General features: G+C 38.5%; 1 protein-coding gene across 1 annotated transcript; it reads right to left on the bottom strand.

Annotated features, from left to right (window-relative positions):
* Positions 1-22,239: 22,239 nt before the first annotated feature.
* KCMF1 (potassium channel modulatory factor 1) lies at positions 22,240-50,445 on the bottom strand. The gene is made up of 7 exons (XM_072405288.1): positions 50,302-50,445; positions 32,812-32,979; positions 32,308-32,447; positions 29,515-29,616; positions 27,206-27,380; positions 25,806-26,088; positions 22,240-24,793 (listed from the first exon to the last, which is right to left on the bottom strand). Exons 1-7 carry the CDS (start codon positions 50,315-50,317, stop codon positions 24,532-24,534), a joined length of 1,146 nt encoding a protein of 381 aa, XP_072261389.1. The 5' UTR covers positions 50,318-50,445; the 3' UTR covers positions 22,240-24,531.
* Positions 50,446-72,089: the final 21,644 nt, after the last annotated feature.

Below are 72,089 nucleotides of genomic sequence, written 5' to 3'. Positions count from 1 at the left end.
GCATTTTAAGTCAGATGTCAATTAGAAGCTAATGGGATCACAATCATATCTTTATATGATCTATTTATATATCTATTTATAAAATCTACTATAAATCTATTGTACAGGTTACAAATATTAACCAATATTCAACATTTGTATAAATATGTCATGTATAGGGTAGTTCCCCTGTTGAGTTTGTGTTCATCACATTTAAAGCATTATTATATATAGCTCATTGATCAATGTTCCCGCCTATCTATATCCAATCAACATGCTCCCTAGCTTTACCTGAATGGTGTGTTTTGCTGTTCTTTTCTCTCACATTACAACTCTGCTGAGGTTGAGTTTAAGATTTTTTACCAAGTCAGATTGAGGAATTTACACTGCTTGCATTAAAAGTTATATATTAGGTTTAGACTTTGATGATTACAAAGTTGCATTATTTGTGTTCTTTAATCTGCCTTTAGTACTGCTTTAATGGAAGAAAATTGTGTTTTGTCTTTCTTTTTCCAAGTATGCTGCAGAAGAAGATATTTAAATTCTTCCTGTAACCAAACTTACCCTTCATTGTCCTTATCCGTGTCACATTCCTTTAGTCTAGCTGCACAAATGACTAAGCATGCTACAACATGCCTTGAATATCAATTATTTCCCGTCACAGTAAGAACAGCAAATGTTTGGCCCATGGTCATTGATGCCTTTTGTAGTAAACCCCCCATTGGTACTTTAATTATAAGCAGAATTTGATTAATGATTAAATGTGCCTGTCTAATATTTTACTTCAGAGAATCTTTCAGAGGATGGCATCAACTTTAATGTTAATTTCAAATCACCCTTAAATTACCATTACATTATTTGAATGAAAACAATAAAAAAATTTTGGTTTTTAAGGGTCAGTTTATATTTCTCCATGAGTAAAGTTGTACTAACCTGTACTAAGCTCAAGATTTTAAAGACTTTTTGATGTTTCTGAAGGATGATCTATAACACACATGTCAAACACAAGGCCCGTGGGCCAAATCCGGCCCGCCAGGCCTTGCAATGTGGCCCGCACCGCGCTGTCATCACTGCACGCCGCTGCGTTCCATCACAATGACGCGCGGTGACATAGGAGGCTTGTGATCTCGCCGGCCGTACTTGCTATCTATTACGCATGCGCATAGATGTGAGTTGGTTAACAGCACTGTTAAGGAAAAGATTGTTCCACTCATTTTAAATTCACATTTCTGGTTAACATTGTCAGTTTATGACTGTTCAGTAAACCATTCGGCCCGCGATTTAGGCTGAATTTTAGATTTTGGCCCCTTCTCTGATTGAGTTCGACACCCCTAATCTATAATATCCCTGGTAATGACTTTAAGTTTTTTTTTCTATTAACTACCTCAGCAGTGGTTATATAATAATTATAATTTACTGTGTAGAGTGTGTTGGATTTGAGTGCATGACCAGGGCAGTTCGAACCTGTCAGCCCTACCACCTTCCCATTACAAAACATGTATACCTCCCTACTCCCCCCAACCTGCTTACCAACCAAAACCCTCCAAAAATACACAGACACCAAGTTGCACTTAAATTGGCTGGCAGGCCATTTATTTAAACAAACAAAATAAATACCCATAAAATGTAACTAATAAAAAAACAATAAATAACCATAAAATAAATCCCGATTACCTTAACAAGCGTATTAACTATAACCAAAACGAACCCCCCTTTACATTAACATTGCAACATCCCTGTTTTAAACCTCAATACCCAGGCTGCAGGTCTCAGAAGGCATAATCTGTACTCCTCCAGAATTAGCCGCCCAGCACCGTCTCAGGGGCCATACCTATCAGAGCACCATAAGGGGGACCCTTACCACCGAGGATCCCTCTTGCCACAAATCACCATTTTCCATGCCCAGGATTCCTGCCTTCCAAGACCCCAACTGCAACAGTGAACAGGCGTGACACTTCACACCTGAGCGCTCCTCCAAACTCACAGGGCTCCCTGAATTCCATCCTGTGGACCCAGAAACCATAAGTCAGTGCCTATTGCAAGGTGCACACCATCACGCCTCAAATACCAACATGTTTCATCTTCTAATTCCCAGTGCTGCACCACAATGCCCCCATTCCTGGCAATAAAATGGCCAACCTCCCTGTTCACTTTTATCCTGGCCTTGTTGATTCTTTCCACCGACCTAGCCTCTCGCCAACAGGTCCTGGACTTAATGTCAGACCACACTACCAACACCCCTGGGAATTCATATATATCCTGATGATATCCCTCATGGAACGCTTACCTAAATCATTACCCCCCACATGTATTACTACCACCCCCTACTCCATAGCAGACCCAGCATCCTGATCCAGCGAAAAGTCGCCTCCTCTCTCGAAATCCCGAGTTGCCGTTCATCACGCTGCACCTCCGCTCTTCTCGCTTCCCACTAGACATAGGAGTGCCCAACAATCCAAACCAGGCACACTGGAGCACCTACAACACAAAAGGACAAGAACAAGTACAAAACCAACCAGCCTCTCACCTCTCCCCTATAACAACTGGGGCCTCACACAAAGCCGAAACCTCCGGGACTCCCATCTCCCAATGCGCCTGATGACCTCCTCCCTCAAACCCCACCTGGCTGCCTCAGTAGCTGCCCCAGTCCTAAAAGAGTGCAAGGAATAACCTTCCCCAGCCACCCCTAAAACACCTAAACATTTTCTAAAATCGCTACAAACTGAAATTTTGACAGACAAGATCTATCCTAATGAATTAACAATGGACTCCCCACTCTCAGCTTTCCCTACCCAACTGTTCCACCACCCCAACAGGGCAAACCCCAGACCCCTCCAACCTAAAAGAACCACCTTAAAACCTCTCCTACTCTGGTTCGTCTTTTACCGCCGAATAAGCAAACACACCTGATCCACTGACACCGTCACATCCTGGAAAAAGATACCCCCAATCCTATTCTTGGCCTGGACTAACTAATTCACTAATGTGCATGGCCCCAAAAAAGCTAGAATAAATGCTGCTTGAAATAGCACCCGCTCATATTCCCCTGAACAAACCCCCTTCAATCCCCCAACTAGGCTTCGTAACAACGAAAAAGACACCAGTCGTCGCTCATCAATTACCCTCCTATCCTTCCTATACTCTTTTACCGCCTGTCTGACTACAAATACCTTGGACACATCTTTGAAACCATGCAACTTAAACTAAAATGTCAACCCCCGCCAATTTTCTACTCACCAAAGCCCCTGATACCCCTGCTACAAAATTATGCACCAACCAAGATAGTAACAAATTTCTTCTACTGCAACCCCACCCCTACCCCAAAACAGAGCTCATGCCACTCCCGCCATACCCCGGCATAAGCCCTCCATGTCGCCACACTCACCGAATTGTGAATCAACCCACTGATGATCCTGTCACCACACTCCACAGATGTTCCGGATAGGGACAACCGCGCTGCTCCGCTTCCGGCTCCAGCTCTCGAAACCTGTCCCACTGAAAACGAGACAACGCATCAGCCAAAACATTGTGAATCCACTGCAATGTATCTCACAAAATAAAAATGTTAAACTGTAGACAGCGCAACACTAGATGCCGCAACAACCTGACCGCAGGAGCAGACGCCACTGAAAAACTATTATTGGCCTGCACCACCCCCAGATTATCACAGTGGAAACGCACCTTCTTGTTTGACAGCTTAAATCCCCATAGTTCCACCGCCACAACAATGGGAAAAAGTTCCAGGACCACCAGATTCTGCACTAAACCTAGCTCCTCCTACTCTGTAGGCCACTCCGCCGCACACTATTTCCCCCAAAATACGCCCTAAAACCACCAAATCAGTAAACAACTCGAGGCCCACCGAGCTAACCGGCCAATTCAATCATAAGGCCCTACCATCCAAGACAACCAATCCCTACAAATCCAAGAACAACCTCCACACTTCCAAGTCTGCCTTCAATTTCTTCGTCAGCCGAAAAAAAATGCGACGGCACCACCACACCAGCCGTTGCTACCGCCAACCTCCTGCATAATATCAACTCTATCTTCATCACCCTATTAGCAAAAATAAGTTTTCCCAGCAGTGACTGCAGCTCTTTAAGGATCGCATGCTGTCCTAACTTTTTCCCACAAAGACAGCAACTTGTCCCTTGGCAGCCTGCTCTCCATGGTCACCGAGTCCAATTCAATCTCTAAAAACACCAGCAGCGTTGATGGCTCCTCGGTCCTATTACACGTCAAGGGAATCCCAAACCGCTCCACCACGTGTTGCAAGGTGGCAAGGTGGCCAACAACACCCTGCACACTGAACTATCCAACGGCTCAATCAACAAAAAATCAACCAAATAATGGATGACAGACTCCACCCCCAAGACCGTTCTCCAAGACCCCACCACCTCCACTCCAAGAAAGTGTTAAACTTCTCAAACAAGGATCAAGAAATAGAGCACGGGCAAGCAACGGTCAACAAAATACTTCCCCTCCCAATGTATACTCAACAACCTCAAACTTTCCGGATGCACTGGGGGCAGCCAAAAGGCAGCTTCAATGTCTGCCTCAGCCAGCAATGCCCCTGACCCATACCTCCTGACCCAATGAATTGCCGCATCAAAGGAGGTGTAAGCCACTGCACAAGTTTCAGGGTCAATGCCATCATTCACTGAACAAAGGACTGAAACTGAAAAGGACAAATGATGTATTACCCTGGAATTTACCGGAGTCTCCTTCTTAGGAACAATCCCAAACGACGACACTATCAAGCCTTCCCAAACGCACTTCCTTCTGCAACATCTCCCGAACCACACCTGGATGTCGCAGTGCTGACCTCAAATTCTGTGGAACTTGAACTGGCCGACCCATTGAATCCTAAGACCCTCTTCAAACTCCCCACCAAATCCTTTGCCGACTCCAAATCAGGATACTTACTTAAAAAGGGGCGCATCCTTCCTACCATCACTGGCTTAAACCTGCACCCAACCCAAACTTGCAACCTCCCTTATTGAAGAGCCAACAGACCCCCTTATTTTTAATGGTCAACAATCCGCTTTACTGATGACTGCCGCCCCTCCTCTTGAAAAAACTGCACCCCCCAGCTTACCCGACTACATCAAACACATCCACAGACTGATGTCCTTATGGTCCCACCACAAGGAGGATCTAACTGCCTTCCTCTGCCTGAACTGCTCGTCATAATGCAGCCAAGCTACCCCACCATACATCCTAAAGGCTATACCATCTATCCTATAATTGTGTCTAAATACCAAAAAAAGGATGCACATTGGTCCGGCTGACACTCTCCAATCACACTAGCTAAAATCACAAGCGCTTGCAACCAGTTGAAATCAAGCGATGCCACTTCTGCTGACTCTCACCCCCCCCAGAACTCTTCTCCAAAATAAATCGTTCCAAGGGTAAAAGGGGAAAATAAGGATACAAATTCACCCTTCCAATTGGTGAGCAGTGGGGACAATGGGGAAAGTGCTTTTAAAGTTCCATTGTTGCTTTATTGTTGTTAGTGGAGAGGTCCCCTCTTACGTTAATGGTCAGTGACAAAACACCCTTTTTTTAACAATCACCAGTCTTGCTTTACATATAAATATACATATACTTTATAAAAAGTAGTGCACATGTTCGTACATTTGTCCATGTCTATATTATATATTTCAATTACATTAAAATACATTCACCCATTCACTTATTGAAGTATGTTTGATCATCTCTATTTAATGTCTTTTAGATTTAATTCTGCTACTTTCCTAAAACAGCAACCTTCAAATTCAACAAAAACACTTTCACTAATCAAATGACTATGCAAATTGTTGTAAGAAAAAGCATGCGTGATTCTCTGCTCATAGCACAGTTAAAAATAACTACAATAATAATATTTGCTAATATACAAACATTATACCTGATGCATGAGCATTATTTATATAACAACTGTTTGAAAAGTGCACTTTTTAAAACTCAACTTTGAAGAATAAATGACAGTAAAATGATGCTCATTACGAGTAGGAGTATGAATGGAAAAGAACAAGTCAAAGACTTTCTATTTGGAATGTCTATTCAAGTACGAGCTAAGATTCTATTTAAGTAAAGTGTGAAAGTGACACCATAACTTATGATCTTAGCATCAAGTGTCAGAATGCACAGCTCATGCTTATACTGTCATGTGCTTCAGAGGTATTTATATAGTACAGGTCACTTAAGTTATCTGCAGTGTTCCAAATGGGAAGGATGCGTCACAAAGTAAAAAACAATATGAAACAGGAGATTGTACATGGAAACAACATTGCTGCAGTTGTGAACATTTGTCTTTTGTTATATCATTCCCTGCTGGTGATTTGCAAACCAGTGTAATATTATGTAAACTGCTTAGCTATTAGCGTTCTCATAGCTTATTTTAAAAAGCAAGCGCACTCAAAACTTTTAAATCTTAATGCTTTTTTAGCAAAGCCTGCACAGATACCACCAATCATTTATTTGCAGACAACATATGAGGGCACAGATTTCTTTATACCTTTGTCGGAAGGAGGTGGAACACGTTTTTTTATATCTTGAATTTGGAATGTGTTCAACAAAGTTTATGTGTGCAACAAATGTTGTACATTTTTCTATGTAAATGCAATAAAACAATATTATCATATTTTAGGCAATTCCATAGGTGGGGAACAAATATAAAGTTCACTGTCCTTGGTCGTGGCAGCCACATTGGGCCTGAATTTCTATCAATCAAAGATAATGAAAAGTAAACTTCAATTAAGACTATTTATCAGCTATGTTACTAGTTACAATCGATACAAAAATAATATTACTGTTGCTCTAAGCTACGGAATCTAGAACATGTTTTTTTAGTATTACCAAAGTGGACACTGAGTTTATTTTTTAGCTGAAACAAATAAAAATGCTATCTTAAACAGCTAAATGGCCTTTATTTGCAAGAAGCTGGGCGATGTCCAGCTGCCCTTTATCAAATTCAATGAACAAACACTGTAATGTTGACCTAGCATGTGTGTAAATACATTTAGTACAATATTTACTCAATAACAGTTTATTAATATAGCTTTACCATTGCACATGACATCTTTGCTCTGCCTCTATTGATATCCAACAGGCCATCCTGAAAGCTTCTAGTTGTTGCTAGTAGTATGGATACATACTTTAAGTTTTATAAAATAACTTGTAAGGTAATAAAAAGATACCCCTAGACATAACCAAGTGTATTACTGTCAGGAGTTATTTGCATTGCATGGCCTATGCTGTGGGACTTTATTAGACACCCCTGGAACAATCAATGGATCACACAGGCTGCATTGGAAGAAAAATGGTCATTTCACCTAAACAAAGATGTAAGAAAATGCACATCCAGTTGAAATAAAAAATAACATGAATATTTATCACATTGATAAGGCCCACCATGTACTGCCCCCCCCCCCCCCCCAAGTAAACCCAACCTAACACAACCCATCTTCCATTGATGGCAACAAAGCCTGATAAGACCTGGTATGTTGGAGTATATAGTAATGTATTACTATACTCTATATACTCTATATACTCTATAGTGCTGGAATAAATTAACCACCTAAGGACCAAGGGTAAACGTATTCTTTATTTAAGGCTTGAGGGGACTGCAAGCAAAAAGTTTGAATTTATTACTGCTTGAATGAACATTAAATATTTGTGAGACATTAATTTATGGGAACACCCTTATTACACATAAGTCCTAAATTCCTACCTGTATAATAAGTTAAAGAGTGATTTTACATGCACAGCTGAACATTACTGATGCATGGAACATTCTACCTGTTGACATATGGCTTTTTGTAAGTTGCCAGTATAGTCATATATACAAATGTAAGATATATTTTTATAAATACAATTGGTAATTAAAAGTAATTGTGAGATTTTACTGGATAAATGATATTTCCACCAGTCCAGTGGAGATAAATGTAAATTAGAAAACAATGCAAGCAGACAGGTACTTTAGTGCAGGAGGGACTGGAAATGTCCCTTCTGTAATAAACCAACCTGCCTGTTCACAATCTTTTCTTTTATGCACACTGAGCTATGTGTGCTACGCTGGGTATCCCAGCATCATTTTTTGGCTGCCAAGAGTGAATAATAAACTCATTTGTACAGTATATACATAGGAAATACATCATCTTGGTCTGGCCAATCAAGATTACCAAAGATCGGAAACCTGAAATAGATCAAGTGAAGTTAACAGCACCCACACACAGCCGTAAACCAAACTATTTAGCTTGCAGAAGCCTATGCAATTATTTTTTTTCTTTTAGTCATTGAGTTCTGGCAGTGCAAGTTTTATAGTACTGTACTTTTAGAAATGCATGTATGCTATGTAAGTATATTCTGAGAATTGTTTTCCCTCAATGCCATTCGAAAAATATTCTCAGTTTATTAGTCACACCAGGAGATTGCTCTGTGTCCTATATAAAGTGTGTAACAAACTTTTGCTATCAGAAGCATGAGACATGAGGGTACAGAGACTATCCTTCTTTACAAATTACACATCTTGAAGGTATTTATTCATGTTTTTGTGTAATGTACTTTTATTGACATCTTATGATTACTTACAAATGTTAGCAGTGACAGCTAGGTTTATACTTGAGTCAAAGCATTTTCTGTGCTATAAGGTAAAAATATGTACTTTGATTTATATTCAGTTTCTATTTCAGTACCTTTTTTTTATTTTTTTCTGTATTTTTTATTAGTTATATGTGCACTGAGGCCTCTTTAATTTTAATACAGAAACACACAAAGGAATTCAAGCCTCAATATTGTGTCCTACTTAACTTAAGGGGAACAGTGTGGTCAGTGCTAGAAATGATTTGTCTTCTTGGACTATTACCCTGAAGCAGAGATAAGTAAGTAGTTAGGGTATGGTGGGCAGTTAGTGCACTTTTCGGGAAAATGGTGAATAAAAGCTGTTTGGTTAGTAATACCTGATTAGTAATACCTGAATTGGTCCTTTAAGGACACAATGGCGAGATCCTTGGAATGATTAGGAGAATAACTGGGAACTGCTGCTGGTTTCATTATAAAACTTTTCTTTTCCTTCTGTAACCTTCTAAGGATATGTTACTATGTTAACACTTCTTGTTGCTGCTTATAAACAAACAGCCTTAAACTCCATGGCAGCATAAGAAAAAAAAGGCTTGTGAGTTCAATATTTGAGTACAGTTGCAGAATATTTCCTAGTGGTAATGATGTAAAATATAAAACAGTTTACATGAGTATAAAAATTACTGTAATCAATTTGATCTATGAAACAGCCAGTTATTAAAGATTTTCCTTGGCTGAGTGCAGCAATATGCAGTGCTGAGTGTGTTGGAGCACTCCATAAGTCTTCTTGTAGCAGTACAGTGTCACCCCCTTTTCCCCTGACCTAGAAATCGCCCTGTACCCCATGAGGACACTTACCTTTACCCCTAATGAAACCCTTCCCATAAAATCATCATGTCTGAGTGTCCTTTTAATCCTCCATTCTCATTGTGGCCGTAAAGAGAACCTGTCCCCTATTTCCATCATTGTACAGGAGAGTGAGTACTTACCTCTCCTGCTGCCCCAAAGTGTGCTGGGAGGGTGGCGCCCCCATGAGGGTGGATGTGTGGTGTCGTTACTGATTTGCACATCCTTCCTGTATAAGGGTGACATTACATTGTGTTCTATGATGGAACTAATTGGGGGAAAGGGAGGGGGCAGCAGATGTGAGAGTTGTGATCAGGGGGGATGGGGGGGTAATGGATGGCCAGGATTGTGGGGAACGAGAAATCCTGAGGTGCCAGGGTTAGAGTCAGTGAAAACTGAAAGCTGCCTGTTACTGTTGAATGTCACTGGTGAATATCTCTGTCATGTCATAATGGGTGAATGTCTCTTTCATTCTCACTAGGGGACCTGTTCCCCTGGACTGAATTTGCCCGCAGACACAGAATTCAGGTCAGTAACAGTCCTGGTGGGGTGCAGAAAGTGTCCCTTACTCTTGGGACACTATTACTACCCTCTGTGCTGCAGATTTAAATCTTTCTTTCTCTCACCTATGTTTGAATTTGTGAACTGTAATTCTTAGCACCCATTGACCTGACTAATCCCTGCATGAATAATCCCTCCAACTCTCTGACATCAACTAATGCGGCTCGCAGATCCCCCGAGGATGCGGTTTGGCGAAACGCCAAATGCGGGATGTCATGCGGGAGATTCTCTGACAAGGACATCTATTTACCTTTACATCTCATCCAGGTGAGTGAATCAAAGAAATAAATTAAAAAGTGTCTTTCAGTAGTGTCTTTTCCCTTTAAAGGAGTGAAGATGATAGATAAAAAGAGAATAAAAAAGGAAAATAAGTGTCATCCCCTCCCATCCATCATACACAATGCAAGGAATCATGGGACATGACGTTTTCTTATAAGCAGGAAGCTGACATTGCAGGTAGGACATCTTCTACTTTAGACAGAGGAACACAACATGCTTGTTGATTGCAATTTTTTAACAGTAGAGTGGACTGGCAATCCAGATGGAGATATAATTCATAGATACCCTGGCCAGTCCAAATACCCAGCTGAAGAAGCTTACATGAACCTGTGACGAAATGGACTGCCAAATAACATGAACACCAAGCAGACACAGGTAGATCCACCGGGACAGACACTGACTGGTGACAATCTGATCTCCAGGGGGAAGACATTTATTCCACATCCAGGTCATGGAGTTCATCACCACTATGAATCCATTAAGTGCCATTCCCAGAAAAATATTAACTATTTGGGCGAATTTATATACCAAAAGCTCCCCTCAATCCAGTGGCATCCCCTAGCGAACCCTGGCTGGCTTCTGCATCACATCCTCGGCTTGATTGATGTGATGCGCGAAGCATCGGTATGCTGAATAGGCGTGGCTTGGCAGGAAATTTTAAAGCAGATTACATTGTAATCTGCTTTTAAAACATTGATCACAGTGATAAAGTTGTAAAAAAAATCCAAATAATAAATAATGAATCTAAAACTTTTTCTATTATTGTCCCCTTGTTTGGAAAATTAAAAAAAAATGTTTTTTTTAATAAAATTATTAAATTCATAATTCATTTATTATATTTTATTTTATGATTTGTGTTTCAAACTTATCATACCCGGGAAATATTCCTAAGAATTACAGGCCTAAAATATTAAACAACAAATTTACCTGCAAAACAATGCACCACTTTTAAAATAAAAATACGGACATAATTAGACCGTCAGGGAGGTTAAAGAAAGCCTTGCTTTATATATGAAGCTAAACACCCCCCTAGTGGCCATTTGGGTTAATTACTACCGGTGGAAATATCTAGGAATTTATCAATCACCTTCTGTGATTTTAAAGATAACTTTCATTTTCCACAATAACAGGCTGAAGTTAGAATGATAAAATGAAGTCGGCTGACCAAACTCTAATTGTATGTTGAAACCTGCTATTAAAAGTGTTCTCTGCTCTGCTACCCATTCCTATTAGTTTTTAAATATTCCATCCATTTTCACAGCTGTATGCTGGTGTGCATAATATTAACCTAACAGTTGCACATTCTACATCCATATTTAGTACACTTGCAAAGGTATAGGCGTAAATAAATTACTTTGTTTCCTAGAAAAGAAGAGGGTTTAATTCCACTTTAAAGTTCACTTTTCATGAAAGTGCTGTCCACAAGCATAATGATTGGAGCATGGGACGATAGCAGTTACAGCTTTTCTTACCAGGGTAAACTCTGTCCTGCCATGGGCAAACCAATGTACAAGCTGAAAAGTATAAATAAAAGTTTTAAGGAGGGGAAGGGAGAGAAAGGTTTTCATGTAAATGTACAGTTACACTTGAAATTAATTTCAATTGCTCAACTTACAAACCAATACATGTGCAATATATTTCAATCCAATTGATCAAATCTCTTGGGGATAAGACATCTTCCTTGGAGCAGTGGATTCTACATGTGTCTGCAGCCTTTTATCTGGTGTACATTATGTATTATTTGCTTGACCATAGCAGCAGCTCTTGGGAACTATATAGTGTAGTCATTTATTACATTTGGATACAACAGTTAGAAACCATGTTTACTCACAATTTCAAAGTGAATAAACACACTGGTTAAAAGATTTTTAAAAAGTCCAAAGCATACAGATTACCTGATGCATAGGGATGACCAATGAACAAGAAATAAATCACAGGAAATCAGGGACAGAAAAAAACAATAATCCAAGTCATAGACCAGGAACAGGAAAATAGGTAATACACCTAACACCTAGGCAATGTATTCCTAAACCAGGAAATATAAATATAATACATGGAAGAATATTAACTCTAAAAGAGACCCAACAAAGACATTCTGTTTATGTTCTAAAAATGCAAATATCTTTTGTATGTTAGTGTAATATTTCTAGCGTTGGCTTTAAAATATTATCCACCAGTTCATTGTTTTTTCAGTATGGTATCCAATGAAATTATAGGTTCTCCTGGATAGCTTTTATTTTTAAATAATTTTGTTCCATTATAATTTGGTATACTGCTTCATGAATATGATTAATACATTCACTCTAGTATCAATTATTTAAGTGTTGTGAAGTTTTCTTTTATCATATACAATTATTCAATATCTTATTGCACATTGCACATACTTAAGACATAGTCACTGTACTATTCCCTCTCTTATCTAAGAGTTTGATAATAAAAACCTTTTGTTTAGCCACATTTTGATTAGCCTGAATTTGTTCTGTACTGTTTTTATTCTATGTTGCCCACTGCTCATAAAAATTGTACAAAAAAAGTACAAAAGGTACTTAATGTAATAATAATAAGCCCACAAGGTGCAGGCATGTAAGATAACCAGGGACCCATATATAAATATTGTTTACTGATTCCCCCATATGGTAATAAGTGTCAGTTTATCATAAAGTTTAAGAGGCGACAGGTCTAAGGACATGGGTCAAGTTGCATCCGATTATACTTTTTGTCCTAGCAAATGCTCTGAAGGTGTGGCTATCCACTACACCGCTACTAAAAATGTTGTAGGGTATTTGGGGGTAAAACAGAAGAAGGGATGGAAGTGGGACAATAATTTGCTGATGACCAGGAAATCCAAGTATGGTTTGTAAATTTTTACCCCATTGCCTGCGAATAGTAAGCATCCCAGCACTCCCACGTGTGTTCACATTTGTCAGTGTTGTTCTTAAGTAGAGCTGTAAGATTCTCCCTTAACAGACATTTTGGATGCGTTTATAAAGGTCCTCCATCAAGGAAGGATGCAATATATCCAAAAGCTGAAAATATATTTGGAATTCAAATTCATCAATATCACAGCAGAAATTCAGACTAAGTTTTCAATATTTTATCTGGTATTAAAACATTTGGTAAGGTGACATTTAAGGTACCTTACCTTTCTTTTTCTTCATAGTATTATGCTCTATTCCACATGTTCATTTAGGAGGTATTGGACCTCCTTTTGTTTCTCTGTGTAGATACTTGTTAAACAGTTTTTCACCAGATATGTCCAGGCATAACCTAAAAAAGACCAAACAGCTATCACTGCTGAAAAGGTCCTGATGGAGAGGTTCTTTGCCCATTATGGCGCACCAAAGAGAATGCATTCAAGCCAAGACCAGAACCACTCCTTTTCATCCGCATGGTGATGCTATACCAGTTCAACGGTTCAATAGGACCGGTAAACTTTCTGCCTTGACATGTAAAACGTGTGAAACGTTTTAAAAGTGTGAAACAAAAGTTTAGGACCATCTCCTGTAGTATCGCTAAATGTGTTTCTTTAACAAATATTTTGTCAGGTGTATCTTACATGTATTTTGGTCACTATTTAGTGACAAATCCTTTCTTTTCATAGAGACCATCCCCATATGTCTGCCCCCTAATACATCACATTTACCTTCACAATTTAGGTGTTCAACTACCACTTGTAAATGTAGAAACAATTTATCCTGGGCAAGAGAAGTGGAGGAAAAATGTGAAGAAGTATCTACACTTTTACCAAGTACTGGACTCTGTATGTGTCTTGGTGTTCTGTGATGCCAAAATTCCCATTTATATGCCTTTCCACTCTGCAATGCTATTCTATTTCTTCTGTTTTCCTTTCTTTTTTAAAGTCATTATTTTTTTATCGTTTTTCTGAATTTTTATAAATTGTTAATTTCTTTATGAATTTGCTGAATTCATTCTGAAAATGATTACTAATTATTCACGTTTTTGGGAACATATTCAGATTTTTGTTCCATCTCTGTTTGAATATGTCATTATTATTATGGATATTTTGAAACTTCTAGATGCCTAATCCAAACGGAAAAAAATCTTCATCTATATCAGGGGTGTCAAACTCTGGCCCGCGGGCCAAATCTGGCCTGGCACATCCTTTTTTTTGGCCCCCAAAAGAATTCCTAATATGAATTGCAGCTGGCCCACCGATACTGCAATCCGTAGAAAAAAATTGTTACTATTATTGTTAGCCTGTGCAAAGAGGTTACCATTGAAATTTAACTCAGAAAGCTACAAATAGAGTAAGAGGCAAAAGATTTCTTAAATAAAATTTAAAAAAATCAGGCCTCTATGTTAAGCTTGTTCCCTGATCTATATATTTCTCAAAATCATATTATGCTAAAAAAGATGGGACTTCTTCTGAAATATCATTTTTATTTGGAAAAATATGGAGTTATTCTTTTCTCTTTGGGCCTGATTTATTGAAACTCTCCAAGGCTGGAGAGGATTCACTTTCATCAGTGAAGCTGGGTGATCCAGCAAACCTGGAATGGATCTGGTCCAGGATTTAAAACATTTTCTAACAAACCACCCAGCTTAACTGATGAAAGTGTATCCTTTTCAGTCTTTGGGAGCTTTATTAAATCAGGCCTTTCAGAACAGTTTTGTTGGGGGAAGTAAGGGGAACATGTTATTTAGCATTGAAATATTACTTATTAGCATGCCATTGCATTTACACATATACAGTATGAATACCCAGGTCTCCAACAATTGTATCTATAAACATAGACATTATGGGACTTTTTAGGTACAGAACCTAAAATTACATTTTATTAATAAAACTTTTAGAGAAACACTTAATCTGTCATGCGTGATAAATAAGATATTAGTGATAATAAGATATTAGTAAGATATTGGATACTCAATGATTCATACAGGTCCACCACCTGCAATCCACCATATACCAAGAGACGTATGGGAGCAAAAAGAATCCCTAGGGAATCAAACAGGAGCTTCATTTACTTCCCCTTACATGTACGCCTACACACACAAAATAAGGGGGGAATAAGGATGTAAAAGAGAATCCCACGGGGCTGCATCCTCATACTTTAAGCAGGGCATGATCAAAGTTTTCTGGTTAAGTGGAGTCGATTCACGGCTGCCAAACTTCAAGAAATGTGCTAAATTTGTCTTCTAAGATAGCAGACAGTTTCCTATTTACAATATAAATATATCAAGTAACTTGGATCTCACCTCAAGACCACCAAACAGGAAGTCTCCCGATGGCACCAGTGGTAACTGTAGGCCCCAAAATTTATTGGTATATCTATGAACCACAGCCCAAAATTGTTGGGCCTTTGGAAAAGTCCATTATAGGTGCATCAGTGTGCCCACAGCATTCTGTTTGACTCTAAAAGTGCCTCAGGAGATAACACACATCCTACATCTGTTGTCACTGGTCAGAAGAATTTGAAGAATATTTCCTGCATGTTGCTGGGTTTTTAATAGCTCTTCTAAATTCCTCCATAGCTATGGCAGAATCAATAGAGTTCCTCAATAAGGTACCATGCTAAGAGATTTTAGAGGCAAATAGGTAATCCTGACTTTTGGTTTTAACCTCAGTGAACCCTAGGTATCAGAAGGGGATTTCAGGGAATATCATTTTGAATAGTAACATGGCATTGGCAATCTGTGACACGTGTGCTCCATTTTTTTCCCTAGAGCACATGCCAAGAGGCAACTAGTTTTTCAAAATTGGTACCAATAACGTACTTCATTGATGGCTTGGTGACCCATTTTTTAAAAAGGAGCCCTCTGCCATAAGCCTTATGTGCTGTCCAGAGATACAAAGGGTCACATACTTCAGTTACATTAGCTCTGGTTGATAGGAAGGATCCTGGGGTAAACTCATATTAAACTGCCATTGCCAAATACTTGACCATGGGTGCTAAATGTCAGTCATTATTAATCCATTATCAAAGCTACAGTTTTCTAGTAATAAGTACTACATTCCTTCTCTCAAGTCAGTGATTTGAGGGAATGAATTGTAGGTCAGAGATTGGATTGAGTACCTAGAATGTGTTTTCCCAGTAAATTCCCTGAGTCTATCAGGAGAGGTTTAATCCAACCTCTGGGGTTAGGTTGTCTTGTCCAGCAGCAAAATAATTCTACTCATAGTATATTCTACCAGCTTTAGAATTATACTAATAATGGAACATTCTACCATTTGATTCTACCAAAAATCTAAAATCTGTCATGTTTTAAAGATTAAACTCATAATATATAGACACTCATTATTGTAATATGTGAAAGAGGAAGGATTGGAGTTTCTCCCATGTTGCCCTTGCTGCATAAATGATGCTTTCTGTGGCTAAAAAGATTCCCCCTTTTTAATTCAATGTTCAATGTAATTAGTAATGAGTTCAATGTAATTAGAATTTAGCTACTGAATCAACCTGAACATCACTAACCTGGAGCTGACTCACGTAACTACTATGTGGCTCCACTAAACGTAAGTGTAGCAAAAGTCTGTGTAAAATAAACACCATGACAGGAGAATAATACATTTCGGCAAGGATGGGATTTCCCAGTTAAAAACACTGCCTCTCAAACACTGTATCAGCACATAGGAATTCTTGTAGGGATTGCTTTTCCATACATACATAAACCTGAGATTAAATTACTATTAGAACAGAAAACAAATTGCTGAAAGGGGAGGGGGCCAGGCCAACACAAATCAAGGGGAGTGGGCTGGATGATCCTGTTAGTCTATCAGCCAGGAAATGAGCTATACTTTAAATGAAACCCATAAAAGTAGAAACCTTGGAGCTGTAATTGCTTACTTTTTTGTGCACTTTTAGGACTTCTTTACACCTTTTGGTTATGTTGAATGGGTTGGCACCAGGACAGAAAAAGAGTATATGAGACCGTTTTTGCTGAAGATACCTACCACAAAGCACAGTAATGTGTCTCTATTTACTTTTCTGCATTGTTACATTTGTGTTGTGAATTCCATTGGAAATATTGTTCCTCTCAACAAGTTAACTTTAAATTAACCCTTTAGAGACAGCCTGTGCTGTAGACACTCCTATTAGTGCTGCAACCCACAAGTGTCTGTACTTAGGAGTTCCTGAACTATAGAACCTACGTGCATTCATCATTATGCTAAAGCGTGTTTACAGTGCATTAGGAGAGTACCATACATTTTAAAAGTATACTTGTTATGACATAAATATAATGGCTGCCAACCTTTCGGACCTCCTGGACCACTACATTTATAATTTTAAATCCTGCACATCTGCAGCTCTGTGAAGGATGTTGCAGTAGTCCAGACGAGAGATAACAGCATGTACAAGGAGTTTTGTGGTCTCAGGAGACAGGTAGGGGCAGATTCTGGAGATGTTTCACAGGTGAAAGTGACAGGACCTGGAAATGTTCTGAATATGGGGGGTAAATAAGAGGGCAGAATCAACAGTGACGCCAAGACAACATGCCTGGGGGGAGGGACAAATAACTGTGTTGTTAAAGTATAAATATGTCAGGGAGAGATTTGGAATTTGAGGGGGGAAGATGTTGAGTTCTGTTTTATCCAGGCTGAGGTTCAGAAACCTATCAGCCATCTATGATGATGAGATGGCCAACAGGCAGCATGGGACCTTATCCAGGACAAGTCAGGGGTGGACAGACAGACTTGAGTGTCATCAGCATACAGATGTTGCTGTAAACCAAAGGAGGATATGAAACTACCAAGTGAGGAGGTGTACAGGGAAACGAGAACCAGTCTAAGGACTGACCCTTGGGGAATACCGACGGGAAGGGAGGAATTACCACTAAAAGAAACTTGAAAGGAGCAGTCACACAGATAGGAACCAAACCATGAGAGAGCAGTGGCACTGATACCAATAGAGCGCATGATTAGGATTATAAAGGTGTGATCAACAGTGTCAAAAGCAGAGGAAAGATCAAGGAGAAGGAGGAGGGAAAAGTTGCCTTGTCACTTAGCTCTGTGGAAGTCGTTGGCCACTTTAGTAAGGGCTGTTTCGGTGGAATGGGCTGCTGGAAAGCCACTGGAGTGGGACAAGGAGAGAGTTGGTGTCCAGATAATTGGTGAGTCTTTTATAGACAAGGCGTTCAAGAAGTTTGGAGACATATGGGAGAAGGGAGACGGGACAGTAGCTAGAATGTATGGAGGGGTTTAGCGAGGGTTTCTTCAGGATAGGGAGAATATTGGCATGTTTGAAAGCGGAGGGAAGATCACAGGGATGGAGAGGGAAAGGTTGAATAGTTGGGTTAGTACGGGGGCTAGGGTGGAAGAGAGGGGACAGAGTAGATTAAAGGGAATTGGGTCAATCGAACAGGTAGTAGATGGAGATGATGAAAGAAGATGATACTTGATCCACAGTAACAGGTCCAAGGGAGGCCAGTGATGATTTACAGGTGGAAGGGGTGGATATGGTTGAAGTGGCACTGTGAGCAAAGACATCATGTCTAATTTTGACAATTTTATCTCTAAAGTAGGAGGCTTTAGAGGATGTCTTGGGCAGAGAAGGTAGTTGTGGGGGGAGCCCATGCATTGGAGTAACCTAATAAAACTACCCTTTTGGTAGTGCTGTACCCACAATGCTAGAGGTTCTGGTCCTATACCGTAGGGAATGTCAGGGCCTGCAACTGCAGCATTAAGCTCGTTTAAAGATAAGAATGTGGGGGTTCAGATGCGCAGAGCAGGACCCTGCAAAATGTTTTTTTACTGCACCCTTAGACAAAAATAGGTATTTAACCCTAGCAAAGTGTTAACATTCACTGCAAAAGCAGCTTCAATGTTTTTCCTGGAGGTAGGTTTTAAATGTTTAGGAATTTCTTGACGTTTGCTAAATCTTTATGCTGGTATCTTGACTCTAATAGCAAAGAGTCAAAATAAATATTTATAGTAAATCGGTCCAACCAGCTGACTCAAGTTAGCCCTTTGGGTGGTTTACATTACCTAGATGACACATTTTTTACAGTGTAAGTGTTGTATAACACTTCATTAAATAAATGATAGAAAGGAGCTACGTTATTTATTAGAACTTACATTAGTACTTGATTGGTGATAAATCAAGTGGCAAGTGACAATCACGCTTTTCTGTAGCCATTCACTAATATATTAATTGCACACCAAAGACTCAGTGAGCGATGTCCACAGTATCTGTTGTATCATCTGTGCAAAAATGAGAACACAGTAAATCTAAATCAAAACATTTCAAAACATTTCCCACCTTTAATGTGAATTCAAAGTCAAAATAACCTGTACAATTCAATTGTTATGAGAAAAATATAAAATATGTACGGTAAGCTGGTTGCAAAGTGTGCATCCCCTTAAACTAATACTTTTTTGAAGCACCTTTTAATTTAATTACAGCATTCACATGGCAGTCTAACAGCATGGCACATCTAGACTTGGCAATATTTGCCTATGCTTCCTTGCAAAAGCATTCCAAATTTGTCAGATTGTGAGGCCATCTCTTGTGCAGACCTCTTCTGGTCCCCCCACAGTTTTTTATTGTATTTTGGTTTGGGCTGTTCCTAAACTTTATTTTTCTTCTTGTGATCCATTTTTTAATTGATTTGATGTTTTCTTGGGGTCATTGTTTTGTTGAAGGGTGGAAAGTTGTGGGGTGACTTGAAAAGGAGTATGGACAACAGATGCCTTTGCAATCAGTGCGCCCATCGCTGAGAAAGACTGAATGCTGTAATTAAAAAAAAGTCCTGGCGGTCTAATTATGTCAGTATTTTCATGTCAAAAGCGGTACATTGTTTTGCATGGAAATTTATTGTTTAATTATGTAGGCCTTAGGAATTCTTAGGAAAAACTCCCAGGTATGATAGTTTGAAACACAAATCAATCATAAAATATAATGAAATAAAATAACAATGAATTTAATAATTTATTCAGATCAGAAACACTGAAATTTGTCCAAACAAGGGTACAATATTAGACTAACAAACTTTTGGATTTATTTTTTTAACTTTATTACTGTGATGAATATGCTAAAAGCAGATTACAATGTAATCTGCTTTAAATTTTCCACCAGGCCACGCCTCCCCAGTTTACTGACACTTCACGCATCACATCGATCAAGCAGAGGATGCAATGCAGAAGCCGGCCAGGGAGTGCTGGAGGATGCCGCTGAATCGTGGGGAGCAGTGAGTGTGGCTAAAAATATTAGTTTTTTGTGCACACTTATGCAATCAGCTTCTTGTACTTTTTATTATTTTTTTTTTTTTATTCCCTTAACAGATTGGTTGGTTTTTCAATTGAATTGTACAGGTTATAAGTCATAATAAACAGTGGGAAAAGTTTTGAAATAATTTATTGTGGCACTTTCTTACATTACAAAAAACATTTAAACATTGGGAGTGCACACTTTTTATATTCACAGTAGATACTCTGATGGAAATGAACAAATGCCAGTGTCTGATTTGGGCAATCAGTATATCAGCTTTATTTTTTTAGGGCCATTTATTGTGCATTATTGAATCAACTAATTTATATTGTAGCAATATGATTATAACCAGAATCATTGAAAATTATATTTTCTATATTGGAAGGGAATCAGAGTACTGGATTTTATTAGTTCTAGTTAAATAAAATTTTACCAAAGACAATTTCCTATGCCAACTCCTGGCTGGCTATCTGTGACAAAGATTAAGGCTGTAAAAATTGGACTAATACTTGAACCCATAAAACACATTTGGAACATGTCACAATGTACTGTAGGCTTTAGTTGACATGGTGTAGATGTTTAAAACAAAATTAAGGTAAAAATAAATATCAGTTTATATCACTGATAATATTCAAAACATTAATCAATAGAAACGCCAATAAAACTACTTTGAATAAAAAAATGCATGGTGTGTTTTTCTTAAACAAAAACAAAAGGACAAATTTCAGGATCAGTCTGTGATTTTCTTTTTTTTTTCCCCAACTTAAAAGTATTTTGTACATTTGAGTTGGTTAGAGTGGCTCACATGATCAAATGATTTTTTGGGCATTGTTGTTGGCCACCAGTAGATGGCACTGTGTCTACATGTAAAGTGTTTAACAAACATGTCCAGTAACAATCTTTTTTTACCCTCACAGAAAAGATACCGTATTTTTCACCCTATAAGAATATAAGACGCACCCAATTTTAAAGGAGGAAAATCTAGAAAAAAAAGATTCTGAAAGATTATTCCTCTTCTGATCATTCATACCGGTATTCCCCTTCTGATCACTCATGTGCCATTCAAATTCCCTTTCTGATCACTCTGTGTCATTCAAAATTCCTTTCTGATCACTCTGTCATTCAAACTCCCCTTCTGATCACTCTGTGCTTGTTTTCCACTGTACGGCAGTTAGGACAGGGAACAGCAGGTGGCGCTGTGCCGGCTTCTTTCGCTCTGCTTTACAGACAGGAGAAGACACATGCTGCTGCCAGAGGAGAGGAGACAGACGCTGCTGCAGCCAGAGACACACGCAGGATCGGGTATCGGGTGAGTATATTATTTTAGTTATTTTATCACACCTTTGTCGTATAGGACGCACTAACTTTTCTCCCCCAGTTATACTGCAAAAAATACGGTAACTGGATTTTATGCACTTATCCGAGGAAAAACACATGTTATTTTAAAGTGGCTGGTTACAAAAGATTTTAAAACACGTTGGGCCTGGACAAATCTTAGGAACCGGATTGTAACTGTCTATTAAAAGCACCTGCCTTTTGAATTAGCCCCACCAAGTTTCATGCATCTCCCATTTACCACTAGCTACACTGAAATTTATATGTGCAGCCATCTTTCACAAAATTGTATCCTTCCTTTCAAACTTGGAAATGGTTTCTGCTCTTTTGAAATCCACTAGTGAAGGAAAAACCTGTTGTGTATTTTATTGTTATCCAGCAAACATGGGTGCTTTGCAGAATAAAAAGACAGCTCTGTCATCATTCTGGAGGTAATACTCCTCTGCATTTCGCAATATCATTATTTACTCGCAAAGAAACTCAAGGGGGCAACAGTCTTGAAAATGCTTTATTGAACCGAACTTATAGCTGTAATGTGCAGAATGTGTTTAAAAGACTACAGCTTGAAGAAACGTTTTGTTGAGTTTTTTTTTTTTTTTTTGTAAGTTTTAACTTCTTTTTTTCTCGAAATTTTCAACAACAAAAAAAAAGGAAGAAAAATGGGATAAACTGCTACAAAACAGAAGACTAGAAGATCGGCATCACCTCCTCATTTTATCCTTTCAGCACCATAACCCTCGCGTGGTTGGGGTGAAACATTCAAGTGCAACACTGCAGGAATACATGTCAGCAGTATATATGTGAGAGGGACAATCACTAATATACCCAGTGTTATTGTGGGTTACAACACACCACTGTATTTCCAATTGCGCACAAGGTGATGCTGCAACAACTGCCAGTTGTCAAGTGAAGGAGAGGGAATAAGAGGAATAAATGCAAACATGATCAAGTGATAATATATTGGTAAATTTATCAGAAAGCTGTGCATACTCTTTTGTCATTTTATTTTCTTTATATTCTAACTGTACATTGCAAAACAAAAAAAAGTAACCTGCTACCCACTGTGTCGGGACCTTTATGAAATTCTATGCACTGTACACTAAACACTGTACATAATTTTCATATAGGATTAATAGTATAGGCATGTAGGTGGCATGATTTTTAATCAAAGGTTTTTTACTTGTATGCCAAAAGAAAAACCAGTTACAATAAATAAAAAAGTGCTAACAATAGCATTAGGAATTATGTATTATATACTGACAAAGCCTGGGAGGAAAAATCCTCAAGCTCTCCTTTTTTGTGGACAATCTCTGCAAACTAGGAAGCAAATACATAAATAGGAAAACTCAAGAAAAAAAAAAATGTGAAAAGAATATTTGTTTTTTTTAAACTAAGACAACATAACTCGGGCCAACGTCTGCCTTTAAACAGCACTTAAATGAAATAATCTACACCTGGATAAAACAAACGGAACAATTGAAAAGGCTTTGTTAACAACCACATGAAGACAAACAAAAGAGAAAAAATTAAACATTGATGAACAAGGTTTGCTTGAAGGATCACATAAATTGCAATTTCTGACAGCGGCTTGACTGTAATGTCAATATATTACTGTGTTTAAGGTTTCAATTAGAATTAAAAAGTCACCGTCGAGTAAATTTTGCATATTTGCATTTACTGATGTGGTTCAAGATCATCCACATAGATAGCTCAGATGACCTTCATACATTAGGCCTCATGTTATCAAAGGTGTCTAAAAAGGAAAACACCCATGCTCAAAATCAAAATCCAGCTGTCATTTTCCAGCCCAAACTAGAAAATGAGGGGAGATATTTCATTGGCTGCTACAGGCAACATATATCGAGGCCTCATGTATCTCTATTAAATCAAAAAAAAAAAAAAAAAAAAAAAAGACAATGCTGCCATCTAATGATTAAATAATGCCTTAACAGTATACATAGCAAAATACACAATAAATCTATAAGATTTTCCTTTAAAACTATTTATAATTTAGTAAAACACCTTTCTAGTGGCAACTGCATATGATGGCATTTTAGAGAAATTGTCACATGAAAATCCAAGCAGACATACAGTTCACGCCACTGCAGAACTTGCTTTTCACTCACATAAAATAGTCGTACATTATTCAAAAGATCCAAGGCAGAAACCCACTAGTTTAGGTTATCTTTGCATGTCGTCAGGTGCTGTAACCTTTTGAATAATGTTTAGGAAAGCTTTGGGATTTACGGCTTAACAGTCTTAGAATTTCTTTCTGATTCGTCTTTTTTTTTTTTTTTTTCTTAATGACAATGTCACTAAAAACTCATGCACGCTGCAAAAAACCTCATGCAGTAGTTATGGTAAACCATCCAAGCAGTTTTTATTAATTAATATTCATAAATACACACAGCAGCTTCATTAGAGATTTTTTTTAATCCATATAGATTTTTCCTCTTCAGTTTGAATGTGGGAGATTAGGAGAGCTTTACTTTTGTTTACATCAAGGTACAGGAAGCAGACGGCTGCCTCTGGAACTGCTACCTATGTATATTTGCTAGAAGTAAAAATTAGTTAAGTGATTTTGTCATATATATTTGCTTCTGTCTTTTTTTTTTTTTTCAATTTTTTTACATTTTTTTTTTTTACTTTTTTGAATGTACACAATGTAACAAGAGTGACAGACTGGAAATTACAATCACCAAAACAAACCCAAAGATAGTTGTTTGTCCACTTTCATTGGCAGTTACAGCACAGAGGACATTGTCTGCAAAGGGGGATGTCATCAAAGAGGAGGTGGCGGAGGCTCGTTTCCTTTATTACTCTCTTTGAGATTTAAGTTTTCTAAAGCAACATCTAAAGGCATTATATCTACACAACCCATAGCCCCAAAATCGGCTATTTCCCCTCGCTCGTCCTCATCTGAGGAGGAGCTTTCTTCCCGCATTAATGTAGAAAGCAACAGCTCCTGGACAAAGAGACTGCAATCGGCCCGTTCGCTTTCTATTGACTGTCGTTCGGCTTCTGTCATCTTCGGGTCATTCAATCTGCGTTAGATTGGGGAAAGCAAATAAAAGACAAGATAAGCATCCTAAGAAATAAATATTACCACTAAAAGTTTTATATATATTTTATATATATAATACTTTCTTCTCAGACACTTTTAAAGCCAAAAGACTCAAGTGACAGCACCAATGTTCCCCTATCAAGCAAGGTATACCTACATGTACAGTGCGTGGCCACCTCCCCGCTCCATCAGTCTTTATTTTGTTGCTCTTAAACAGTGTATGACAACCGAGTATGGTGAAGCATGTAACCGCCTTAATATGAACTGCAAGCTGTATTTACATGGCACAATAATGAATAATAATGAATAATAATGAACACTATTTAAAAAATATGTGGCCCTAAATAGGCCTAAACCAAAACAACCCACAGACATTACGTACCTCTTTTCTGGTCTCAATAAACACTCCTAGTCAACGGGACCAAAATACATTTAGGATCCTGTTAATAACCAAGTGGTGATCACAAAACAGATCTCCACTTTTTGCAAGTGTGATTGTCCTTTTGTGAAAGTGGTAATGGGATTTTGTACAGCAATGGTCAGTGATTTAATCTCTGTACTATATACACAACACTATATTGGTGATCAAAAGCTGGGGGACAGTATAAATCAGCGGAGAAGGGAGAGTGGATTTGTTTTGATTAGGGTAAATAAAAGCACACAGGATAACTGTATTGTGTATAAAATTATTGTATCCTTTAAATAACTATGGCCATATTTGGTCTATTTAGTTTTGACTCTATCTATACCCAGAGTAGAAAGTACTGACTTTCAGAAAAAAAATATTGAAACTTTGCAAAATACAAGATCACTTTCAGTTTTATTTTACCAGGAAAGTGCAGACTTCTTCTAACCCTCTTAGTTTATTCTAACTTCAAACAACATAAAAGCAGCAAAAAAAATCCTTGAGGAAAAATATTTAATGGTTTACAAGCCTAAAAAAAAGGGCTTAAATTGAAAAACAACACTCATAATTCACAATACATGAATACCTTGTGAGGAGAAACTGTGAATTCTGTATAGTTTGTTGATTGTTGTCCGTATTGGATGTGTTGGTTGCTGCTGTTGATTGGGTAATGGTGGTAGTGACACTACTTGCATTGTTGCGCCTAGTTGCGTTACGTGCCGTTTCTAGTTGTTGCCGCGCTGCCTGTGCCTGCTGCCGCTCTAATTGTAACTGCATTTGTAGCTGTTGGAGTTGAGAGGCAGAAGGCCCCGAGGAGTTGAGCTGACCACCCGTTGAACGCCTAACGCCTGATAATTGAGATAATAACTCTGTAAAGAGAAAAATTCAAAAATATGAAATTCCTTTATTTGAATGCAGACAAAGGTACTTAAATACAACTCTTTTTGAAATATTTCTATTAAAAGTGAAACTTAAACAGTAAAATATTGCAAGCAGGTAGGTTCTTTTGATACCAAAAGGACAGGTGATGTTGTTTCTGCAATAATAAACTTACCTGAATACAATTTTCAAATTACACTCATCTATCCCTGCTCCACCGTGGACACTGGCACCTTCACTTCCAAATCTCCAAAATTTGGGAATTTCAGGTATTTTGATTGGCTAGGCCAGAATGACAACTCCTGAACATAGGAAATCATTCAGCAGACAGCTACGCCGACATTATGCACAGCTTAGTCTACATTATAGAAAAAAATTGCAAACAGGCAGGTAAGTTTGTATTATTGCAGAAGAGACATTGCCTGTCCCCAGTTTTGGAATAAAAAAAACCTGCCTACTCACAATTTTTTCATATAGAAGATTAGTCCTGCTTCTACATATTGCTAAATAAATCATAATAATTATTAAAGCACAAGCTGAAAAAGCTTAGGCATCTTGGATATAAAAGCTTAAAATGGAACTTGATGGCAATTGGAATAAAACATCAAACTACACAATAACCTATTAAAACTAAGACTTTTCATGATTGATTTTGACAGAAAAAAAAAAAAAAAAAGATGGAAGATTCATTAGGAAAAGCCAATCAAATGGAGGTTGAAGCGCCATATAAAGATTTCCACATAGCTTTGTCAATCAAAAAGCCAGTCATGGTGGTGTTCTGATTTTTAATGAGATTTCAGATAAAGTAAGTAGCAAAAAGAGATATCCCTAAACTGATTTTCCATTAGGTAAAAAATTCTTATTTAGTGGATCGAGTATACATTTTTTTATGCACCTCATGCAAAGCTCAGTTTACATTATAAAGACTGCCAAGATGCAGGTTTAGTTAGAGAAGATACATGGCCCGCCCCTTCAGCAATAAAGTTTTTTGCAGTCACTAGAATATAGCCCCCACATGGAGTTATGTTTAATTTGTATTGCATGCAACAACACAGCTAGAAAACTAAATAAATGTATTAAGGCCCATGTTTAAAGGCCATAACTTACCAGCTATAGGATCCATGGCTTCCCTATTGCTTGGTGAATACGAGCTCTGTGAGGATGAAAGCCCTCCAGTGGAACTGCTAGTAAAGTGCATGTTTGATCTGCGAGCTCGTGGCCCTCCTAGCCCTCGGCCAGGGTGAAACATCCTTCGTACATGTCGAACTCCACTGGATTCATCATAAGAAAAAAGTTAAGAAAAACCAATAGCAAAAAATGATAAATTGAAAGAAATATGTTCAGATAGTTTGCTCAATTTACCCTGAAGCTGTTGGTCAGGAAAACAAAAATTAGGACTTCCCCACTTAATTACTGTGGTATTACTTCAAGCAGTGACTGGCTGCTTTCATAAATATTATTACTATTATTAATAATAAACAGGATTCATATAGCACCAACATATTATACAGCGCTGCAAGTTAAATAGTGGTTGCAAATGACAGACTGATACAGACAGTGACAGAGGAGGAGGAGAGGACCCTGGCCCGAAGAGCTTACAATCTAGGAGCTGGGGGAGTATCACACAATAGGAAACGACAAATGGAGTGGTAGGAAGCAGTGAGGGTTTAGGAGACGAAGAAGATGGGTAGGCGAGGTAAAAAAAATTTGCGTTTCGAGTGCTCTTTTAAATGAGCACAAAGTAGGAGCAAGCTGAATAGGACGAGGAAGACCATTCCAAACAGCAGCTCTACAAAAGTCTTGGAGCCGTGCGTGTTGCTGTAGCATTCATAACACTGGGGAACAATTTTGGACACATTTTTTGTTGACTTCAATTTTCAAGCTTATTTACACTAAAATACGAGGGGGTGCTGAGAAGTTCCTGGCTTTGCCCAGAAAGAGGTATAACACATTCCCCCGAGACTGATGCACTTGGTACAGCGTAGTTGCAGTTTTTCTAGGTCATTCAAATAAAAGTCCTTTGGCTGGGCCGCAAATCAGCTCTCAACTACATTTTTGAAGTCAGAAAACTTTGCCCCTTCAGGTGTTTCTTCAAAATCAAGAACAGATAATAGTCCGAAGAGGCCAAGTCAGGTGAGTAGGGAGGATGGTGGACCAATTTGAAACCCAGGGTGTTCAATTTGGCAGCCACAACATTGGACGTGAGCGCAGGTGCATTGTCTTGCAAAAAAAAAAAAAAAAAAATAAGGATCCCTTTGGCCAACTTTCCGAGGCGTTTAGTCTCGTATGCCTTCTTCAGCTGGTCCAGGAGGTTAGCATAATACTGTCCGGTGATACTAGAGCCCTGAGGTAGGTAGTCCACCAACAGAATACCATCTTTGTCCCAGAAAACAGACGCCATGACTTTTTTGACCAACTTCTGGGATCCGAACTTCTTCTGCTGCAGGGACCCACTGTGGCGCCATTCCTTCCTTTGACTGTTCCTTGGTTTCAGGACCATAGATGTGGAGCCAGGTTTCATCCTCATTCACTAACTTAGCCAAAAAGTCTTGTACAGCTTCAAAATGGGCCAAAACAGCTTTGTATGCTTCAACTCGTTCCTTCTTCTGATCACTGTTCAAACATTTCGGCACCCACTTCGCTAAAAGCTTGCGCATGTCTAGGATAGTGGTGATAAACCCAACACATGCTCCTGTGAAATGTCAAGTATCTGGGCTATCTTTTTTGCAGATATTGGCCGGTCCTCAGTAACCAGCTCATGGACAGCATTGCAGGTTGCCGGGTCAGTTGAGATTGGGGGGCGCCCACTGCGGGGCTCATCTATAACGGTGAAATGCCCAGTCTTGAAATGAGATATCCAGGTTTTGACAGTGCTGTAGGTTTGTGACATCTCAGTGTGAATGTCCTTTGCTGATTTTTCCTGGAGAAACAAAAACTTCATGACAGCCCATAACTCCAACAACGTGAAACTTGCTTATGCCTCTGCCATCACAGCTTCTCACTAAAAGAAAAAACAGTTTTAGGAATCGCAAAGACCTGATATTTGCAGTTACATACTAAGATATTAGGCTGTCATATGCCCACACACTCATTTTTCTATTTCATCTGGAAGGGGGCAAAGCCAGGAAATTCTCAGCACCCCCTCGTAGGTATGCAGATTCTGAAAGTGCAGTTAGTTTTCTTCTATCACGTCAGGTTTTTTTCCTCTACCGCTTACATTAATGCGATTACTGTAGCGTGGACTTTTATAGGCTATTCATTTACACGCAAGACAGTGTAGTCAGAGGTTGTGCGCTGCTCTACCTCTACCTTTTTGTATCTTTCATTTAATGTATCTTCCCCTTCCCCAATCCCAAACAAATAAAAAATGTTTAAAAAAAAAAAAAAAGAAAAGGTAAAGAAAAAAAAAAGGATATTAGATCCCTGGGAGCTCTGTGTTCAAGTGTAAGATGGGCAGCAAAATCATCTGTGACGTGATTTGGATCTCCCCCTGGTAATGCTGCACAAATTGGACAAATCTGCAGAGGAAAAAAAAAAAGTTACAAGTTTGTCAGAGAAAAATTTACAAGAATCAATAAAAATGCTGGGCAATAGAAAAGGACTATAATATTGCTAGGAGCATTTTAGTGAACATATCACAAAGTCTATAGAAAAGTCAGACTACATTCAAACACCAACAAATCTCTAATATCCAATGCAAAATGATTGCAGAGGTCTCGAGGTAGTCAACACATTATAGAAATAAAATTGTGTCCGGTTGAGGAAGTCAGCTTAAGAAAACCCTGACCCTCAAAAGTAAAAATTTAAATTAGAAAGCACCAAGTTTCAAGGACTGCCTTTCATAATAGCTGCCACTTAAAAAACGTTTTAGTATAGAAAATATTACTTTAATTATACAGCAAGGGGTCCTATGTTGACATGTAGCCATGGAAATGCAACAAAACCAGAACTAACATACGCTTGTTGCATAGTAACCAGTAGTCGGAGATTATCTCCAGTCTATTAATAGTGACCCCCCAAAGGAGGAAATGTAGTATTTCTGCATTATTATAAATATTTATGGCAGGCATATGTTGCTTTAAATGTAATGTGGACCAAGTGGGAACCATGGAAGCGGTCATTTATGACCTACCATTTTGTATGCATAGTTGTCAGCCATGCTCACCATTTGGCTTTAATAGTTTTAGTCACTGATCTGGAAAAGCATAGTTTTGATTTTTCATTTTTAGGTAACTTTGAAAATGGCCATGCTGTAAATAATGTTTATTACTTTTGTATTTGAAAATAGACCTACCATCATTTTAATAAAATGATCCCACCACAGCCTTTTCTTTTTTGTCTAACAATTTTTTTTTTCTTTTAAATACCATTTTGTATGTTGGGTGTCCCCAGTGCTTTATTAACGTCTTGTTAGAATGATGTAGGCACCATTTAGCTGGTCTCTGTGGACAAAAAGTATTCCTGGTTTACAGCATGAGATATGCAAGTATCATAACCCGCTGTAAAAAAGTCCACAGAAAACCATGTACTGCCGCCAATGCAGTACTTGATTTCGGCCAGCGCCACATACCACAAGAAAAACCCAGCCATAAGGAGTTGAGGAAGAGAGCCAGTTCCAGTATTACAAAATGGCAGAGCAGAGCTAAGCTGATAAGGTTGGGAGAAGGAAAAAAAAAATCAGGAGGAGGAAAGCTAATCAATGGACTACATGGAAGGGTTGTCATCTATATATGTCATGCCATTACTTTGTTAATAAAGGTTTAGGTTCCTCTTGAAGAATTTGAGACATAATAGTAGATACACGATTTTTAAACCAGCAGTTGAAGATTCCGTTTTGGTGAAAAACAGTTTGGGTTGAATGAACTTAGGAAAATTGATGATTTAGGTGAGCCAGAGATGTAGGGTATATTTTAAAATAACACTGCCTGCTTCAGGTGGAAATAATCTAAAACATTTGTAAACCTCTGCCAGTAATTGTTTGAGGGAGATAACAGTGTCACTACAAGAAGTAGTAGGAGGTCATTATAGGGGAAACAAAACTAAAAGAATCTAGTCAAGTTTAAGTTACACATAAGGGAATCTATTTTAAAATGTTTTCTCGCATGATTCACAGATTTTTAAACAGAATACCCCAAAAAATGTGCAAATCTGTAGGCAAAAGTTTTATGAATCTTGTATGAAAACATTTATAACTGTCCACAATCTCTAGGCAAAACATCCCCACAAGTAACCTTTGTATGCTTCAAAGTATTTTTGGAGTGTTTAAGACTCCTTTTCAAATACCAGATGTACACTAAGTAAAGGCTTCGGCTTTAAACTTGGGACACAGTGTTTTCCATTGTTCTAAATGCATAAAATGCCCATTCTGGTTGTGAAATTGAATCAGTTCTATGCAGTGTGATTATCAGGTCAGTTTAACAGATTAAAATGACCTTTTTAGCTATCTGTAAGGGTGGCAGCCTTCCCACTGGCCAGCAATGTAAGAGGCATTCTTCCCACTGACCGCCATGCTATTATACGGTGAGCTGTGGATAAGGATTATAGGGATGACAGTCCTGCATTTTACAGGATGAAATAAGAAAAAAAAAGCCTGGTCAAAGCTTTTAAAGAGAGACTGCAGGGAACCAGACTTCTACAGCAGAGGTAGCTTGTTTGAGTATGAAATTAGGTTCAATATAAGACTTAATTGATTGGTATATGACAGCTTTTTAGGTGCAGACGTGCACTAGAATACTTCAAATGTCTAAGAAGATAACTGCACTTCTTGTGTGGTGGTGTTACTTTAAAAAGAAGGGTGGGTCTCCCTGATGAAACCAACAGTTTGCGGTATACAAACTGTTGCGATATACTTTACGATATACCTTTGCGATATACACCACATAGGTAGGGATTCAGGTAGTTTTGAGTTCAGAATCACACTTTACAGACATGCCTTGGATACAACATTTGCAAATATAGGCAGCAAAACCTCTGTGTTTTAAGTTTCTTAATGTTTGTTTTTGGTGACTAGCTTGAAGTGTCCCATCTACATTATTTTAAATGGTATGACTCTTAAAAGAAGCTTAATAAAATACCTTTTTGTCATTTGTATCTTAAACAAGAACAAATGTAAAGGTGCTTAAATCTACACTGATCAAACCAAGAGAATTTTTTTTTTTTTTGCCATTTTATCTCACTTATGCAAGTAGGGTATTGCTAAATGTACTTACCACTTCTGTTGATGTCTCTGCATGCTCTGAAGTAACATGCTCTTGTAGCGAGGTCTCTGTATAACCCATTTTACCGCAGTAAGGACAAGTAAAAGACTGTGGTTGTTCTACAGAGAAAGCTTCCCCACCATAGTATAAATCTGTTAGGAAACAGAATGCACAATTAAAAAATGTATAAGCTTATGATTTTACATGGCATAGTATATAACATTTTTTTTTTTTATGTCATCCTCAATTATTCTTCCCCTATACTACTATATAAGCAAATAAAGAAGTCAAACAAAAGAGAGAGAAAGAAAGAAAGAGAGCCAAAACAGATGTCACTTTTTTGTGCAGTGTCCTGCCATGTCAAATGACAAACTGCAAAAAATACCACCATCCTTTATTGTAATAAACATAACATTTTAAAAAAGAAAGGCAATTCACTATGCATAAAGTCACAGAGAAAAAGCAAATCATACTATAAACTTCTTATAAAGTGAGAAAATAAATGAAAATACATACCAAAGTCTACCCTTGTCAATATGCACTGCATCGGATGGTCAGTTGTATGCCTTGTCGTCGTCGCACCACTTTCATAACAAGATGCACACAGATCGTAATCGTAACAAATTAAACACTTGTATCGTCGGCCTCTGAAGTTTCCTTTTAAACATGCATCGCAGCTGACACCTAGACAGAAAATATAATATAAATTATACAAATATGGACAAAATAAAAACAGCTTTGAAAAAGGAAGTAATAGGAACAATCACAAAAGTTCTAGGTCTAGGTCCACCCGCCTTCTCCTGCTGCGTTACTTTAGTACCGGCAGAACCAGGGAAATGGTTTCTTGCAGGTGAACGACTTATCTTTTAGATCTAATGTTTTCAAATTAAAAAAAAAAAAAACTCAATTTTGTAAAAGGCAGTTGCCTGTAGCTCTGCACCTATCTTTACAGGCTCTTGTACTTTCTTTTAAGTCCCGTTAGAAGATGCTGACAACCCACTTTCTGTGTTCACCAAGTTTTAAATAAGTTGTAACACTGTGTGTGAGCACATTTGACCATTAGATACAGATATTCTGCTCGCCAACAAATTAATCCCCATAACCCATCTTTAAAGTTAGGAACCAGCAACCATGTGGCTCTGATCAGACCTATAAAGCCCTCAGCCCTCACACTATGAGCTGCATTACATACAGCTTTTTTCACCTTTCTATTCAGACATCAACTGAACAACCTGGGAGAGAGCAAATTCTATATAAAGAAAAAAAAAAATATTACATATCCCAACTTTCAGACACATTGATTCATATACAAACAAACCAAATTACTGATAACTAGCCAGACATAGGACTTAAAATATTGTGATATTGGATAGACATTAGTAAAAGCATTTCTCCATAAAAGTCACTATAAAATGAATGCACTATCTGCCAATATACAAAATCTTTCTTTTGTGAAAAACTACATTGTTTTACACACGTTCCTCCACATTTTAACAAAGAATATTGAATAAAATGCAACCAGGCAGGTAAAGAAGGTATGTTGCAGCGTATGTTTCAGCATGGCCATGGAAACTGTCAGCTGAACAGAGAAAGCTGAAGTGACAAAAGATCTTACCGTATTAATGATGCATCTGACAATTTCTACAGCAGAGAAAGCAAGCCCAGACCAGTTCCCAAGCAAGGAATATACAAGCCACAAGTCTCAGTTACAGAATCGCTTTATTTATTAATCTCTCGCAATCGGTGAAAGTTTACAGGATGACAGACTCAACAGAAACTTAAAACCAAACGGGCATGACACAAAACAGTTTTTATTTTAATAAATAGAAAATATTAGCTTGCTCTTACATTTTTGTAATAAGGTTTTAGTTATAGATATATCATTTTTGCCACAGTGATCTTTTATACACATTTGCCAACATAGGAGAGGTGTCAAGGTTTTCACTACAAAAAGGTCAGCCGACTGCTGCAAAAATGCCATAGATATATATTTTTTTGTTGTTTTTTTATAAATAGAAGTAATTAAAAAAAATTGTAATAAAAATTACAAAAAAAAATCAAAAACAGACGGAGTTCTTATCAGCATGACTGAGCATCATTTGGTAAAAATAATCAAGAAATCTCCCTGGGTCACCGTAGACGACGATTTTTTTGTCTAGTTTCCTTTCAGTAGATTTTTAACAAACAATAAATTGGATTGGACCAGTCACCAAAGCAGCCTATTTTGCTGGTCACCAACCTTCTCATTGATGTCATTTTGTAAAATGTCAGTCACTTCAGCACTGCACACAAAGATCCAGGAGGACTTATTGACATTCCAGGGAGTGGGAGCACATTATTATAGGCCTAGGGTTCTCTTTTAAAACAAGCCCTAAGTGACCTTTTTAGCTGTAGGCACTGTTGTTTATCTGAAGACCTGAAATTTATATCAAGGGTTCCTCCACATTAAAAAGTTTGAGAATCCCTGATCTAGAATTTACTCTAAAACATTTCATATTTTAGAATCTTCATGGTTATGGTGACACAAGCTTATGATTAATGATCATGACTTGTAAAATGTCTGCCCTGGGTGTTTTGTACTGCTTTATAACAGATACATAGCAAACGCTGCTTTACATAAAAGCATCAAAATAGCATCACAACCATCAGCATCAACTATATCCAAATTATCCAAAAATAATTTAGTTTCAATTTCACAGCAAAAATACAAGGCGTGTTAGATGAAGCTTTAACCTTCAAAGCACTGGCTTGGCATATAGCTACCCCTGTTGCAGGATTTCCTGGTTACAAACCCCAATATTACCCTATTACTGATATAGTCAGAAATAGTGGGAAGCTTTTATTCCTTCATGTTGCTTTTGTTTATGTTGGAAATTAATCAAATTTAACTTAAACAGTCAGTTAAAGAAATGCAAAGCGGCTCATTCATTAGTACAAGTAAACCCCAACAAAGGGCTTTTTCTTTTTGCTTACCTTTTGGTATACCATCAACAATGTTTTTTCCTGCCAAAGATTTGTTTCCTATCTTTTGAAACATTAAAATGTATATTTTTGGATTTAGGTTTACTTAAAATGTCTAAAAACTTTAAAATTGTTTAAAAGCAGAAATCTGAATAATATAAAGGCAGCAGCTGCAAATTTTTTAGGTCTCCTGATATTTGTACAACTGCAATAATCCTTTACTTGTTAGTTAGAAAAACATCTAAAATAATTTTATTACAATGAAATCCCTGGTTTTGTAAAATACAAAACAAGAGATTATGATGGGAAAATAAATAATAAATATATCAAGCCTAAACTATGGATTGCAATAAATTAGGTTACTCATTATCCATAGACAACACTTTAAAATTTTTATAGCACCAGTGTAGAATACCTATAAATAAAGGCCCTTGAATTATTCCACCTACTGCAGCATGCAAAGCAATACCCAATATGCATTACACAACTGTGGTTTACATATGCACATGAATCGTAGGTGCTTGTGCTTTTTATGTATGTGTGTGGGACATAGGTTGCCGGGCTCTTACTTGCTTCTAAAGATAAAAGTTTAAGGAGAACGTAATTAATATGTAGGTTGCTAGGAGAGGATCCTCTGCATAAATCAATAAATCAATGTACTATAGTACCTACATCACCCATACTAAAGACAGAAGGTCTTTTCTTGTTTTTTTTTCCAGCACATCATAAATGGAATCATTTCACAACGTTCTCGGACATATGGGGAAGCAGAAAAAACTAGGATTATATGAATATTGTATATACATTTAATTATATAATGAATATATTGTAGTCTGGACACGTGTACATAAACTTCTATTGTAAATTTCATGTCACGCCATTATTTCAGGATTGTCACCTTATTTCTGTATTGATGAGCTGTAACGGTTTCTTTTACATCACCAGTTTTGAAATAATTCACAGAAATATTCTTTTCCTTTTTTTTATTGCAACTAAGATTCCAAAACCTACATATATTTGGGGTCACTCAAGCTAAAAAGACAATACACAGGGCAGTGGGGACAGATCAATCTCCTGGGAGTCATGTAATTTCAGCTCAATTCATTTATTCACTTCATTGTCTACTTCCTACTTGCTATAAAAATATTTTTCAAATATAAAAACAAATAATAAACAAAAAATGCAAGTCTCTGAATTTCGTTGCTGCACAGCAATGCTCAGACTAGAAAGGAAGAAGCAGAAGGGACAGGCACAACAGAAATGCAGAGCTTTATGAATCTCAGACTGGATGGGCAATGGATCCTACCGTTTCCTGCCAATGGTCCTAGGATGTATATAGCTTGTACATCACTATGATGAACCACTATGTGCAGCACAGCTTTCAAGTTTTCAACAAGCCATAGGGGTTGAAAACCCTGCTACAGCAAGCAAGTAGTGAGGAGGCATTTGTCCATATGAGGGCTGCCAGAAAGGCAAGTATATTCACTCTACGTTTACAGCCTTAAAGTTTGGAGCCTAATGGATTTGAAAGCAAAAAATACTAAGTTAATGACAAAGAAAGGAAAGAATCTGTCAATTTTTTATTGCCATCTGTGTGCCTGTTGCTTGTTGTGCTGTTGTCACCAAGACAGAGAATTTCCCTGTCACCAAAAAATCTCTTTACAAGAGAAATTCCTCCAATGGGGACCTCTCTCCAGACAGGAAAATAAGGGGAATCTCAGACGAGTGCAGAGAGTGAGAAATGAACCTGAAAGGTTCTAACCCATGCAAAACTAAAAAACAACAATAGCTAGACCTCTATTCTATATGGCATCACCTGGTGCTAGCATCAAACTGCAAAAATGTGTGAAAATGTGAAAGCATTACTGAGCTGAGAATAGTCTATGGGAGGATCCCAGCAGGGCTTTCCACTACAGGCTGCCTTCAGAAAACTATACGAGTGTGTGTCTACAAGACCATGCACAGAGGCAGAGAGATAGTTCATTATGAATTGCTGAGGAGATCTGAAAAACAGAACAAAGATTTAATAAAGCATACAAATAGATTTTGTATTTCATTGTTTGTCTTGTAGTTCAGCATCAAAATGCTTGTAGCATACTGCACTAACAATTCAGGATCAAAAGTCAAAACTCAACAAAATAAACAATTACAGGCATTCTATATAGAGTAAATACCCTACATGCCACATTCTTCAGGATTTTTTTTTTTGTTTTACCAGACATTGCTATAGCACACTAGTCAGCCCCAAACCCCTTTGTTGGTAATCCAGTGATCTGGGAATTCCTAGCAATGCTAAACAGTTATATCCAAACTCGCACACAGTCCAAGCAATAGAGTGTTTTCAGCCAACAGATCCAACAGATGCAGATTTAAGCTTTAGAACTTGGTATTGTTGTATACACAATTCTGTAAACATAATTCCTAGGTTAGGAAGCTGACAAAGATCACATGATCAGGGAGCAGTCTGATTGGTTCCCGATGATTAGAACTGACCCTGTGCACATGCGAGTGCCAGCTGTTTGCTCTTGAAGTCTTCTTGTACCCAATGAAGAGATTTTTTTTGCCATCTCCTCTTACTATCCTAACTATAGTTAGTTTAAATTAAAACTTTATAATGTGATTGTTGGAATATAAGAAGTCTCCATCAGATTGCACCACTGCATGGTTCCTCTGCTAGATTTCTCTGAACTTGATTGTTACGAAAATGTTTTGGCTTAATGCAACATGAGGAACTTCACTTCACTACAAATTAATTCAACTAGACCTCAGTATACATGTTATATCAATTAATACAAATTGTACTTTTGGTAGCATAACCCATGGATGTCACTACTTGACTGGCCAAATGCTACAGATTCAGTGGCAAACCAGCAGACAAAGAGTTACACCTAGGAATGATGCCATAGGGCAATATATGTTGTTCACACCCGCAGTAGGACCAGGCAGTTTACCCACACCGCTGTGCTGGTTCTTAAATAGCCAGTGTTTACACATTATACAAGGAGTTGCAATAAATTTATTACTGCTATTCTCGAAGGGCTGCCATAGAGTAGACACTTACATGTAGTATTTAACCCAGGAAAGCAGGTCAGGCATGAGAAAAGAGTAAGCACACTGCAACCTTAAGCTACATACACACGTGCAATAATTGTCGTTGGAAAGGATTTTTCACAATCCTTTCCAGAGACTAAGGACTGCACGATGCATGAAGAAGTGTTGTACATACAGCACCGTTCTGCTCTATGGAGAGGGAGAAGGATGGAGCTGCACCCTGCTGCGCGCTTCCCCCCGTCACATCCATTAGGATTGTTCGTCATCCATCATCCGCAGATCTGCCAGGACGGTTGTTCGAACGATGGCGCCGTACACACGCCAAACTCTTGTCTGATATCAGCCATGAGCCGATTATCGGACGAGAACCATTGGACGTGTGTACGCAGCCCTACTGTGAACATACCCTTGGCTATCTATACCAGTGTCTGAGGACTCAAATCCACACAGATAACTAAAGAGGAGAAATGCATACATGTTTGTTACTTGGTGGAGTATTCCCCCATTCACACATTGCTATCACAATGTTTAGCCACCAATATCACTCTACCACTTCCTGGTTCAGCCCTATTGTTTCCAGGAACATGTCTCTGAGATGATAACATCAGTTCATTGTCTAGTATGCAGGATGGAGGTGAAAAGGTTGCTTAAACAGGATTTGAGAGTTACCTTTGCAGCCCAAAAATGTTGCAATGTGTACTGGCATATTGGAATGAATAGAAAATGCATGAATAGACCAGTAAATGCTGCATTTAAATGCAGGGTTAAGACTGTGTAAACTTAGCTGTAAGCACATGAAAACTGAAAACTTTTTCCAAAACTGGTTTATTGCAGTTTCTATAGGTGCAGATTTCCAAAGTAGTCAGAAAGTCACGCCACTAACTTTCATCACATCACCAAACCTTTGTCTTCATACTCCGATGCATTTTTCTCTATTTAATGTACAGCACTGCGTAATATGTTGGTGCTACATAAATACAGTATAATAACAACAATTTTGTTCTGCTCAGGGGTTTGATCGTTGACCAATGGACAGCTTTCAAGGAATCATAGGGGGGAGAGGACAAAATCCTAACTGCCTGGCGGTAGACCTAGAATAAGTATGGAGCAAATGAAAGTCAGAGAAAATATAGCATGTTTAAATTCTGTTCTCACTGCATGCCAGTGACCCAGCCAAGCTTTAAAATGACAGGCAGGGCAGTAGCATATTGAGAAGCAGATGTCAGCAATGAGAGTCCACATTTACCATTAGAAGGGTACTTTAGGTAAGGTATAAAATACACAATTGTTTAATCATTCACTACAGATCTATCAACAATATAATGAAGTTGAGGGATATCAGCCATGACAGAAAAACTCAAGAACCTTCTCAAACACACCAAACTTAGAAAAAAATAAATCCATCAGTACTCACATTAAAAAGGCAAACAAATATTTCAGCATTACCAAGAACATATAACCTGATACAGTGACTGTTGGTGTTTTCCATGCCGAGTAGAGTTGTCTTTAAAAGTTATAAAGTTGCCTAATAAATTATTTTATTAAAAACAACATGAGCATGACCAGCATTACCACATCGTTAATGTCAGAGTACAAAAAATACCTCTCTTCCTATAAATAGAAAACTCTTCTGTGGCACAAGCAGATAATAAAATCACAGTCCACCAATCTTTTATTCAGGAGTCAAGAGCAGGCCTGGTTTTTACTTATTAAAAATAGGGTATGTTGTCGCCCTAATTTAAAGTGAATAAATTCTTTTAAACAAGTGTGCCTTAACACACAGCAGTAAGTGCCATTTAACACATGCAAGGCCTGTACTGCAAGGCCTAGTAAGAAGGGGACCTAAGCAGGATATAATTGCTCCTTTATAAGAATGGCAAAAATATGTGGGCATAAAATACTTACCATTTAGCATGAAGCTAGTTTAGTAATCACAATAGTGATGGCTCAAACTTCAGTCAATAAAACAGGCAGAATGTGAATGTTTCTTCAAGGCCAACACAGCTAGCACAATATTTCACTATATTTCAATATATAATGTGGTTATTGGATTATTCCCATATAGAGAGCCAATCTGTTCAACTGTATGCTGATCAGTGACTATAAGTGGCATGTAAAATGATAAAACTGTTAAGGGATAAAAGGGATGAGTTTAAATATTTCCTCACACACACACAAAGGTCACTGTATTATGCCAGTCATAAAAATCTGTTTAACCTGGATTTAGGACATTTTCCCAATCAGGACTTGTAGAACCTCTGTGTGCCTTTCCAACTTAACATGATTGCTGCATTTAAAAAAAAAAAAAAAAAACTGTTATTACCACAGAACAGGTACCAGGGAAAAACAAGCAGGGTGCATTGTACTTCCGAAAAGGACCTCCCTTAAATTTCAACACATTTGCATGGGCAACATCAAAACCCAAGGATACATTCTGCATAAATAACCTGCCTGAGCCCCAGGACTGGGAACCTGATCAGGCTCCCTGTCAGTATGCTGCAGGGTACATTGTAGGGACAGTGATAATGACTTACATCCCCTTCACCATATAACAGTATTAGGGACTAGTGACTGATCAAAGCTTGGACTCTTGGAAGGAAAAGGTCATTTGTTCCCCTAAGAACAGAGCAACATGAAAAGAGAAGAGAAGGAGAATAGGAGTAGAAAGGAGATGGTGTTATCAGAGCAGCCCGTCACATTGCTGGTATTTACAGAGGGAGTTTAGATCTACTTTAAAAAGGAAGCCGGTACCAAGGGAAGTACATAGACTGAAGCAAGTTGTCTTTCTTTACTATCAGTTTCAATATATCAGTACTCAGAGTCTCCAATGCAAAACTAGTATGTAAAATTCTGACTACACTCCTTACCTTGCCCCATGCTTTGTGGGACACTGACCAAGTAGCACTTAAAAAAGGAGATGACCACCTATACATTCTTCCATAATAGTTACCTTAACACAACTCTTGGTTCATTTTTAATTGTGTTAATAGTTTTTTTTTTTTGTTTTTTTTTTGGGGGGGGGGGGGGGGTTACCTACCCCTTTGTTTAAAGCAATTTTTGTAGCCATACTAGGAAAAAATACTCAAATAGTTGAAGGGACTTGGTTTCAGCTTTGCTTACAACCTGAAGCATGGAACAATACCATTCCTGCTGTGATTTTTCACTCTCTGGATATCAGGAGTTAAGTTTGTAACTAATGAGAATGCCAACAGAGAAACCTGGCAGTGCAATTTTTTATTTTAATTTTTTTTTCTACACACTTTAGCTATCCTTCTGTACAGGTTATGACCTGACAATGCATAATAATGAACTTTGAGGAATAATGTTGGGACTTAGGCATTTGGGGTAATGAAAGGTTAAGGAGGCATGTTTTATTTTTAGCAAAATCAGAATACCTAATAAAGTGGAATTCCAGTCTGACCTAACCTGCTACAAAAGATTTAGTTATGGGTAGAACATCCCCCTATATTACATACATAACTCTCATTATAGATTCTGTTTTGTGGCAGGTGTCTGATTTCTCTGCATAGCCTAATACAGGGAAGATACAGAAACCGTACTTGCACATGGTTTTATCACTGGTACATAACACATACATTTTTCTATACTTCTCAATTATCATTTGCTGTAAATGTATCTGAGAACTTCATTATAATGTAAGAAGAGTCTCAATTAAATCTTCACAGCAAAAAGTTTCCTTGAACACATTAACAGAGTTGTACAGCGAGTAGGAATATGAACAGAGCTAAGAGGAGGAGGGAGAAGCAGGAAATGTTTAGAAGCATGTGAGCACTGGGCTGGTCTAAGAAATGTGATTCATGCTTTACTCAGCACACAAATGAACACAGGATACTTCTAACTAGGCCCAGCACCAGAAAGGCCATGAGGCACATGGAGCAAGCAGCACACTGCACAGGACCACAATAGGACACACAAGCATTACCAAATAACAGAGTACTATGGGAAATAGGATAATCTAACTTACCGAAAACTGGTATAAAGCATTCAGGTCTTTTTCCTAACCAAAAATAACCTTTAGGATAACCTTACTGTGCATGTTTTATATGATTTTACAAAGGTGAACAATCCTAATACACTGCAATTGTGTATGAAGGGAATTTTTTTTTTAATGGAAGGATATTAGTACACTGAATTTACACAATAATTATGTATAATTTATTATGTACACTTAGGTAGACTAGAATGAAGTTCTAACTGATAAATGTAGGACATGTACACACAAGCTGTAAATAAAACACGTAACCTTGTACTTGTGATCGCACCAACCTTCTCCGCAGTGGGGCAATCATGCTGATGTGCTAAAAAATGGACCAAGATATCAACAACAACAACACCAACATCGGACACTGGGGTTTATGTTCATATCAACACCAAACAATACTATATTTTCCACACCGATCATAAATAGCTTAGAAGTGATCCTAATCACATTTCCTTGGCTTGTAATAAGCCGCTACCCTAGAAATTGTAAACTAGAGGTTTTATTTCTCAGCACCGAGCATAGTAAAAATAATCCAACAAGAAAACATTACAAGCTCTCACTTTTACTTTATGTGCAAAGCATTAGGAATAATGCTACAATCATAAAAACATTTCCACTACTTAAGCATTGGATAAAAGCGGTACCCTAATAACCCAACATTTACCTCATAATTCATTCATTAAAACATGGGATACAGCCCACCTACTGTTACAGATCCCATCACACTACTAGTAAAACCATATGGTGCAGCAAAAATTCCAGACACAAAAACATTGGGCCTACAGGACACTGGCAATCTTGTCACTAGAAGAAAGGAGACAACAAAAGGATAAACAAGGAGAATGTGTTCAGCACCTTCTGGAAATGTTGTCACTCGTAATTTCCCAGCATATCATAGTCCTTATTCGTTATGTTATTTTCCTATGTTCAATGAGTTCATTGGCAAAACCCTGGTTCAGATAATGAAAAATCTTTTATCCGCAATTAAGTTGTGTTAAAGACACCTAGTCAGGTCCTAAAACAAGTGAGGCTGGAACTTTGTGCATTTAAAATTTGTAGTACTAGTCACCTCTGCCATTTCCCCCATCTGTACACAGAAGTCTCCTCTTCCAACCCCTATGCCACATCATTTAATTAGGGGGTCAGAGTATGGAGCCACAACAAGAATCAGGGAAATTAGGCTTTTATCAATCCTGGATGTGGTGTATGTGAAGGAAGATAAGTATATAACCGTTTATTAGGAACCTGACATGGTCTCCATAGGTTGAAAAAATCCTCTTCTAATTTAACACTAAAAATTTTAGAATATTTGGTATTTATTGTGACAGAAGCTTGCCAGTATACTTACTCTATGTGCTAACAGAGTCTACTATAACCACATTGTTTGTCTCTGTGTGAGGACACATTCTCCAAACTTGGCTTCTCTAAATAACCAGCACAGTTCCCAGTATCAGCACCAACGTTCACCCCCTTACATACCATTTCATTTTAGGAATATCCAGTTGTAAGTACTTTGATGCCTACTCTAGCTAGTAACACTAGACCACCATGTTTTATGTAAAGGGTGGCAGGGAAGACAAGGCAGGCACAGAAGTGTTTGGGAAACCTAGGAGTTACTTTTACTCCTGTTTTGTGCCCCAAGTTTTCCTAAATCAGAACATAAAAACTTCAATATAATGCTTTGCTTTCAGTATTACAATAATATTTTCCCTGTATTGCTATATGTATCACTAAATTCTTACCAATACATAGCCCTACTGTCTGTACTAGCTCATGGTTAAATAACCATATAAAACAATGAAAAAATGGAGAAAATGACTCTCTCTCTCTCTCTCTGTATATATATATATATATATATATATATATATATATATATATATATATATATATATATATATATCAGATTGGGGGAGTAGCAGTTATACATATGGCTGCCAAGGGGAGAAATAAGCACCTCTTTTTTTTTTTCTTTCTTCTCCCCAATATTCCTAAAGTTTCACACACACATATACAAGTTAAGCCATACAAATTAAAGTGGATTTAAAATCAAATTTTAAAACACTGCTGGTGGGTATCACCAGCACTATGAATTTCTCTTCTGCAAGACAAAAAAAGAAAGCATCTTACCAACCTGCCAGCAATGTTTATTTCAATCTGGGCATCTGCCAAGTGCCAGGATGAAATATCTCCCATACACATACTAAACCTTCAGCACAAAAACTAATTTACATACCCCAAAAGCAGCAAAAGAAATAACTCTACTTTGCGTTCAACAGATGCATATGCTAACTCAGATATTACCTTGTACAAATAAACACTGACATCATGACTTTGCTGAATGTAATGGCTGTGGGAGAGGCCTGCGGACACCCTCCCTATAAGCTGCCTGCAGAAAACTACAGAAGGTATACAAAGACCAGTCACCCTGCAAAATATGGGAGAAGTAATGAAGAGAAGTAACCTTGCAAAATATGGGAGAAGTAATCACTGGTCTTAATTAGAAAGATTCTGCAGAAAACATTTCATGCTGGATTACTGCAAAGATCTCTAATATATTTGGAGTTATTCTTTAAATCATCCACAGCCAATCAATCAACATAAAAGATGCAAAACACAGAAGACCAGTTGGCAGCAATGACAAAAGAGTTACAAGGCACAGAGCAGGTAAGTCTCCATAATACTGCGCATCATGGCAAAAGACCCAAGCACCAGCAATGGATTTTAATTTCTATTCTGTTCCAGCAGACAGCTATGTACACAATGAACTATAAACCTCATTGTGAATGTAGTCATTTTATGTTTTTTTTTTTGTTTGTTTGTTTTCAAACATGGAATTTTCCTCTTCATATTACCATAGTTGGAGGATAGAGAAACACTATTGCAAGCAAAAATATTTATACATTTTTTATATGTGATTGATGGAAGAATCCACATTTCTAGTAAGTTTTTTTTTTGGCACAGCATTTGAGAGATTTTCCCTCATTTCCTGTGGCAGTGACACCTGTACAATTAATGGGAAGTGTAGCTGTAACTGGGACACAAAGGCACAGATAGAGGAAAAAAAGACACATATATGACAAATGCTGGCCAACCATCCAGTGGTTTAATGTTATTTTGTTTTTGCTTACATTGTCAGCAAGAAAATTTGGAGAGGACACTATTATTCTAATAAAATAAAAAGACGTGCTGGCAAGGGTAATATTTACATATGATATTTTACATGTGAATTGAAAGAAGTTGTGTTTATGGGCTTTGAACAACTTAGAAAAACAGCAGATAATTAGTTAGAGTGCTTTTGTAATATTTATTAATGCATTTGTAAAGAAAGAAGATGCATCTCTATAACATCCCCCAAATATTTGCACTTACTACTCTAAGAACACTGTGCCGACACAGCTCCTCTGTTCTTTTTTAAGTAACCAACAAAATAGGTTAAATGTACAAATATTTTAGAAATATATATTTTTTAACCTATTGGTCTGTTTACTGGGTCTATTTAGCTCAGAGACACCCAGTGCAGCACAGAAACATGAACCGGATACACCTTTGGTCAAGCCTTTGAGATCTGTTTGAATGCTCACAATGCTCATAAGCTTTCACTCCATGGATAGATTGCCTTCCCAACAGACGAAAGGGCAGCGCTGCCCAAATGGTGCAAAACCATGAACGCATTAGTTATGTATTCATTGTGAATTAGTTACATGCTCAGACCAGTTGAATTGTGAGTGCTTCACAGGAATCACAAATGCCTCAATCACCAATAAACCACAGCAGCAGCAGCAGCACCATGAAGAAGGCTTAAAGCATCCCAACCTAACAACTCCTAAGTGGCTGCCTACCTTGTGCTAAAATTGGTTTGATCTCCTTTTAATATTCATGTACTTAATGCTCCAATAGATTTCTAAAGCTCTCATTTGCTAAGTGAACAAATCAGGAAGACTGCTCCTGACAGATGAGCCGACAGTTATCAGGCAGAAAACCTTCGTCTCAGCACATACATTTAAATGGGCCGAAACTACAACTAATAAAAGATACTAAACACGATACAAAACCTCACTGACCGTGATGCACAAGCCTCAAATTAAACAAAATAATGGTTCAGCAACACAGGCTGCCAGAGGTCAGTCCATAAAGCAGTGGGCAGGACTGGGTATGATCAGGTATGGTATGAAAAGCTGTAGATTTGCAAATCAGAAGTGACAGAGCCAATAGCCACATCCCCTACAATGTTATTTCTTCATTCTACAGCAGTACAAGGAGACACAGCCTATGTAAGAGTGGTAACTCTTCTGTAAATCAGGAGCAGTGCAGTATTGTGGCCAGCTTATCATAGGAAGCTGCATTAGGTGAATTTCATTGGCAGCAGTAACAGGCATTCGTGGGAAAAAAACTGTAAAATGCAATCAGTGTAGTACATGTATACCACAGTATGATTTAGTCCCTACTACAAGGATCCGAATTAAATAACAAAGACTTCTGGGGAGCCATTGTTCTAGTCGTGCAATGACCCATTAGCACTTTTAGATTTATTTCTAGCTATTTGGTTAGTGCAACTAACCCACTACAAATCACCCGTGTAGCCCTAGGGCACCACAAAAAGCAAAGACCTGCAGAACAAGGCAAGTATACAACCTGCTCATATTTAAGATACCTGAAGATAAGAAAAAAAATGAAATGCTTCAAACTTTGCTATGCTTTTAAAATGAAAGCACGATAACCTTCTGGTAAAGATATGAATGTGTCAATGTATAGTATAAAGGTAAAAATAAAAGACTTGCTGTATTGGAAAGATAAACCAATATCCTTTATAGAGAAATCATTATGTCAACAAAATACTTAGCAGGATTGTTACTAAAGAAATAAATCAATGCTCCGTTCATACTCACATTACTAAATTCACATATCGTCCATATTATATTGCAACAAAAAAAAGTAAAGCACAACTAAAAATTTTAGTTAGGAATGTGGCGGCCTTTTGTAACCATTTGTTTATATCTCTTGGTGGGTAAATCCCAATCTACACTGTCTAGTCCCGCTGACACCTGTCATGGAGTCTCACTCACCCTACAAGGTCAATGTTAATGCTTATGTTGCATTCTTTGAAATGCAAACTACATAATTAATTTAATGGCGAGAATGACACCCATGTAATCACTGAAAGCAAATTGAGAGACATAAGATTATTCCTGACCAATATAAGATGGTTAAAAGAGGACGGTGATTTACCGGACAAACATTAATCCATAAAATAAATAGAGGCTGTAAGTGGAATCCAATAAATGCATTATTTATGTTACAGAACGAATCGGAATACTATTTCTAAAACATTCTTACTTGTGCATGAGGAAGCCAAAATGACCAAACATAACACTTAGTAAAAACAGACAGTAAAATCTAGACACTACCTTGATCTTTGTCATGCACAATTCTTATATGAAGTATTATACACACACACAAACATATATATATATATATATATATATATATATATATATATATATATATATATATATATATATATATATATAATATTATATATATATTTTTTTTCTTTTTTTAAAGATGAGTTCTAAGTTTACTTGTCTCATAGAAGACTAAAACACATGTTCATTCTCAAGTATCTGACAAATCTACATGGCCTAGAAGTCCATCCACTAGAAAAGCACTTTAAGGAAAGAGAAAGTTGAATGTCTGTGGTTTACAGACTGGGAACACAGCAATATACAGCACAGCTCCAAGAGGCTACAGTACAATTCTTACAAGGGGTTTCCCAGACATTTTAAAAGGATGAATAATCCCGAGATCACACCAAACATACATAAGCAGAGTTTCTGTTTTCCTAAGAAGGACAGAGAAAGTTAACTATTATATTCCCCTAGCTGAATGGTAATAAATGTGATGTAGGTATGTGTTCTTTGATCCCTTGACATTGAACATTACTGCTAAGTAAATTGCTATACTTATAAATGCCCCTCTCCCCAGGTAATGAAGAATATCAGTGGAATATGAAGGATACTTCCACACTGATAGAGAGATCACCACTTCCTCCCACCAATCAACTGCTACCTGGGGGGGGGGGGGGCATCAATCAACTGCTGCCTGGGGGGGAAAGGTCTACCTGTGACAGCCCAATAGAGAATAATGAATAGAGGGGGTGGGGACATTTCTGTCACTGCCACTAACTGTCAAATATGCAAATGTAGGTTGTGTAAGGGGCGGAGCTGTATCCAGGCAGCTAGCAGGGTGCTGTGTGTCAGGTGTTATTCTACACATTGTGTGGCTGTGATGTCCAGTTCACAAAATCCACTCTATTTGCCATCTGGTTTATCCTCTGCCCCTCTAGCCAGCATTATGGTGTACAATGCACAATGGCTGGCCACCAGTGACCTGCATTCTACATACAATGAAGGTGTGTTTGCCTAGATTCTGGAAAGAAGGGGACTGGAGAGCTGACCACTGCACAGTAACACAAATACTCCTAAGGATTAGATCACACCCTATGAAAATGACAATCAGCCGGGTGGGGATAATTTTATCATAGTCCAGAGTTTTTCTTTAGGGTTAACTTTTTGCTAGTTTGCTAACCACTCTGTGTTATATTCAAATACCATATTTTCTTTTCAGAAGTGTTTCCATGTCACATATCCTGCACCCGCTAATGTCTGTTCACACGGCTTCAGAGAGGGGCCATGTCTGCTTAATGTGTCAGCCATGCCCCTCGTAGTGTAAACCGGGGGCACAAGTGGCGGGATGATAACACAGGATCAGAACAGGAAGTTCCAGGCATGGACCGTCACCATAATAATGAAATTTGCAGGTTAACAAAAGTTTGCAAATTTAGATCAACTTTAATATCACTTCAAAGTATCATTTCATTTTCTTCATTTTGGATAAAACAGTGAAAATGTGTCAGGTCTGTTTTCTTTGTTCTGCCATCCATGTTACATAAGGACAATGTGGGTAACATCCTGCAGACTAGGAAGTGAGAAGATATGGTGCAATGTGATTATATACAGATCTATGAACTATACACGCCACACGGCGAAGATTTCCCCTCTTGTTCTGATTCACATGTTGGATTTGCGCTCATTTTTATCTCCAATGATATTGGTGATGAGGAGAATAAGTAAATCTCCCTAAGGAGGAGTGACAACAAAACCTAGAATACTATTCTATCTGAATACTAAAACACGAAGCCTTCCACCCCCAGCAATAGATTCATAAAATTAGGGATTTATGGGAATACAAGGTGAGATGTGGTCATGTGACTTATGGCAGCTGCCATGCAAATAATAATGGAGACCGAGTAATAGAGAAAATGCAGCTGTGATAAGCAGGAAGTAACAAGTGGTAACCCATAGCAACCACTGCTGCCCCATGTCAGTAAAGTTTGACAATGGTGTCCCGGCTCCCAGCAATAGGGTGCGGATGGGGCCCCCACCTGAAGAAGTGTCCATCTCGGGCTGCCAGTGATGGGAGAGCAGGAAGAGATCCTGTGCCGGTGTGCGGCTCCCCTCCTCCCTCGGATGACAGTGCAATCCCTCCTCCCGGGCCTCTCCCTCTTCTTCCCACCGCTCACACACACCTGACGGGCCCCCGCCTGCTTACACAGCCCCGGACATGAGGGGCCCACCGGACTCACCTGTGTCTGACCAGAGACACGGGAACAGCTACAGGCCTCAAGCCTCGGCCTGGCAGTGAGGGTGTCCCCGGGTCTTGTGTGGGGGTAGGCGGGAGGAGAGGGGGGGTGGAACAAGGCCTACCCATGGGTACAGGCGGGCCGGGGTTACATGACGCGAATACAAGGCCTGCAGAAGAAGGGAAGAGGAGCCGGTTACACCGGAGGGGGAGGAGGCCCGGGGCCTGGCAGCACAGCTCTGTCTATGCTGTGTACGGACAAGCGGGCCTGCCCGGAGAGACGTGTGTGTACCCGGAGCTAGAAGGGGGTTCAGTCGGCGGATTCTCGCCTGTGTCCTCCCCTCGCCACTCACCTTCATGTCGGGACATCCTATCGCTCAGGCCGCCGCCGCTGCAGCTGCTCCCCCGACTCCTCCTCCTAGTGAGAGAGCAGAGAGAGAGTGTGTGTGCTTCCTCTACACCCTCCTCCTCTTCCTCCTCCTGACACACTGACTACACGCTGCTCTGCCTGCTGCACAGCTATTCATACACTGCCTGTACAACGCCACTGTATATGGCAGCCCCTCACCAGTGTCCCACATCACAATAATCACTCCTATTTATAGCCTCAGCATCCTGCATTGTCAGGGTATGAGCAGTGTGTACAAATCACATTTTAAATTGTATCTGCTAGCTAACAAGTGTAAAGATTTATTATTATCAATATATGTATATAGCACTGACCTTTTACTCTGCACTATACAAAGTCCATGGTCTAATGGATCTTTTATTTTCATTGAGCTATCCTGATGTAAAGCTGGCAGATATCAGATGTGCAGATGAACAAACATACAATTATCTATGAAGAGATCTCCTCCATAGGAATGCACAACACCCATTTCCGATCGGTCATTCACCAATCTGCCATGGCTCCTCCATAGGAATCCACGGCGCTCATTTCCGATCGGTCATTCACCAATCTGCCATGGCTCCTCCATAGGAATCCACGGCGCTCATTTCCGATCGGTCATTCACCAATCTGCCATGGCAGATGTCAGGGGACACTATAAAAATGTCAGATGATTGTCGCCCAAGGGTGGGAAAGTAGCTTAACATAATTTCTATCCTAGGACAACAACACCTTCACAGTATCATCTATGGAGAAGGAATGTTGTCACCTTTCTGCCCACTTCCTTCCCTTATCTTTATTAGTTACCACTGTATATTGTACTCCACAGATAACAGCTGGAAGTAACCTTGAAGTTTTTAGTTTAGTGCACAGAAACTAGGACACGGGAGGCAACAAGGAGAATTTACCTAAATTGTGGGTGCAGATATGGGGACTAATAAACTGCCATATGTTGCATTTATTTTCATTTATCACATCCTGACAGAATTATTATTTGTAGCAGCCAGTCCAGAATTATAATACCCAAACATTAACTATATTTTTATTTGCAGGATAACATCTGTTAAAGTGCCTAGGACGGTAGCAATCATATCCTGGCATGTCAATTGTGTGAATTTCCTTGTATAACGTGAATTAGGACAGTAGCGATCAATTCCTGTTTGAATTTCCTTGTATAAGGTGAATCAAGACAATAACGGTCAATTCCTGTGTGAATTTTCTTGTATAAGGTGAATGAAGACAGTAGCGATCAATTCCTGTGTGAATTTCCTTGTATAAGGTGGGCTTTGGGTTTATTGTCAGTTGGGGTTCATTTGTCTGCAAAAATCTTCTTTTCTGATTGTAATTCTTTGGTATTTGTAATGTCCAATTATGATTTCATGGGAATATAGTGTGCCTGGAGGTAGTGTCAGTGTTGCAGTCTTACACTTTCTTTACTTCCTATGATTGGTTGCAGTACATAGCTGTAGGGCTTATTGACAAGTCTCCCACAAGCAGAGTGCTGACACTCCCTTCACGCGTTTATTGGTCTTATGGTAATTGTGGTCATTTCCATTTGTGCTGGTGTTAAATAGCCTAAAGCAGACCTATCACCAAAATTGCTTTATATAAAGCGGTATAAAACCCTATAATATAAAGTAAAAATTCTAAATGTGTTTTTTTTATAAAAAAAAAAAGAAACAAGGGAAGCTCTCCCCATCTTTCTTTACTGCTGTGGCGGTAAAGACTAAATGGGAGAGCAGAGCCCCCTGGAATACTTATGTCACATATTCCAGGATACTTCAGGCTGCACATTCTGGGCTATTCCAGGCACTGAAAAAAAGCACTGATCTCACGCCTGTGCACTGAGATCGGCCCTTTTTTTTTTTTAGTTACTCCAAGCTGGGTCACCCAATCTCGCACCTGTGCAGTGTGATATCAGGTGATGTAGCCAAAAGAAGAAGCAAAAAGATGAATGTTGGTTGGTCCAGGATGGCGTGGGACCTAATCGAGGAAAGGTATGAAGGGATCAGGGGCTCTGCAGAAGTAAAGGTAAGTAGTGTTTTTATTTTTTAGGTACAGTTCTGCTTTAATGCCAATTTGTAGTAAGTCCACTCCAATTGCATTTTGAGGCCTTGCATCCTTGTGTTAGCAATGTGGAAGTTAAGCCTTGTACAGACATCAGATGATTGAACCTTTTGTGATCATTTTCAGTGACAGATGAACAAATGATCATTGTACACACAGTGCCGTTATGTTTTATGAAGAGGTGAGGGCGTAAGACGAGCGAGTGGCACCCCATTTTGCTCTTCTCTATAGGAATGTATAGCAATTATTCCTGATCACATATTCATCAATCCACCATGACGGATTATTGAACAACATGGGGCACTGCTGTACACATGTAAGTTTTTACAAGTACAGCACAACCAATTATCTGAAGTATGTACATAGCTTTACTTTCAGATCCTTGATGGATGCACACCAGAATATTGTTTGCTGCCTGTTTGCACTATGCAGACACAAAGAGACAATGGACACACCCAATTCTAGTGTCACCATCAAGTCCATTCAAGCCCATAGATTATAATAATGTAAAATTTTCTGGGGCCAGAAACTCCTTGCTTCATAGCAGAACTATTCTTCTGGCAATAATAAAGTGAGCAACAAAGTAAATACCTATTAGATTGTAACTTTTCTTGCCTCTCAGGGGCTAGAGACAACAGAAACCTACTTGCTAAGAGCATACAAGAATTTATGTCTAGAACTTTGTCAGCATGCTCTGTCAGTTTCATATGGCTTTCTAACCAACCCTTCAACAGATCACTTCCCTCCTTTCCTTTAGAAATGGGAACAACATTTTAAAATTCAATTTACACAGGAACAGAGAGCAGATTTGTTATTTTTTGCACACGTAAACAGAATCATAACATCCAGTTTGAAAATCCTCATCAGAAGGAACAGGTTTTCCAAAGACTTTGCACAAAATGTTCCCCATATTTTTCCAAGGCGTTAGAGATATAATTTAAACACAGGGTGCTGTAATCCATGTATTTTGGAAATGTTCCCAGATACAGGCCTATTGATAGAGAATTAGAGTCTCATTAGGAAATAGCTGTGAGGCCTTCTCCATCTTAACAAATAAAAAAATATATAATTTCTCCCTATACCTCCCTAGTTAATTGGAAAGATACAACTCCTCCGTTGCTTGGCCACTGTAAGTCCATGGTCAACAAAACCAAATCTGTGCAAGATGTCATTGCTTTTCTCTAAGAACAGGAGGACCTGGTTCCACCTGGCATGACCTCTGATTCCCGCCAAGTTCCCAAATAATAATAGGATTGTTATAATAGAATATTACTATCTCAAATCATTTCCCCAAATTTATTCCCACTTTCTATTTCTACCTTCTCATCCCCCTCCTTGGCTATTTTTTTTCACCTCATGTTCCTTATGCTTGAGCAAGCTATGTCCCTTTCTCCCTTTTCCACATTACATTACTGGATAGTATTAGTGGCTAATATTTTTGCATGTAGCCTGAGAATCCTGTCATGCTAAGTCATGCCATTGCTTGTAAGTTTTTTTAATTTATTGAATTTTTCAGATAAATAAAAAAATAAGAAAAACAAAGAATCTACACATAACGTGGCCTATTAGAAGTCAAAGTCCATCAATAAACCTAGTGGTAGGTCAAGAGAGGTGACCTCAATTATAAGTCTCTCCACCTGTAGCCAAAAACCATGTATCAAAAGGGCAATCCCAGAATATGTGCTCCAGTGTGTCCCTGTTGGCCCCACACCACCAGCATGATGGGTCAACTGTGTGAAAAAGCCTATGGAGGACCATCAGCGTATGGTACCAGCGGAAATGAATTTTGTAGCTGTTCTATTTGTACGTGACACAGAACTTTTATTGACCAAGGTCCACAGACCCAACCATTTCTCCAGAGACAATTCTCTACCCAGAATATTCTCCCAGGTTCGCATATATGAGAATTTTGCGCCTGTCGTGTGGTCCTCCGAGTGTGGGAGTTTGTAAATTGAGGAAACAAGGCCCTTAGAGTTGGGGCCTTCTCTGCAGATCCTCTCAAAAGTGGTAAGGTCTGGGAACCCTGCATTGCTTGTAAGTTATACAGTTGCTGTCATTATTGAAAAGAAAATATATTTTTATTATAGTATCAAGTAGCAAATCTTAGTTGGAAGTATGGTATTGGAGGCTGCAAACAGATAAGTACTCTAGGGTTCTGTGAAATCTTCCAAACTTTTTCTAACCTACCTTGGTATATTGTCCAACTTCATGCACAATTTTGTCCCTAAGGAATAATGATCCACAGGTATACAAACAGTAATTAAAGACTGATCGCGTACCAATTATTTCTTCCAACTGTATTTCAATTAACCGAGTATATAGAGCATATCAGCTATACCAGTTCCAGACCACCCTAAAACATAAGCAATTAAAGCAAAGATAAAAAAACACTCTAAAAAGGGCCTTAAAACATTCCACATCTCCAAATTGTATAATTTGATTCAATATTTGAGTAACTGACAAAATGCAAAACGGGAATTGGAAAATCTTATAAATTATTATTGTGTTTTATCCTAGATGACTCCCAAAATCACAGCTGACACCATGAATTTACAATATGCCTAAGAAAGTAATTTTGTTTTTTTTTTATCATTGCTTGTCTCTACATTTGGATCATACACACAAGCAGAAGATCGCTTCAAATGGATTATTACACACTAGCTGAATACTAAAGAAACTGTGACTATGACACTAATGGATTTCATGCAGACAGCACAGTCTACTACAAATTGCCAGAAGCCAATTATTTCCTTTTGTGCATTGTTAGAGGTTTTGTATCTTGTGACTGAACTGCACAAAATGCTTTTTAGCAAACAAAATAACTTTTTTTTTTTAATACAAAATTTTGGGTATGTTTCCATGGCCAAACATGGCCAAAAAGCTCAAGACCATAATCTGGGCCGCAATTTTTCAGAAACTGCTACCACTCCCAGCTATCTGATCATTCTATACTACTATCAATAGTTTTTTTTTTATCAAAACCACAAAATGATCAAAGTTGTGGGTGGGTAGGTTATCTTAAAAATTTGGTCAAGTTTTGTTAAAAAAAAAATGATTTTAAAGTGCTTGCAATATCCTTACAATTGTCAGGATTAGGTGAAACAGTTAATGGTATGTAAACCCTATCAGCAAATTTTTCTTATAGCTAAGATCCAGGAATGCTTTTCAACTTCCTAAACAGTTGGGCTTCCTGCACACTGCAAGTGGCCATTGCTCGTTTTTGTCTGGGTGGACATTTATTTGCCCTAACCTTCACTCTCCCCACAGTCAGTGTTCTTTTTTCTTTCTAACTATGCAGGTTGTACGAGGGCCCTCGGTGTCCTCACCTACAATGCAGGGCTACTAGTTTTGCCAATAAGGGATGATATCAGTGCCTGCCCCTACTGCATAGAATACTTTACAGTAGAGGCTGCAGGAGACCAGTCCTACAGAGGAGGGGTCTATGACAATAGGAGACTAAGGTCATTAAAGTGATATTTACATCTCCCAAGATCAGCCTTTCCCAATCTTTTTGCCCCAGAGAAACCCTTGAAATATTTTTAGATCTTGGGTAATGCCTGCTAAAACCAAGTTGTTAGGGATAAGTCGTGGTCAATGGAATGAATTTCCCCCTTTACAAAAGTGATCATAATACTACCTTTAAAGACAGATAAAGCTATCATTGGTGTGGTACAGTTATCTCTACCAAGAAACATTGGAACTAGGCAGAAACCATCAAAGGTGAGGTTAACCTTGCTCTAAGGCCTGGTTTCTATGTCTAATAAGGACTGAATTTTAAAAAGTCACCTTAAAAGCATTTTTGTAAACCATTTAGTAATATGTGTCAAAGCTTATTGAGGCTCAATACCAATCAAGTCAAATATTGATCAAATGCAAATATTCAGGCCTGTTGATTGGGTGTTCATCCCTGGGTACTGCGTCCTGGAAGGAAGGGGCAAGGTCACATGCTTCAAGAGCTGTAGGGGAGTACAATTATTTGTTTGTTATTTATTAGTATATTATTAGGGTAAATATTAGAAGAGATGTTGGCGGTGTTTTTAAGAGCAGTTCTTCCTTGTTCCTGCAATGGGCAAAGTAACTGAGAGTGACTGTCAGCAACCTGCCATTCATCTATTTTACTTGCTGATGGAACTTTACTACTGTAGTTGTCTGCCTGTATTTCTGTAAATTGCTGGTGAATGGCAAATTAAGTAAATAAAAACAACTAGCTTTTTTATGGAAGGGATAGTTTTTGTTTTTTTGGGGGGATAATAAATTTGGAGAAGAGTGTTACATGGTGCTTCATTAATAGGTGGGCATGGGAAGTTTTTCAAAAAGGACGTGTCATTTATTGTGACACCCTGATTTAGATCTGAATCAGCTTCCTTTGCAGTTCTCTATATTCATTAAATTCTGAGGTAGACATTAAAGCAAACCTGTTGCTTTGCCCTACTTGCACAGAGTCAGTTTAAGTCATTCTTTTGTGGGGCTTTTCTAGATCTCCTCTTTCAGTTCTATACTTATTTATTGTAGTTTTCTTTCCAGCCCCTTTTAGCCAGGCACACCTCCTGGCACTTTTCAGTAACCACCCGACTGTTTTTGGGTGGTTACTGAGGAACTGGGTCAAAATACAGGGGTTGCCACCCACCTACCCTTTCTTACCATCAGGCTTGGTGAGTTCTTCTAAGTATTTAGGCAAAATAAAAAAAATAAGGGGGTTTGGCTTGGGCATTGGTTTATGTACGTGCCTTTGAAGCTCTGACCACCTCCCTACCAAACTTCTATCCTAGGCACTTATATATAAGGATTTTATCTTATTTCTTTAGAGAACTGGGTGGCTGTACTATTGGTGCACTAGTGCGCGGGTTTTTGGATCACTGGCAGAACCCACAGAGCTGACTTCTCATGACAGATGCCATGGGTAGATTTGACTCCCTGCCAAAGCCTAGTCAATTTGGACTTTGTGGTGAGAGGAGAGGAAACAGCCCTCTGGTGCATAGGCACACTGAGTGAGGTGATACTTGATGGTTGGTAGAATTGTTGCGCTGGGGTCTACTTAACCAGCATACCATCCTTATAGGCCGCCTGGTGTTGTACAGCTCATGCGTGTGTTTCATAGTCACTCTTTTGTGTGCTAGGCTGGCTGGCTTAACCTTTCTATGGACAGTATCTCTGATCATCCTACACCAGCTCTGGGCCTTCAGGGTATGGCCATGTTAGGTTTTCTGACTACTAGTAACAACTCCAGACCTTGACTATGCGCTCCAATCTAGAGGCCCCGGTTACCAGACTGGAGGCTTCTTACAGAACAAACTTGCAGGAGGTTAATCAAGAAGATATAAATGTGGCTGATACAGTGGATGCCATAGCTAGGAGTACCTACAGCCTCTCATTAAGGAATTAGCAACTGAAGTAAGACTGACTTTTCCATTTTCAGCAACTGGTCCATCTTTAATCCTCTCTGAAGACCTTCGAATACAAATCAAAGGTAAACGCTCTTGTTTTAGTGGGTCTCTTGAAAGCTCTGCAAAGACTAACACATCTTTTGTAATGGCATACTTACCTACCCAATTACTGGGGAACATTTGGCCCGAATAGACTTTTTTGCCAGTATCATGTTAAACAGGCACCCCCAGGGACCCCGACTTACAGGCTCTGCTTCAGTGAGTGCCATCCTGGTAAAGTCTTCTATTAATGTATATACATGGCTATGGGTAGATGGTGTAGGGGGCACTTTTCATTACAGTTTTGAAGACAGGAGAATACGTGGGACTGTAGTTTTTTAACAAATGTTTTATGTGCATGCGCCCCTCTGGCATGTTTGATATGTCGATTTTTATTTGTTAGTCTGACACTACTTGCACCACTTGTTCACACCTGCCTCTTCAATGTGCAATTTTGGATGTCTCCTCATGGTTGGCACCTTACTAGTACTGCTAACTGGAGCCCCTGTTCATTCCTCATGGTACTGCTGCCAGAGCGACATAGTTTTGTAGCATGAGAAAGCTATAAGCCTCCTTTTTTATTATCCAGACATTAAGCAGGCCCAAAATACAAACTTAGAGAGCTACAATGATATTTACCAAAAGAGAGCAAATAAAAGAAGCTGAAATTCATTGCTAGGGTTTACTTACACTTTGATTATAAAGAAGCAGGAAACAGTTTTTGATCCAAATATTCTTGTACAATAATTGAAGTAAACTAAACAGAATTTGCTGAACCAAGTAACATCAATTCAAATGTGTCGGCATCAATCTTTAATGAGAAATGGTGCATACTGTGCTTTTTAACCTATTTACGAGGAGTGCTGAGAAGTTCCTGGCTTTGCCCCATTCCAGATGAAATAGAAAAAAGGGTGTGGGGGCATATGACAGCCTAATATCTTAGTATGTAAAAAATATGTGCAAATATCAGGTCTTTGGGATTCTTACAACTGTTTTTTCTTTTAGTGAGAAGCGGTGATGGCAGAGGCACAAGCAAGTTTCACGTCGTTGGACTTACGGACCGTCATGAAGTTTTTGTTTCTCCAGGGAACGTCAGCAATGGACATTCACACAGGGATTTCACAAATACTGGAGGAGAAGTGTCCTTCCTACAGCACTGTCATACCTGGATATCTTGTTTCAAGACTGGGCATTTCATCATTGAAGATGAGCCCCGCAGTGGGCGCCCCCCAATCTCAAATGACCCGGCAACCTGCGTTGCTGTCCATGAGCTGATTATTGAGGACCGGCGAATATCCACAAAAAAAGATAGATACTAGATCCCACCGGGGCGTGTTGGGTTTATCACCACTATCCTAGACATGCGCAAGCTTTCAGCGAAGTGGTGCCGAAATGTTTGAACAGTGATCAGAAGCTGTTCCTGAAGAAGGAAGCTGCACAGGACTTTTTGGCTAGGTTAGTGACTGGGGATGAAACCTGGCTCCACATCTATGATCCTGAAACCAGGAAACAGTCAAAGGAATGGCGCCACAATGTGTGCCTGTGGCCAAAGAAGTTCAGAACCCAAAAATCGGCCAAAAAAGTCATGGTGTCCGTTTTCTGGGACAAAGATGGTATTCTGTTGGTGGACTACCTACCTCAGGGCTCTAGAATCATGGGACAGTATTATGCTAACCTCCTAGACAAACTGAAGGAGGCAATTAAGACAAAACGCTGTGGAAAATTGATCAAAGGGATCCGTTTTTTTGCAGGACAATGCACCTGTGCACACGTTCAACGTTGTGGCTGCCAAATTGAACACCCTGGGTTTCCAATTGGTCCACCATCCCCCCCTGACCTGGCCCCTTCAGATTGTTATCTGTTCCCGAATTCGAAGAAACAGCTGAACGGGCAACGTTTTGAGGACATTTCTGACGTCAAAGATGCTGCTGAGAGCTGGTTTGCTGCGCAACCGAAGGACTTCTCTTTGAATGGCCAGAAAAGCTGCAACTGCGCTGTACCAAGTGCATCAGTCTCAGGGGGGAATATGTTCTGGGCAAAGCCAGGGACTTCTCAGCATCCCCTCGTATAACTAACAAATACCCACACAATTATTTTGCTGCTGAAAATGCAGTGATTCTGTAGGAAAACTACTATTTTAAATGCAACATTTCACTGAGTTGCTGCACTTTAATTATTGGTAAAACAACAACTACTATACCTTTAAGGGATATTTCACATGATATTTTTAGGTTAATTGGCAGTTTCTTTGTCATGGACTGTCACTATGATCTCTTTTCTTAAGATCCTCATTCTGCACCCCTGATGAATGTATAATTTATACACATAACATACACCCATTTTTGGAATAATATATAAATAATTGGGCAGTGCAGTGGCTCAGTTGTTAGCACTCTGGCCTTTGCAATGCTAAGTCGTAGGTTAAAATCTCAGCCAGGACACTGTTTGCATGGAGCTTGCAGGTTCTCCCAGTGTTTCCTCCATGTACTCTGGTTTCCTCCCTCATTCTGAAAACATGCAGTTGGGTTTATTGGTTTCCCCCTAAATTGACCTTAGACTGTATTAAAAGACATTTGAATATGGTAGGGACATTAGATTGTGAGCCCCTTTGAGGGACAGTTAGTGTCATAACTATGGACTTTGCAAAACGCTGCGTAATATGTTGGCGCTAAATAAATACTGGATAATAATTGAATGTCACATTATAAAAACCACATAACTCACAGAAATCTCACAGAACCACAGAAATGGCGTTTGAAACTATCAAAGACACATTACCAAGTCATGCAGTATCAGCCAGTATTAGAAACAATTCAGCTAATTCAGCTGACAGGGTTTCATCTATTACTAAATTATCATTTTCAGGGTAGTGACCATTTAACAATTTCCAGATCACACATTACAATGCTAGTAGTTAATTGCAGTTTTATAAATATGCTCTTGTTCTTAAGTAAGAAAATAGTTAACATTTGCCTGGAATCACTGGAATTATTATCCAACATTGGATAAGCTCTGAACGCTTACATAGCTCTTAATAGTAGTTTTGTCATTTCACTCAATTTAAATCTACATTACCTTATCTTATTGGAGTCATATTTTTTCCTTCATAGTTACATATTTTTCAAAGGTTTGTCATTTTCCTATGTGGGACATTGTTTTTTCTATTTCTTAATTAGCATATGTATATTAGATTTCTTGGTGTCACCTTTCATATAGTTCTTTGTTGTCTGTTGCATCTCTTTTGCTGTCCTATTTATATGAACTGCCTAGGGGTCATTAGAGCAGATTTTCTGCTGTGACAGCTAGTAAGTATGGTCAGGAAAATAGTGTTTTGTAAAATCTGCCTTTTTTTTCCATGGCCGTAACATGGGCAATTAACTATACCTGAAATGACAAGCTTTCATTTAATGCTAAATCCAATATTTCCCCTGGTAGTATTTAAGAATCAAGCTTGTTTATCAATTGTTGTGTGAAACATTTTAAACTATCAGTTAAGATTGAATAATTGTTTTTAACAAATGCAGTTTAACAGGTTTAAAAGCATTAAGTATATAAAAAACCCTGGAAATACTTGTAAAAAGCATTGAGCAAAAGCATTTGGGCAGTTACCAAATCCTGGCCAAGTTTGAAATTCTTGCTGAAAAGAAAACATAAGTTAATGGGGAAAAAGCAGGCAACTGTAGAAACCATGATAGTGCTGACACCCAGGCAGGTGTCCCATAGTGTATCCCCTACGGAGATCAATTTAAAGGCAGAGGCAACCTCCAGATTGCTATTTTAGTGTGTTAAGATTTTTTGTGTTAGGGTTTTGATGATGTTACTAGACTAAAAACCATGTGTGATATTGTTGCAGTTTTTACTGCAATAGGAACTGGAATTTGTGTTCAAACTGTGTCAATGAAAGATTGAAGCAATGTTTATTTGGAAGCTTGGAATACATAGAAAAAAATACTGCTCATATATTCTGCTGGCCTGTGCAGTGACACCTGTGTTGGGACTCTGCTCAAATGAGTCTTGCATTCATGTGTGACTATTGCAACTTAGTTTGCATAATTTTATAGTTTGTGATTGGGAATTTGATTCTACATTTGGGTGACATTTGCTACACATTAAGTCATGCATTTAGCCTTATGTTGTTAAATGACCATTTGTGATTCTATAACACCATAAACAGTATATAAGGACATGGACAATGTAGACAAGAGGGACTATTGTATTGGTCCATGTCAGAAGACGTGCCCCAAAGCTACTCAACAAAGTCTGTGCTATGTTTTCCTTTCCTAACAAACTGTCTGTCTTGAGGCAGCAGCTAAGGCTACTTACACGTTAGACTTTTGTCTTTGGAAATGATTGTGAGAAAAGACTGATGGCCATTCTGCTTTATGGAGAGGGGAGGAGGGAGAACGGGCAAGTGGCACTCTACTGCACTCTCTCCCTTCACTTGCACTATGGTCAGTTGTAGATCCGCCAGGACGGACCCATGAACAATGTTGTTCAATACAAGCCCTAAAATGATAATCAGACGAGAATCATCTGACGTGTGTGATATGTAAATAAACACTGTGTGTAAGACAAACAGGCACCAGTGCATAAAAATTACATCTTTTTACTCTTTCCATCTTTTTTAGCCTTACTTTTATTTGTGTCTGTTGTGTTGCACCAACTTCAGAGTTCTGATTTTGGTATAGCAAAGATAGCACATTGCTGTGCTTTCTAAAACGGTGGTCCAGACATACCTTAGCTCTATAAATGACCCCCATAGAGTGGAGTTACCAAAATGTTCTTCTGTCTTCTAATCATCAGAAATTGGATAATTTGCAATCTAGAGATTTGCAAGGTAGAAACAGTCACATTGTTTCCTCACATCAGCACTAATCTGATGAAAATAAATAGCAGAATTATTTGAGATGATAGCTATTTGGATAACCAATTTTACAAAACACTCACTGTTCAGCTCCCTTTTATTGAAAAATGACTCTTTGAATCATACGTTAAGGAGAAGAGTACTCGTCCTCCCCAGACCCACAGGGCTTTAACCTTAGCGTAGAAAGTCACCCACCCCCTCTCCCTTTTATGAATAGCACTTATGCTTGCAGGAGATTTTCTCTAAGGTAGTTCACACCTCCAGGAAAAAAACTTCAACCAGATCTCTACAGGTATTAAGAATGAATAAGAATAATTTGAACATTCTAGCTCTCAATCCCCCCCAAATATTGTTGTGTCTAAGTTCCACATGGGCTGCCACATACTGTCCTCTGTCATACCCTCTACACTTCTCTTCTGCAAATACTTCTCACCAAGAAACCCCCCCAGCAATGTTTGTTCTATGTTTATTATGAATGGTACCTCTATGCCAATATGTTCAATAGAGTGATCTGCTGCTATCAGGAATCAATTTAAGGGCATTGCTAAATAAACCCTGAGTCTACATGCTGTATACACTGCATACATATGTTTCAGTTCTTGTTACAACAAAAATAAGGCTAAATAACTGAAACACAGGTGCACTGCTGGCTCTGGTTGCCAATGATGTCTACGTCAGAACTATACAGACACTGTCAGGTGGAAGATCAGTCTCCCTGTGATGACTTTTACAACAGTTAGTGTTGTTGACCAGTCATAAAGCAAGGTTTTATTTAAATATATTTATTTTAATAATGTTTGCATTTCACAGAAGTTTCATTAATGAATAAACCCTTTACAACATCACAGGTTTTCATAAATGGTTACAATGTAACCTTTTCAGGGCACTAGATGGCAGCACTTACCTTGGACATTTTTTTCTTGGACATTCTGGAGTGTATTTATCAATTATCATTATCATTATAATTATCATTTATGTACATGTGTAGGTTCAGGCCTAACCAACAAAGGAATCAGGAGCTGGAAGGGTTGGGTGAAAGAGCAAGGTAGCCAGGAGCAAAGACAGCCCAAGCTAGTTAGAAAGGAAGACAGGTACGAGTTGGGATTCAAGTTCTATGTGCACCTGATTACCTTACTGGCTAACCAGATCAACAATTTGCACATGGCTTACTTTGCTGTTTGGCCAGGCCTGTCTTCCTTGCTGAATATGTAAATGCTTTGGATGCTATACGATATTTAAGAGCCCCTAATTAAAGGGGGCTAGCAGATTCCAAAAAGCTATTGCCACTATTGGGGGCATACGGGGGGGCTGGTGTTTCTCCAAGGGAAGGAGGCTACATGCTTTTTGGCTCCTTCCTTTTTGGAACAGATTCCAGAGGACCTTTATGGATAGGAGAGGTAGGCCCACAAATTTTTGCAGCTCCTGTTTTCTATCCAAGAAAGTCCTAGGCCTAATAAAGGGTCTGATTATAAAAAAGGGGCACCATAGTTTTTTTATTTACATTTTTTTAAGTGTATAACGTGATACTGAACTTAGAGTTGAGCTCTGTTTAAATTCTAAATTCTGATGTGAGGACTTAATATTTATGATCCAAGTGTTAACTGAATTAACTAATAATCTATATTATGGGGAGTTTATAGTGTAATAAGATAAAATTATTGTCACACTACCTGTTGGTTCCTGTGGCACTCCCTGCTGACCTGTCCTGCTCCTGTCTACACCCTACCCATGTCAAGCTCATAGCTCACTCTTTGTCACTGTCTGCCAGAACATGCAGGCACGCTTCTTGATCTGGCATGTCTGTGGGTGGTCAAGCACATACATCCAAAAGAGGAGGAGCTCCTGAATGGTGCAGTGGCTATTTCAGCCTCAGCAAAAATGCTGGTGAGTACTGTGGCTTTAAACCACCTCCTTAGCATTTGGGACCCCCCTAGCAAATTCCCAGCCTGTACATTGTTGTGACCTTTTGCCTAATCACCAACGCGTTCTTGTCTGCCGCCTTCCCAGACCTTCCAACTGCAAACTGACACCATTTTGTCTGAATGTTGGTTTCATGACCACGACTGATCCACCAGATGTCTCTACGCAGAAGCCTACTTCCATTGGTCTGTGAACCTGGTAAAACCTAGCAACAAAGTGTCCGGTTGTTACTAGGATTACTGGCCCATTCCCCCTTGCAGGGGGCTCTGGTGATCTGCACCCCGGGTGATGCCGGTAGAACGATCCTAAGAAATTTCCTCCCACTATAGCAACAGTTTCTAAATAAGTTGTCTGACTGTGACTGCATTGCCAGAGGCCTACACATCCTAACAAACTCTGTCTGTCCACTTAAGTACTGTTTTGTATTAGATTAAAGTATAGTATACTCAAATAGTATTTAACTAAAAGAATATATTGGTGGATTTTTTAATAATCTTTTGGCAACAACTGCTGCACCAACTGTGTGAACCCTTTCACAGTAGCGTGAGCTCAGGTAGTGTGAACAGAAGCTGTCATACAGCAGGTGACTTGGTGACCCTCACTAGTACCTAGACTGATCTGATTTAAACAACACTTTTCTGTGCACAAATAAGAGTATTTTAACATAATACATAACTCTTTTATAATGATAATAATTTTTGTTTATTTGTTTGCAGATTAAAATCTTGTAATACTAGTATATTACTAAAGATACTGTATCTCTTCAAGATTATCATTTATACATACTGAAGTTTAAACAATCATCCTGCCCCAAAACCATATAGTTTGGCTTTAAGTAAGATAAATTATAAAAATGTACTAGCTAACCCTTTATGCACAATGTATTTTTTATTGCAGTAAAAATACTGAAAAAAAGTGTAAGAGCCTAAAGGACCACTATAAATGTCTATACATGTTTGGGATTTGGGCAATGTCATGTCCATAGGGTCTCTATCCAGTTACCGAGTTCATATAATGAACTGAAACACCTCCAGCCTGTTCTAGGCACAAGACCATAATAATTTGTTTTACAACTGACCAAAGAGTGCTTTTTAGATTTTTATGTAAAAGTGGAAATATTTTATATCAACAGAACAAGCTGAAAATTTAAAAATTCTGGTGAAGAAGAGTCACCTGCCAATGATATGGAAGATGCTGCTCTACCTTTCCATGCCAGCAGCTAGCCGAGGTCCCAACCAGTCCCCTTCCCCTCAACTCCTGCATCAGCCTGGGAAACTAACCTCAAGGAGAGCTATGCAGACCACCTGGGGACTGGGTTGTAGAGTAGGAGCTGCAATTGTTCATTGATAATTCTTACCAAGACCTCAATTTCAAGATATGTGGCTTACAATTTTTTAAAAACTTGTGAAAATACAACATTGAGAGTGCTGTTTCAATAGCAAGTACGCATATAACTCCTTAATTGAAAATGCAAATTGGGGATCCCCGGGGCCGCTTACATAGCAAGGAGCATTGGGGGGGAGGCCACTAATTTGATACCTACCTGTCACAAATCTATAACTATCATACTATGTTACCCTGTCTGCTTCTCTTCTTTGAACCCCAATTTCCCTAGAATGGTTGGGTGTACAAAACCGAAAATGTAGGTACAGTGGGGGGACACCTTTAACTAACCCCTCTCCACTAAAATTTCATTACTATAGCAAATGCACTGCCCTGTTACACATTACTGCTCACTTCTAACAATTGAACCCCAATTTTTCTGGAATAGGGAGGTATTGGAAACTGATAATGTGTGGGGAAAGTCTGGGATAACACCCCCTAAAATGTCATCACTATGGTATTAGAACAAAAAACTCTGCCCATCAAAACAAAATTGGGGTTTGGGTACTAGTAGGGTACAGTCATGTGTAACAGGGCAGCGTGTTTTGATGGGCAGAGTGTTTTATATTGTAATGATGCCATGGTAATGAAAGTTTGGGGATCCCCCACTTGCAGCTATATTTTTGTTTACCTGCTCTGTTCCTTTCTAGAGAAATTATGGTTCAAGGTAGGGAAGTAGACCATAAAGTGTACCAGAGCAGTGCGTTTTGATGGGCAGAGGTTTTTTTATGTTTTAATGTTGGCATGCTAATGACATTTTAGGGGGGTTTGTACACGTGTCCCCCGCTTTCACCTACAATTTCAGTTTCCTGCACCTCCCCATTCCAGAGAAATTGGGCTTCAAAGAAAAGAAGCAGAAAGAGTAGGATAGCATTGGGGGCCCCACCCCCAATTTAATTTTTTTAATTTTGAGCTCCTAGGTGCACTTGCTTTTGAAACAGCACTCCCAATATTCAGTTTTCAGAAGTTTTTAAATTTGTTACCCCCATATTCTATAATTCTTTAAATAATAATTTTGGTTACTAGTAGCTATGAGGGTCCACTGTGTACCCTGAAAATTCAAGCCGTTACAACCAAAGGTTTAGGAGATATGAAGGTTTGATCACAGTGAGTTGTTAGGCTGCAGAGTATGACAAGCAGCCTTTACACACTCAGCTAACACTCTGCTGCTGATGTCATTACACACGCACACTGGGGTGAATAAATTTCACAGTTTTTAATTTTTTTATATAAAACTTGGGCAGTGATGAGGTGGAAGGGGGGGGGGGGGGGGGGGGGGACTGTCTGTCCTGCCCCCATTTTGCTATCACATGCACGATGCTCTTAAAGAATCACAACATTTTAACATTATATAAAGGGTGACTTTCCCCTTTTATATAATTTAAAAAAGTGTTTTGTTTTTGTTTTTATTTTTGGGGTAGGACCCCTCTCTGTTGGTTTCTACTGCCATGGTGGTAAAGACTGCAAGATAAATCCGCAGTCTCCTGAGATATTTGACACTAGGCAGTTGGATCAAAATACACAGGACTGAACAGTTTGGGCATACTAACAAGGCATTAGAAAGTTGGAACGAAGGGGGTAGAAAACACTGACAAAATAGGAGGTTACTAGATACCTATGCATAAACTAGGAGCACTAAATTTGCTGTCTTGCCCTGCCCACTTTTTTTACCACCCGGCTACAGCTTCCTACCACCTGGCTGAAAAAAAATTCTGGGGAGAACTCTTTGATGGTCAGGTTACTGGCTCAAATAACTGTACTTAACCCCCCCCACATCCCATCCAGCCAAACTTTTAACTTTCCCCAGCTTTCTATGAACATACTTTGAACAGTCCTCCTCTGCCCCAGCACAACCACAACAGATTCCACCTCCTCCAAATCATACCCCTCTGCCCGCCCAGGTCCTCACCTCTAACTTCCCCCTCTTCAGACACCTCAGTACTGACCCACACTTGCGCACATCCCAGGCCTTATCCTTTCTGAACAAGAAGAGTCCACTACCTCTTAAAATTTCCTAAATTTGTAAATATGCTTTTAACTTGGATATGGTATCAAATGTATCCCTTCCTTTTTTTTACAGTTATAGTCATTCAGAGTAGTTTATTGTTTAACAAAAAAAAAAAACACTTTTTTTATTTTGCTCAAGCAGTTTTATACACAAAAACTCAAATTTGAGTTGAAAATCATTCAATGGTATACTTTAGCTTTATGCTGATGGAAAAGCATATTTTTCTTTTCTTGACCAACATCCAACCATCAGACATTGGGCCTGATTTATTAAAGCTCTCCATGCCGGAGAAGATACACTTTCATTAGATTCAAATGTTTTGAATCCCGGATCAGATCCATTCCAGGTTTGCTGAATGACCCTGCTTCACTGATGAAAGTGTATCTTCTCCAGCATTGGAGAGCTTTAATAAATCAGGCCCAATGTGCCAGTCTGTTCAGGAAAAGAAATTATTTTAATTTCAAATAGCATGCATAAGCAACATCAATCACACATGCTACAGTACATGCTAAGTAAATGTTAAATTGCCAGAGACACATTTCTTTTCCTTAGTTGTCAAGCACAAAATCCACATAAACAGACATTGTGCCAGTCTGTCCAGGAATGTATTGGGAAGTTTTTCTGAACAGCCAGGCACAATGTCAAAGCAAAGATACCACAATTATAAGAGAGTTTTAAAAACATCCAGTATATATAGATTTGGTTTCATGATCTCAAAAGAGATTGGAGTTGGCTTCAGTATGGCAAATGTAGATAGATAGATAAAAAATTGCAATAGAAAATATTTCATGTTTATATAATTATGTAGTATACGTGTGCTACAACCTAGGCTACATAATTTTGCAAATGCTATAGGTATGTTACCTAATAAATGACATGAACATTTTGCTTGAACTTGTTAATGTATCCTGAGGATATAATAGTAAGGAGGTAACTCAAATGCCTTAATTGAACTATTCAAAATAAAAAGGTAATACATCTGATGCTGGATCATTTAGTGACCACTCTATATATATACTATATTATATATGTATGTATATATGTATATATATATATATATATATATGTGTGTGTGTGTGTGTCTGGTTTTTTTGCCATGAAGTAAATTTCCAGGGAGTAAAAAAAAAGTATGAGTGAACAAAGTACATGCCACTTGTTGAAAAAGATTCTGAAGGTGCATTCCACATATCTTCTTTTACCTGTAATTGAAGACTTTGCATTGTGCAGATTCTGTAGGTTGAGTTTGACAGTCTCTTAAACTACATAAACATAGGTTAAGGGTTCACCTCCCAGCACTAAACCTGAGATCAGCTATTTTTTTCCCAGTGTTGGAAACCTTTTTGTAGGCATCAACATCAATGGCTAGGAACTTTTAGTGTGAGTTTGCAACAGCCAAAACAATAATTGAGAACATTTTTTTTTAATAAAGAAATTGAATCAATTTGTGAGGAGTATATGTAGATGAAAATGCTTTCTGGTGATAGCTCCAACACAATTGGGGAAGTTTTCATATTGTTTAAAGCCTTCAGCTGCCTCAGTCCAAATCTCTTTGGTGGAGTTGTACATAACCAATATGCCTTACTTCCTAAGAAGAAAATGATGGTGTAGGAGCAAAAGACTCTGTGCTAGCAATGAACCTAAAAGAATAAATAATGAAACAGGTAAAAGATATTGACAGAGACACTTTTTTACATAAGCAGATTTTGCACCATATCACAATATGAAAAATAGGCTTTGCAAGAGGAAGAAACATCTGCAAAGAGCAAAAACTTAAACAGGGAACATACCTTGGATAGATAATATAAAAATGATAGAGTCCATGCTACCTATAAAATCATATATATTCCATGTAAGGACAATAAAAGGGATCTACAGTGCACATTACCTCTTTATTAGGGTCAAACATGATATCATGGTATTCCTTCTTTTTTTTTTACTCACCTGTCCCGCTCTGCCATGCAGCCTATCAGGCACACACCTGAGGCTTGCTTGCACTAAAGTTAAGTCCAGCTAGAAGTTTCTTTAGGAGGAGTTTTTTTTTCCAAAAAAGACAGCAGAGCAACTTACTTTGCTGCTCTATTTGTCTGTTGACAACCTTAGACACACCGAAAGAACCACTTCATCACTTCTGTGATGACGTTTTCAATCACCTTATTGATGTACAGTAAACTATTATTTAATATAATATAAACACATTTCAGTATTTTTTATTTCGCTTTTTAATTGGATTAAAGAGGGATCTTTTCTACCTTCCTGCACTTACATTTAAGTCAACCATTGCTCAGAAACTGCAATTGCTTCTAAAACGTATTTATAGTTTTAAGGCATTCATGGTTTCCATGGTAACTGGGACTTGTAAGGTTATAATAACCATCTCAAAGAGAAAAGTCTACAGTTTTTCCATCATTCACTTTCACCTGTCACTTGCGTACAACTTACCCTCTATTAGAAAAAGGCATGTAATGTTCTGTAACCAGATAATTGATTATGTTAAATTATGCCATGAACAAAGAGTTCTAACTTGTAACATACAAGACCAAGCTATAAAGGTCAGAACAAGAACTGTAGATTCATAACATTTTCTGGGGAATCTTTCAGATTCATGTGTTTCAATGGCAGTAAGTGATTCTCCAGCAGAGAATCCTTCAACCCCATATTGGTATTTGTTACTTTGTTTCCTATTTGTCTACAAAATATAGTTATTTTGTGAATATACAAATTACCAAACAAAGGGCTAGGAATAAGTAGTACATTACAGTTTTCAGGTTTGCAAACCCACCAACTATATACAGGCACATAGGAAAATGAAATGTATCTCTAGCTTTAGTTTAGGAGTGATTGGGAAGAGATAGAAATAATATCTTTTCTCTTAGTTTTATAGTGAGTACTGTCACAACTGTTGCTGAAAGAGGAAGCAGGTGAGAGGGAATCTTTAAATTGGGACTATTCTGGTAACATTCGCCAAATAGAAGATTTCTCCTAATTTTAAAAAGATTTCTGCTCCACAGAAAGTGGAGAAAAATCTCCCCAGCAGGACAAGGGAGCAAAAGAACAAATTTAAAGCAATTTTACCTATTTCTACTTTATCACAACAAATGTTTTGGATAGAGGTATATTTTGGGAAAATGTGGCCTTTTATTGCCTCAGTGGTTCAATGTCCCTAGCTGTTCTACATATGATAAATCATACTTCCTTACATCATTACAGGGCTTTTCTCTGGAGTTAAATATGGTAAATTGCCATTTTTATCAAATGTTACATTCTTTATTGTCATAATCATTTTCTGGAGTTAAGAAGTGCAACCCTTAGTAGACCAGTAGACCCCTTAAAGATTAAGTCCTCTCAATTCAACAAACCACTTCACCTAATTATTACTGGCCTGATTTAAAGTAAATCTGTGCTTTCCAACTTGATTTGAAAAAAAGCACAAGTGCTTTAATCCACCAATCCCCAGCATATGCCTACTATTTTATTTGGCACTTTGTTCAGCTCAGGTTGCTGATGGAAATACTCGGTACCTCTGGATATAAAGACTATATAAGATAAGATATAAAGATGTGTCCATGACTATGTTTGTCGTGCTTTTACACATTGTCATACAATTTGGGTAGGAACTGTCAAAAAACCTGTTGCATACAGGAGTAGTTAAGGATTCACTGTCAGAATGACAGAGCACTGAACTACCGGTAGTTCTTTCCCCAAAAAAGGTATACAGACTGATGACACTCTTCCAACACCTCCTCACTCCATTAAGGCTACTAACTTGCATTAACGCAGGGGATTCTAGGTATGGGGAAGCAGGGTAAAGGCCTTTTTTTTACCCCAAACAGTCTTGTGAGAAGGAGGACAATACACAAAGATAAAAGAGCCACATAGAAATAAATAAAAAAGAAGAACACATCTTTGCAAATGCACTATATTTGCACCAACAAAATTAGTTTGAATGATGCTATGCTACTGTGGTGATTTCAAAGAATGATTGAACTCAATTAGTATATAGATTCCTTTTTTATTTAATGAATATTCCCTATTCAATTAGATTTTTGAACTTCTGCTTGGTCATATCCACTTTTTACAATCATCCAGTA

The sequence above is a fragment of the Pyxicephalus adspersus genome, chromosome 3 (genome assembly GCF_032062135.1).
Source record: "Pyxicephalus adspersus chromosome 3, UCB_Pads_2.0, whole genome shotgun sequence".
NCBI lineage: Eukaryota > Metazoa > Chordata > Amphibia > Anura > Pyxicephalidae > Pyxicephalus > Pyxicephalus adspersus.
This window is presented reverse-complemented; position numbering and strand designations above follow the sequence as displayed.

Bases quoted from the DNA above. Each gene is read 5' to 3' on its own strand.
- KCMF1 (XM_072405288.1), bottom strand. The intron at 32,448-32,811 runs GTATGTATTTTC...GTTTCCTAACAG, and splicing joins ATTGACAAGGGTAGACTTTG to ATTTATACTATGGTGGGGAA. The intron at 24,794-25,805 runs GTATTCATGTAT...AATCTAACGCAG, and splicing joins TCACAGTTTCTCCTCACAAG to ATTGAATGACCCGAAGATGA.